The sequence below is a fragment of the Strongylocentrotus purpuratus genome, unplaced genomic scaffold (genome assembly GCF_000002235.5).
Source record: "Strongylocentrotus purpuratus isolate Spur 01 unplaced genomic scaffold, Spur_5.0 spur5_scaffold_11, whole genome shotgun sequence".
NCBI lineage: Eukaryota > Metazoa > Echinodermata > Echinoidea > Camarodonta > Strongylocentrotidae > Strongylocentrotus > Strongylocentrotus purpuratus.
The window spans coordinates 18,284,551-18,348,193 of NW_022145596.1; the positions used below are offsets into that span (position 1 = coordinate 18,284,551).

The 63,643-nt window shown below is 38.1% G+C and overlaps 1 protein-coding gene across 1 annotated transcript; it reads left to right on the forward strand.

Annotated features, from left to right (window-relative positions):
- The first annotated feature begins 45,590 nt into the window (after positions 1-45,590).
- Positions 45,591-46,985, forward strand: LOC105440333 (beta-1,3-galactosyltransferase 5-like). The gene has a single exon (XM_011670339.2). The coding sequence runs from the start codon at positions 45,765-45,767 to the stop codon at positions 46,911-46,913; it is 1,149 nt and encodes a 382-aa protein (XP_011668641.2). The 5' UTR covers positions 45,591-45,764; the 3' UTR covers positions 46,914-46,985.
- The last annotated feature ends 16,658 nt before the right edge of the window (positions 46,986-63,643 follow it).

Sequence of the window (63,643 nt, forward strand, 5' to 3'; positions counted from 1 at the left end):
CCCCCCTCCCCCTTTCCTTTCTAGACAGAACGAACTTTTTATTTCAAGTTGCCTAAACTTTCAGATTAATCAATACGAACACATTCGAGAATCATTCTTTTTGACAAAAAGGAAGGATGCCTTCTCTTTTTTATCTGGTAAGAACCGCCAGTCTTCGATTATTAAGCAGTCACTTTGGCTAGCTTCTTCTATTCTTGAAACGCAGGAGACGTATACAATTCTTTTCCCTCGAGACCACTTTAATACTGAAGGCATTGTATTACCACAAGTTCACGAACGATTGAACATGTTCTGCGATGTTCATGTCTAATCAACAGAGACCAATATTACCTAAGATATTAGCTATCACCTCTCTTTTTCCCCTCTCTCTCTCTCTCTCTCTCTCTCTCTATCTCTATCTCCATCTCTCTTTCCCCCTCTTCCACTCCCTCCCCCCTCTCTCTCTCTCTCTCTCTCTCTCTCTTTCCCCATCTTCTCTTTTCTCTTTCCCAATCTTCTCTTCTCTCTCTTTCTCTCTCTCTCTCTCTCTCTCTCTCTCTCTTATCTCTATCTCCATCTCTCTTTCCCCCTCTTCCACTCCCTCCCCCCTCTCTCTCTCTCTCTCTCTCTCTCTCTCTATCTTAGCAGCTTTAAACGTTCAAATTTGCTTATATTTGTTCTGCCTAATTAGTGATCATGTTACCAACTACGTGAGGATCATGCATGACATATTTTGACAGAGGAGGATTTTTATTGCATAAAATTCCAGCCACTCCCCCATGCAGTGCGAGGGCAATTTAGATTCAGATGCCCCCCCCCCCCCCCCGCTTCCCCGTAGTGCTCAAAGAAATAACGTGCTTCAAAATTTAGTCGAAACTTTAAAAAATATTTTATAGTCCATTTCAAAAATATAAAATACAAACATTTAAAACTAACAAGCTCTAACTCTTCGTAGAATTTTAAAATATGGGGACAACTACGGGTCATTTACCCCATTTCAACGCTTTTTCCGTAATATTTTTGTTAGGCCTTCACATTCCTCCCATTAATATCTAAATGCCAATAGGACGAGACGCAAATATAACTGACATATTACCAAGAGTAAATAAAATACACAGGTACGATTCAAATATCTGCTGTTTTCTTCTTTTTGAACCCCCTCCCCCCCCCCCCCCATTCCTTTATCCCGGTTTAAAATATATTTGCCCCTATTCATAATAGAAATGCCAATCGAAGCCGAGACGTAGAATCGTGTCAATAATATATCTGTGCCAATGTCACGTACCAGATGCAGAATCGACACCGATCATCATCGACTGGGGGTTGCACACCCATTCTTAAAGATAAGTTAGTCATCTAGTCATGCAGCTACATTTTGATAGAAACTGCATGGAAGCGAATGGAGAAAAAAGAAAGTTGGTTATCTGGTAAATAAGAATCGATTCGTACTTGGAGGTTTTGGAATCGTCGATGTGATAAGAAATTGACACAGTTTTGCCAAAATAGTCACATGCACAGATGCACTGTACACACAAATGCATGTATTGGACTACACCAAAATATGAGGCATGACAGTCTCTCTTCAGACTTCAAATGATGAGGTTAAAGAGCAATCCTTTTAAATGGCACTTTTGTCAATGTGTTTTTCTTCTCCACATCAACATAAGAATAATGAAAAAGCTCGAAACTTATTCTTCACCTTTTGCCAGAAGCTAACCTTCTCTTTAATAGTATAAGTCATCAGGAAAGGAAATAGGTCGGAAATAATGGATGGGGGTTAATAAAGGTGCTTTATGATTCTCCATGGGCATCACATCGCATTGGAAGACGAGAAAGTAATCAACTGATCCTGACTGGAATAAATATCGGATCTCCACCTGATGCGATGGTCCATCCCAAGGCTTGTAACGGGGGGAGGGGCAAGAGACGCAATGATCACTAGCGCGCAATGTATATATGACGCAGGCACACGAGGCGTCCTTTCGATTGCGCTATTTCTTGCGTCAATCAAGCCTAGAAGGACAATAAGTACATGTAGACGTATTTCAATGCAAGTTTTTCATGGTTCATTTTCTGTCACATTTTCGGCGATCTTCTCTCTTACGTATCGCATTGTATATTAATTACAAAAAATGCCAGTTGGTGACGCAGCCCTACGCCACCATAATGACGCTTCTCGTTGAATGAGCAAAAGCATGGTACGGTGCATACAGTCATAATCAAGTGATTATTCTGTTATGTGTGCGGTTGTGTATGTGGGTGTGTGTGTCTTTGTAATTGGGTTTTGACACACGTTTATCAATCAGATATGATTAATTACGTCTTGGGACAGACCTTTACCGTCATAATCCGAAATACGTGACTTAATTTCAAACCGAGGCCCGTCTTAATCAGTTGGTAGGCGAAGACAGAGAGCTAACAAAGAGAACGTACGGCTAGACCAACTCACATCTCTTTTTTGGGTGCTTGCCCTCAATACGGCCTATTATAAACACCCATTAATCGAGCCAAGAGAACACAATAATTCAATCCAAATCAGAAGGGTCTGTAACAAATGATCTAATTTTGTATTCATTATGTTCAATCATCTATGTAACCTGGTGTGTTGGCTCAGTCAGTAGAGCGTCCGCCTCACAACCGGGAGGTCGTGGGTTCGAACCCCGGCCGCGTCATACCAAATGACGTTAAAAGACGGGAGGTGCTGCTACCTTGTTTGGCGTTCAACAATAATTAATAGAGCAACGTCGGTCTGGCGCTGCTCAGTGGCTGCCGGGCTCACGATCAATTGGGCAAAAAGAATTTCCATTTTCGGTTTAATTTAATAAGATTATCATTATCATCACGTTTTTAAATTCAGTTTGATCTGAATATAGAGATGAAGAAGAAATAAACGTTCGTGGCCGTGCCAATATTCTTTTTATCGGACAAAATAGGACCAGTAAAACCAATTAAGAACATACAAGTCAATTAGATTGTAGACAAAACGAGTATTAAACAAATAAGAATTAGACTCAATGAATAATAAACTCAAATGGACATTCAAGTTTTTAGTTATTTGTTTCACATTTCACAAAACAGAATTTCACATAAATGACAAAATTAGAACATAATATAAAATATACTCAAAGTATGACATTATACAATCAACTCTCTTTAAAGACGTCGAAATTTATTGTATTAAATGGTAGGTTAAACATTAAACGAACTGCTAAGTGTACAAAATGGAAAGTGGGTGAAATGAACACGAGTTCACAAAAAGAATAGACGAAGTGGATATTGAACAAATCCTTGAAAAAAATTAGAATTTGATGAATTGTTATTGGACCAAATTAGACCTTCAAAAATATGGGTCAGGACTAATTTAATTTAATAATTTGAAAGATACAAAAAGGAATTTCTTTTCCCACTGCACTTCCTGATGTAATTCATGGACAAGACAGATGGCTCTCCAAGGCCGGATAAATTCGTCAGTTTCAGCAAATTTAGGTGATGCCCTCTGTCTTTTAGCCATTGTCATGGTAACGACGCTATCGTGAGGCTTTTAGGGCAGGAGCAAAATCAATTTCAAATCATATTTCTGGCAGGGGTGTCGAATACGTCAGGAAAACAAAGCGCAGTGTATAGAGCTACGGGCCCTTGAGAGTAACATCTTGTGTTGAAGTAATTTTTGCTCTCTTGCAATGTTTAAACTTTTTTTTAAGGTAAAACAAAGAATTCCGTCGTGTTAACCTACTACTTTGACATAAAAGGACTATACGGTCGACGGGGGAAATGTAGCATGCATTTATGTTCACCGTAAACTAGTTTGTTTATTGGTGAGCGGTATACATTTCAAAGTTTGTTGGCGTTTGAAAACTTATGACTGCAGGGAAACAAACGTGATGAACTGAGACGAAAATACCCGACGGACTTGCTATAAAATGGGATCAATGATTGATGATAAGATCCATAGGAACCCCACCCCCGCAGTAATTAACAAAATAATTTCACGATTCTTCAATTGTCCGCAAATTGTCCTCGGATGTCCAGATAATGTGTCCATCTTCCTTCGAAACCGTCAAGCGTACACAGTTTAATGAGGACGAGTCAACTCAGCATGGGAATAACACGCCGTCAGAATAGCGAATTTTACCTCAGTCATACCGCCAACCGACTCCACTGACACCGATTCCAAACGAAGCGATTTTTTTCCAATTCGGAGTCTGGGGTCGGTATTGTTGGTATGAATCGTGATTATATAGTAGGAACTTTTAGAGTCTGCACGACGAGAACGTGGACTGCCCTTTTGAAGGCAATGTGACGTCCTTTTAAGGCACTGGCAGTGACGTCACATTGCCTTAAAAGGGCAGTTCGCGTTTTCGTCGTGCAGAATCTAAAAGTCCCTAATACCTTAGTAACAACGCCGAGTAGCTAGACTCTACAATGATTCAAATCCAACCCGTTCTTTTCCATGTTTTCCATACGACGTATTCGAGAGAATGTAATATTTTTTTCGGTCTGCTGTCAGTCTTGTATCGGTCTTGTCTGTGTGGCTGGGGGTATCACAGATGGAACAGTGAATCGTAACCGTGTCATTTGCATGTGCGGTAGGCTATAAATCTCTTTTCAAAGAAAAGGATAAACAAAATGACTGTAAATGAGTATTTGTCTCACGGGCAATGACTGCAAGAGTGAATCATTATCATTAATGCGCCATCAACGGCAGATTGACCTTTACCTCCGTCGTGTTCGCAAGGAGGCGTTCTCGGAACAGTAACACCATGAAATTACATTTTCTTATCACGTGCCATGCAGTGGGGTGGGTACAGGGGAAAACCCCTACACCCAACCCACACACAGAAAGGGAGGGGATAGATAATAGATAAAGGGCAGCGGGAAAGAGAGATAGGGATGGAGATAGGGAGAGAAAGAGAGAGAGAGATGAGAAGATACAGAGAGAGAGAGAGAGAAAAAGAAAGATAGATATAGATAGAGGAAGAGATAAAGACAGAAATATATCAATAGATATATATAGAATGAGAGAGGGAGAGAGAGAGAGAGAGAGAGGAAAGGGAATGTAAAAAGAAGATAATCTCTCATTATCATCACTTTAATCAACTCACATTTTCATCCACCTGTTTAACCAATCCCCCCCCCCCCCCCGTAATGCCAGGGCCCACTGAATGGGTAGGCCCAGGCTACGCCACTGGCCGTTTTATGCATGTATATTCTCCTACCAACTCAGAATACAAAACTATTTTTTCTTAGAAATTGATGAGGATCATTCGATGGGAAGATAATTTTAGCAATCGCACGATCACCCAATTGATATTCAACTTGTGTCTTTTGAAACTTTCATCTCATGATGGCGAAATCATTATTCAGACGAGTGACGCTGACTCATTACAATAAAAACGGGGTATAATGACGGTCCTACCTTTTCCCTACGGAAATAGTTTGAGTTTAAAGCCCCCCTAAAGAGTTGGGAGCCCCAAATTCGCCAAAATTTTGATGGCAAAAATTTCACTTAACAATAAATTGTATCATAATGTGAAAGAGGGTGTCGTTTAAGACCACATTTTCAAAATAAATGTGTTTGAAGTCTTTTTTAAAATGAAATAATACACAATTTAGGTTGTCTGCGTACAACAGAAAACCCAATTCATATATTTATCTTTTATCAATATTGGTATATATAATACAATATTATTATTTAATAATAAATGAGGGGATGCAGACTTTCTAATACCCTCTGTTGGATTTCCCTAAACCTTCCAATAATCGTTTTCTCCTAGATTTCTGATTTTAATAAAAGCAACTTGATATTGGGATGAACGACCCCATATACCAAAAAAAAATGAGCATGTGTTGCGGCTAATCTGTGGAAAAAACCTTCTGGAAGCAATTAGGTTAATTACGCTCATTACGCTAATTACAAAGATTGATTAATTATCAAAATGAACAGACATTGCCCCCAATGTTGCCAAAGGTCTCATGCACTGCACATGGATGGATATACAGGTGTAAAGGACCTCACACTTATTTGTCGTGAAAGTTTTGTCCATAAATTATGTTTCAACTATTTCTCATCCTATTTCAAATACGAGGGCACTTGAAGAGCAACCCTTCAAGTTCAGGTTCAAGTTCATTTATTGGCTATTTAAAAAATAAAAGTTCATAAAATAGAGAACATAACAAAATAATATTTCTGGTAACAATGCTAAACGTAGATATCAGTTAACAATAATTGAACATTAGTAACTTAACAATGATTAATCACTTGCTATGACCTTCGAGATTGTTATTTTGTTTGTGTTTCGGTCAATTCGGTGAAAATAATGGAGCGTGTTAAAAAGCTATGCTTGTACATGTATATATTAAACATACCCCCCAAAACTGGTTCAACGTAGTCGTCATAGAAAGGAAATTTCTTTTGATCAAGTTATTAATTTTCTACTTCATTGAATTATTCCCATCTGAACAAACACAAAATGAGAGAGACTTCAGATATTATTTTTATATATTCTCCCATAACCTTGACCATGTCACCATATAAATCTATCGAACCTCGGACATGTACTCTGTTAGCACAGTAGCATACACGTCATTTTGCCCTGGAATCCAAAACCAATTCGATTTCATTCAATATTCAGTGAGGGAAAATTAATTTCATTTTTGGTCACCCATGAGCTTCCCTACTTTGCTGGTGTACACATAACACAGGCTTGACATGTCAGACATATTTCTACCAAATTGATTTTCACTCTCCTCATTTTATTTTGATCTTATGAAAGGCAGTCTTCGGTTGTGATGATGACAGGGTGGAATTTTACACAATCCAAGAAAACATACTCGTGATGTTAAACATCGCGATAAATTCATGTCTGGCCTCTGTTGTATAAAACCTAGCATTGATGATAACGGTCTTTTTGCTTTGTGTTGTACTGTTTGGACTGAGTGAACACCTGGGGGACTTACTTACTTATATCAATACCTTACGCAATGTAATATTACTGTGATGCAATATAATCTATATAATAATTCGTTTTTGTTCTTTTAGTTTTTCTTCCTTTCATGAAATATCATTGCGCATTTATCTGTAAAACGGCTAATGATGTAATTGATTGAATTTGTAATTCATTTGAATGTGTGTTAACAAATTGATTACAATGCAAATCAAATAGTATAATGTTATTTTATTTCAGGTTTTTCTTTGCCAATTTTAAGTAATTTTGTTCTTCTTTTCTCTTTTAAAATGGTACAATCTTACTACCTGCATAACATGTAACAGTTTTTCATTAAATATTTCATGATCTATATTTGCATCTTCTCGGTATTAAATTATATATATCGTATGCATATGTATGTATATTTATGTATATTTATGTATATTTATGTTTATTCATGTATATTTATGTATATTTATGTATTTTTATGTTTATTTATGTATATTTATGTATATTCATGTATACTTATGTATATTCATGTATATTCATGTATATTCATGTACTATACCATCAATTATGAGAAGGGCCTTCTACAGAAACTCTGTAATTTTTGTTGGTATTCCACAGGCATTAGTTGATGGTTTCTTTTATTTTGTTATTGTATTTAGTAGTGTACTTTCTTGTATTTTTTGTCATCGGTAATTGTACCACTATAATGTATCTGGAAATAAAATAAAATAAATGAAACAACTTTGCCAACAATAATTTCCATGGAAACCTTGTTTTGATTGTGTTTGTAACGAGCACTCACGTAATCACGTTAACATATTTTGAGTACTTCTGTAGAACTCACTATCTGATCTAAAAAGTGTTGGGTTACGTTATCCAACATTTCGTTGAAAAAAATACCATTGTAAAACACGAACAGTGATGGAACTGGACGCAGATGTTAACAAAATAGATTTGAATGGTCACTTTAATAGGAGCAACAAACACAACAGAATCATGCATGATTCTCCCGCAATGATTTCAGGCGCCTCCTTAAAAGTCGACTCTATCTTAAAGTCAGTGGCCGGATTCCAACCCCTCCCCTCCCCATGTGAGCTATCGTTACAAGCCATTTGGTTGGCTGTTGAGTGACGTTCCCATTTTAGTAAATATTAATGGCAAAGTTACTATCAGAGGTAGGTTTTATGCAACGGGCCACTGATGTTACGATGGCCTTTTGCTCAACATAGTTGGACAAGTGCTGCCCCGGCCCAACCCCCGTGACAGCCACCCCAATGTCTGGATCCTGTCTATGCCACTAGTTCCATATCATTTGTTGCTGCTTTGCAATCGGAAATATTTTTCATTTCGACTGCTCTAAACATTCCGCCATGATGTAAAAAATATAATTTTTTTCGACTCTATTTATATCTGAAAGGTATTTTTAAAACTTGCAAACCCAGAAACTACTCACCTCAATTTTAAAGTATGTAACTTTAGAATGACAAACGGAAATGTGAAGATCGACTTTCATGGATTAAACAAAATTAATGGTACGTTTGTTGAGAGCCAAAAAGACATTAACGATGTAGAATATGATCTACGTTAACGTCCTCTTGGGTTCTCAAGTGTTATACTTTCAGGAAGTTATTAGTATTTATATTTTGCCGAGAAAGAAAATCGCTTGAGTGCCAGAAGAGTAATCCACATTCAAAATTGTATTGTTATAAATTGCCTGGGGTGGAGAATAGAAACAACATTATGAAGTACATGTCAAGATTGAAATAGAAAGATATTGTGCAGGCCTTTCTATATTCGGTTAGCAGGAAAGGGATTTTTATGAAATCCATGATCGTTAACCAAACTAGTTTAATTACAGTGAAATATCATCCTTGTTTTTGAATGGATCGCCCATTACGCTGAGTGGTACAGTGAAATAGTGGTTTCTTAAAGTGCTAATGTCCATTGGCATAGCCGGGTATAACGATGTGACGCTCTTGGTTCTCAAAAGTATTACCCGGTTGTTCTAAAATACTTAAAGATAAAGTTGAGGTCTGGTCATGCAATTGCATTGTGAAGGAAACGGTGTGGAATCGATCAGAAAAAGTTGATAATGTAGCCTATAAGACAGTATCCAATCACATTTCACTTACATGTCTAAAATGAAACTTATAATTTCTTATATAGCAACAATGTAGTTTTTTTTTCTCTCCCTTTTTTCCGTGTTTATATTTATATTGTTCATGTGGTATTCTCCACTTTTCATGTATGCTTGCCATATGTATAATATTGTATTTATGTTTAACATAGGTTTGGTTTAGATCATTCCTTTTTGTTGTTATACTTTTATATTGTTGTTTTGTTGTATTCTGTATTCTTTGTATTATGAAGCTATGTTTGTATCCTTTATTATGTATCATTATCATGACATGTACATGTGTTGTACTCTTATACCCCACAAGGGGGTCGAATGAGTCAATAAATTCTATTCTATTCTATTCTATTCATTTCTCTCTGATATTCTTCCACACTTTTATAATAACAAGGAAACGCTCACAATGTATTGTTTACCTCTCCCCAGAATTAACTCAACCTTTAAGTATGTAACAGTTAAGCATACAAGGTAGCCATTTACACATGGATGGAGAGTGGAAAAATGTGTATTGATGTATGGCTTGTCAGAAAAAGTTAATCCAGATATAGGATTCGAACCTGCAACCTCTTGACCGTTAAACCACTGTATGTCTAACCTCCTAATATAGATGGGCATGTGTAGTGTATTTGGAAGAATTGCTTTAAGATTCGTTTTCATCCGATGTGATATATTTCTTACCTACTAGTCATAGTCACAAAAAGTGCGATCAAACAACAAAGAGAGATATTCAACTGAATTCATCAACTAAAAATAGATATACTAAAAATAGATATACCATAATGAATTATCTTAAATATGAATTTCTAAACGAATAGAAAACCCTTTATGTATACAATTTCACGCCTTCTTGCCCGCGGTAAGACACGGAAATGTGTTGTCGTGATCGCAGCTGAATTGCTATCATGATTATGATAATGATTATCATAATAGTTTGTAAAAATACCCCATATTCCAAAACAAGTAGTTGAAATTTACCTATCAAAAAGAATGCAACTGTTTGTTTTTGTTAATTGTTGCCCATTTCTGGTTTTGTTAGTGGTATTTAGATGAGTAAAAATGAAGAAAATGTGATATGTATAAATAGATCGATGGTCAAAATATGAGGTTTCACATTACGGCAGAACGAAAGGGAGATCGTTTTACAAATGTGCAATACGAGACGTTCTTTTTTGTTTTAACATGTTGTTTGAGAAATCAATATGAACGCCTGACAAGAAGGACATTGGAAAGAGGTGGGAGGGGGATCATGGCAAAATTATATATGAAATTATGAACTTTCGAATCTAAAAAGTTTTGAACAAACCGCCTTTTTGCAACGCCAATAAAATATGGTGATGGAAATTACTTGGATCCCGTCACAGCTATTTCCTTATGTGTTTCACAAATTATTCAGAAAAATTGATCATATGATAAGAATTTACAGTCTTTCAGCTACATCGCAGTATATTTGCCTATTTAAAAGATGTCAGATTTGAGGATTTATGACGATTTTCCGAGAAACCATTCAACAGGCCATAACATTCCACAGGGACTGAATTTTAGAGTAACCAAAATTTTGATGACCCCAGTACAGTTGTGGCAACCTTGAGTGTAAAGAACAATTTGATTTAATGAGTGAAACACATGAGGATATTGCATTTTTTGTAGGGGAGTTTTATACATTGAGGTGCATTTTCACCACGTAGAATAACAATGCGAGTCAAATGCGCGATCAGCGGGCCATGTCACACATGGCTGAAAAGACAATATTCTAATTGAATAATTTAACATATTTCCCACATGCCTATAACAATGAAACTACACAGAATTGTAGTTTGAGGTATGCTTGAAATATATGTGAAATACAATTTTTAAAATATTGTTAAGTTTTTTAAAAATAAATTTTATATACTCTATATTTTTAAATACAAAAATTGCTATTTCTACCAACTGACTGCTGTTGTGTGTGTGTGTGTGTGTGCGCATGGGGCAGACTGTGTGCACAGGCATTGTGATCGCCCTACTTTAAACAATCAATCTACTGCAGGATTAAACAATCCAGAATGATTTATAGCCATGTGCTCTCGACATTATGATGCCCATACCAGTGCTCAAGATTAGCTTTAACAAATGCTCCATGGTTTCGAATTATCAAATTGCATTTCATGGAAACGATACTGCTCGTCACGCACGAACTGAAACAGACTCGTTTTCGCGCCAATTTGAATGGGTGACTCCTATTAAGTTACTGGGTGATGGCTAAAGTTACACGGTGTTTACCTCTGCAAGTCCATATTCAGTCCGACAATTATTTGAATTGAATGGAATGGAATTGAATGGAATGGAATTGAATTAATTTTCTTCTGCAACATACAAATCAAATTACATTTCAGCGATACAACATAACACGATATAACAAATTTGTTGAAAGTGTACACAATATGATAATACTAAATATTGACTTTAAAACAACGTGTAACTAATACTAACACACTACCAATAATAAATATGCATTAAGAAATTTGCAGAAGAAGGGCTATCACGATTTAAAACACAGTCTAAGGAACTCTGAAACATCTCAAATGTATAAAAACAAGTTGTTTCTTTGGTCGGGTTTCTTTTGTCTGGTTTCTGGCGCCGATTTAGCGTTCTCTCCGACTAAAAGGTTCGTAGCAAGTCGTTATTTAAAGGTTAAGCATCTATACGTCTGCTCCGAACGTCGATCATTAAGACTTTTTGTACACATATCTTTAAAGGTAAATCTAACCCTTGTAATACGTTCATTTGTATGAAAGCAGAACAGTAAGATGTACAGTATATGGCGAAAGTTTGGAACGAATCGGACTAATAATAAGAAAATTATGAATGTTCGAAATATGAGATCTCTTAATCTATACGAATCTCAAATTGGCAATTTGGTTAGTGGTTCGTTGTGACGTAGTTGCGGATAACTCTCCCGTTAGTGTCGTATACAAAAATATCACTCATTTCTGTTTTTCCCCTAAATTCTATCACCCTTTGGCCTCTACTCACAAAATTTCATGAAGAGTATATCATTACAGGTCCTCTAATAAGAAAAGACCATCAAGAGTCATACAATTTGGACTAATTGAAATTGTAGTCATTTTGTATGTTTTCCTCCACTTCTTCACAGAGACAATACCGATTCACTCAGTATTTAAAGAGCCAATACCTACAGCGATTACAACTTTCAGATATGTATAACTTTCTCTTGTCCGGCTTCATTCAAACTTTCATCAATCTACAATTGTCTGCTTTCATGTAGAGTAGTTTGGTATCAAGGTTGGTTTACCTTTAAATGCTCAAATCAAATGTTACTGTACATTTTCCTCACAATAATTGGATCGCAGACCTCTCCATATACAGAGTGCGATGGGATTGATTAAGAAAGGCAATGTAGATGATGCATACTCGTTTCAGGCCAACGGTTTGAATTCAATTGTCGAAATATCCTATAACAAAATGCCCTTCAGAACTTCCCATAAGTTATATAAACGCTGAAACCTGCCTCCCTTTGCAGTCATATTAAACAATGCAATAAGCAATTGAATTCAGAAATTGGAATATCAGCGGGCTTCAAGAATTCTACGCACCGAGGTGGTTTTAGACAGTACTTTCTCCAACCCTTAGCATTCCTCGATATGCATATCATAATGTTTTCGTTCCCTTCCTTCAATGTTTAATCTAAAATTCATCTAGGACTTACAAATGAGATGAATTTGTCTTTGTTTGCTTGCTTGCGTTTTATGGATTTCTCAGAATCGTGGCCCCCCCCCCCCCCCACCCGACACTGAGCCTTAATTTGTTTAACTTTTTAACTGGATCTGCCCCTGGATTAGCACACACAGCTAAGCCATGAGTAGATTGCATGTGTTGACTTCTCTCGTTATAGCGACTGCAATACCAGAGTTGCAAGAATAAGACAAACAACATACCGACCCCCCCCCCCCCCCCCAAAAAAGGGCATTTACATTATTCCAACTAGCAAAGATTCGGTCGCTTTAGAGTCGGTTGTAGGTGGTGTGAATGAAAAATACCCATCTCCGATAACAGTGCAACATCTACTGCCTTCTTCAAGTCATATTTTCCCATTTTCAGTAATTATATTACAATCGGGTTTCACTTTTTTTTTCTGAAATATATATATATTTGCATTCTCATTAGAATTACGACACCTAAACAGTGTAAACAGATTATGTTCACAATATAAGTAGGGTATATTGCTGATCGATGTCAAATTTCCCTATGTCTAATAACATTTCGAGAAAGAATACAGGGCTTACGAAGCCTTTCAGCGTCGACAAGATTTTCGCCGATGCCGCAAGCAGTGCACGTACCCGATGCAACATTTATAGAAAAGAGAGGGCCCTCGTCAGTGACACTGCTCCACATTTTGTCATCAACGATACTCCTTAACGCCCTGGATCCCCCGAGGTTACGCTATAGGAAGGATCTTGTCTCGGGCTCGACCGCTTTCTTGGAGGAATTAAACTCATTTTGCATTCGTCATGGTTGTGGGACTAAAAAGATATGTCACTTTACGCAATGAGATGGATGGATGGATGGATGGAGGGAGTTGTCTGAGTATGGAGCTCATGAATGGGAGCCTTCAGGGGGATGTTGTGTCTGTACAACCAACCCCCGGTATAAATGATGTAGGCTGTATACTGTCCCAATATGCTGGGTCGGGTTGTTCCACACAATACCACCGTCATGGTTTTAACCTGGGGTGGGGGGGGGGGGCTTAAAAGATTGTAGCAAATAAAATAGCCCCCCCCCCCCCGTCTATCTAATTACAATCTTAACAATATTTTCTCTCCCGAGGCAATGGTTTAATGGTCATTGTTTGTATATCATATTCTTACTAGAGAGTAAGAGAGGGGGAGAGGGGAGACAAAAGAAGAAGCATCCGCCCCTCCCCTCTCTCTCTCTCTCTCTCTCTCTCTCTCTCTCTCTCACTATAGCTCTCTATATAGCTATTTATCTATATCTCATTCCATCTATGAAATCTCTCTTTTCCTTTTCGTTTTCTCTTTCTTCCTTTCTTTCTTTTCCTTCTCTCTCTCTCTCTCTCTCTCTTTCTTTCTCTCTCTCTCTCTATCTCTCTTTATTTCTACAAATTTTCTTTCATTTTCTTTGTCTTTCTCTCTCTTTACCTACCTACCAATATCTCTTCTTTTTTTGTTATCCCATATTTTGTTTTAAAGATCTGTTTTGTCTAACTTCTGCTTTGTCTGGGTAGTTTGTCATCTTCTTAAGGGAATTTTGGCACTGTACATCACCAGGGATGTGCCGTCAATCATAAATACCTCATTTCGACCTGTTTTTTAAGACACGTTATCAAGTTTCAAAACCAGAGCAATTTTCTCATTTTCATCAAACAAATAAAAAATCATCTTATTTCACGCTGCATATGCCGTTTTCGTAAAAGTAATGAACAGTTTTGGTCAATGTCGGGGTCGGGGTATGGAGGGAGCGGGGAAGGGGGGTAAATCAAATTTCTAAAATGTTCCAATAAGGGAGTTTACAGATACAATCTGCGCATGGGCAGATAAAGGTCATTTGTACCAAAATAGTAAAACCCACAGAGATGAATACTGGATATGCGCTCATGAAAGTTATGTAACATTATTCATTTATGCACCAACGGTACATTCTATGATACGCAGGTGGAAGTATTCTTTTCAAGAGGCCAAACAAAAGGTATTCATGAAGCACATCTAGGACTTTGGCAGTTATTATTCTAAGATGCTCAAAGTGGAACTTCTCCATGACTTGTGTCAAAGATCTGTGGATATTTGGGGGTCATGTACCATGTGCTATCTGTAAACTCCCTTATTAGATAAGAATACAGCTCTGAATGATGATATTTGCATACCGGCCCTCAACAGCAGCGCTTATAACACCTGCGGTTCAGAGAAATCGTTACAATTCTTTAGTTTGTATTTCATCAGATTTCATCAATTCAAATATCTTGTGTGTGGTTGACGCTCTCAACAATACCTCAAGGATGAGAATAATACTAAACTGACAAACATTATCCAAAATTTGGTTAAATTCATCTTAACATCACATTTCCCTTTTTGTTTTAAAGAAGAGAAAAATATCAGCGAATCCATGGTCTAGTCAAATTGTTGACCTTCACCGGACGTATTTCACTCCCATTTGACCATGAGAGAATGGTATTTTGTCCGCCCAAAAAAATGTCAGTTAAAATTTGATGTACGGTATTCTTTCTACCATAAAACCTAAAAATGCCAGATTAAATTTCACAAATGACTGGTTTTGGAAGTCGACATCGTATTTCCATTTTCTGCTAAATTTAAGGGAATAACAATGAAAGAGGTTTCACCTTTTACTTGTACGTGTCAATCGTTAAACCCTTGACTGCCATAAATAACATCTTTTTTTTAACCCAAACTCAGCTCACCTCCCACACATTCCCAGAAACGTGCTCTCTATATAATGTATATCTTTCTTTGTAACTTTTTCTTTCTCTCTCTCCCTCTCTCTCTCTCTCTCTCTCTCTCTATCTCTCTCTCTCTATATATATATATATATATATATATATATATCTCTCTCTCTCTCTCTCTCTCTCTCCTTCTCCCCTCTCCCTCTCTCTCTCCATCACTCTCCACCCCTCTCTCTCTCTCTCTCTCCCTTCCATTCACCCTCGGGAGAGGGCAGAGTTGCACCCGCATTTCGAAATATATGCCAAGCTATGTTTATGAATAGCAAACGAAAAGTGAAGAATTATGTATATATATATATCTATATATATATATATATATATATTTCTTTGTAAATCTCTTTCAAAAAACAACAAAATCTTTGTTTTTGTGTATTATTTGTATTTTTCGTATTTTTGTATTTTTGTATTTTGTATTTTGTATTTTGTATTTTGTATTTTGAATTTTGTATTTTTGTATTTTTGTATTTTTGTATTTTTGGTATTTTTGTATTTTTGTATTTTTGTATTTTTTAAATTTTTGTTTCGGGGGGGGGGGGGGTTATTGCACTTTAAAAAAGCAACCCCACCATTCAGCAATATGTAGGGCAGTAACCCCGCTAATTCTCTCTCTCTCTCTCTCTCTCTCTCTTTCTTTCTCTCTCTCTCTCTCTCTCTCTGTCTCTCTCTATCTTTCTTTCTCTCTCTCTCTCTCTCTATCTTTCTCTCTCTCTCTCTCTCTTTCTCTCTCTCTCTCTCTCTCTCTCTCTCTCTCTCTCTCTCTCTCTCCTTCTCTCTCTGTCGACATGGTCAATATCTCAACGTTTGCATGTCAACACCTTGGATAATTCATCTCTCAGCCGGGGGGTCGGTAGACATAGCATGACGATTTACTCCATTAACAAGTATTAATTGCCCCGTCATTCGAATATCTGCTGTCTAGCAAAAACAACTAAACCTATATGGCTAAAGATTCTACAATATTATTAGCGCCGCGGGATCCCCTGTTAGTTTATTTCTTTAACGAGGAATTGAAGTTTATAAATGTTTATAAGTTTGTACAGGCGCGTGCAGAACCGAAACCGATAATTAAACCGGCATTTACAACAAAAAAAGGAATATTATGTAAAGCTCTATACCATGAATCAGATCCTCCTGCTATTTATGTTTTCAAGGAAATTGTTGATTCTCGCAGTCCGAGCAATACTTTCTCTCTCGCCCTAGACTGCTACAAGACATGCTATAATCTGTCAGTTGAAGATACCCTTCCCCAAAGCTGTCGTCATTGCAAAATGTCAGAAAAGATATCACATATCTGCAAATAAGACAGCGAACCGATTGAATTATATCATGTTGGCCCTGGGATGTCGAACTATTCGAGGAAAGACAATATTCACTGAAAAATTTTAAGTCCGGCGGGGCGAAGTGACGTCTTCGACATTCTCAGAGTTTAATCTTGGATATCGGATGAAGATGGGAAAACAGAGGATCTTTTCTCAGCAGTTTATTCGGAGGACAAAAAAAATATCAGCTCTTGAGAAACACGAAATTAGAGCCCTCGGTTAAGTAAGCAACTACAAGTGGCAAGAAGAAAGAGGGTTTAAGTGAGATGGAGAGAGCGGGAGTGGTGGTGAGAGGGGGGTCGGGAGAGAAATTGAGGGGATGGGGAATGTGGGAGACAGGATAGAGGAGAGAGGAAGAGAGTGAAAGCGAGAGAGTGTGTATGTAAGTGACAGGTACAGAGAGAGGGGGGAGACAGAGATGGAAAGAGAAAGGAGGGAAGGTATTTGAAGAGAGGAAACAGAGCATCAATTTCTCGTTCTTCTCCAATTTGCTAATCGAGTCGGGTCAAGTTTATAATTGCACATTATCTCATGTATTCAAAAAACTAATGCGTAACTAGAAACTGATAGTCGTCCGGTTAATTCCACCGACACACACTAAACCAATCTCGCTTGAGGCGGGGACTTTTTTTTGTTGCTTAAATACTAATTTTTACTCAATCCCCTTGGGAATCCGATTCTTCAAATTGATAATTCTGAAAACAATACTGTTAATATTGTCAGTAAGTATATATTACATGTTGAGAATTAGGTCAACGCGTGCATTTCGTGATAGATTAGGTTTATTTCTAAAAGAGAACGGTCAGTTCTAATATGTCAGTGGCAGATGATTTTCAAGTGGACACCAAGGTTGGGCAATATGATAGAAAATGGAAAACTGTATCGCCTTTCTCGCTTCCTTAAAAATGGCAATTTTAGGACAGGGTAGTTCGTGTATTTTTGCTTGGCTATCATATTAGTTGCTTTACTTTACGAATCTATTCATAATCATAAAAGGTAGAATCTACAGATAATAACACCTGTATTAGTAATAATAATGATAGAAATATAATATGATAATGATAGAAATATAATATGATGATAGAAATATAATATGATAATGATAGTAATAATAATAATAATAACAGTAATAGTAATAATGATAATAATTATGATAGTAATACTTACATTAAAGATAGTAACAACAACAATAACAGCAATATAATAATATTAATAATAAAATTTAAACAAACTAAATACGTCCATTTATGATTTATAGAGCGCAACTACTATATTTTACTGCGTGTGATACAGAATATCGTATTCTTACCCCGGCTGCATAGAGAGTGGCAAATTTTTGCTAATGTAGATTAACATCTCACCAAAGGACACTAGTGCCATAGCGGGATTCGAACCGCGAAATAAATTGTGATCCACAGTCTAATGACGTATCTACAGTAACTAGACCACGACAGTTCACAAAATAATATATACAATGATAATAACAATTCATAAAACACTTCACAAAATAATAATCACACAGATATTCACTTTACGAGCTTTACTCCTATATAAACAAAGAAAGCCACTGAAAATGCTTTGGTTAAATCAATTAATGCAGTCCTGAATTATCATAAAACAGCACTGGGGTAAAATAAAAATAAATTAAAAAAAATAAAAATAAAAAATAAACATTGCAGCTATCTAAAAATGGCCGTTCTATGTCAGTCTCTTATTCCTAGCCGTCTCGTATTGTGACATGCGTCAGTTTATTTAGAGCTCATAGTGGTTATGCTCATGCATTTCTAAAAATTTCTAAAATAAATATTATTCTACATAAATGCAGCATCAAATTATGAGATGAATAATCTCTAAAAAATCAACATGGTCGAGACATATTCCAGTGTTTTTTTTATAACGGGCAAATTCATTCTAATTACACTGCTTACCGTGTTGACTGACAATGAACATTCAATAACGAGTGAAACGCTATGGAAAATATATCAGTCGTTTTTCGATTTTTGTTTTCTTTCTTTTTCGACGACACCGTCCAGATCTACTCAAGGAAAAGAAGATGAAAGTAATTAAAAGACAACAGGTAGTCTCTTCCAGGTCAAGAGTTCCACTTGACAAGTTGCTAAGAAAGTGACAAGCAGCCTTTTGAGAAATCTAGGAAACTGTTTAGATTGCCTCTAAATCAAACGCAGATATCACAAGCGATTTCATCTCCAGTGAAGCTAAATAGGAGAGAATAAATATGAAAGCGAGAGGGATGATGGTGTGATGTCCACTTTCCCCCTGAGCCTGAAGTCCTATCCTTTGGGTGAAGTATCAACAGAAAAAAGGGGCATTTCGTATTTTTGATATGTTCAATATTATTGTTTGCAGAATGGGATCAATTTGGGGGGCGTATATGTAATTATATTATTATATAACCTGGTATTAAAGGCCATTTTTATTGCAATACAAAACTGCGTTTACACTTGTACAGAAATACGATGTAATCATTTAACTATTTTGGATATACAAATATATATATATATTTCTAAAATACCATCGATTAGAATTTAATTTGTATAAATCCAGAAGTAAAAATAGACCAAATATCAAAAAAGGAACAGATGATTTTGAAGCGTGGCCTACGGGGTTTATTTTGTCATCCTATGTTCCATTTCAGATAGCAAACAAAATAATTTGCAGCCGTTAAGTAGAATAAAATAAAATTAAAGGTTTATAGTCAAGCAAAATGGCAACTATTTTCGAAAAATCAATTTCTTTACCTTATTGTATATCTAATAGAATTCAGGTTCGGATGTCAATGTGAGGAGTTATTGCCAACCGAATTGAAAGGTACTATGTCCCATTTGCAGGCCAACAAAATGAAAATGTTATTGCAATTCCAATGGTATTTGAAAAACAATACTAATTTAGAACTTCCCTCAAAACGAAAGGGCTTTAAATGGCTTTTTTATGGGAAAATAACGACCATATTAGTTGTCGAATCGACTTAAGTGATTGCAATCACCTAAGTAAAAGTCTGATCTTCAGACCCATTTACCGAATGATCGTACGTTTTGTGTTGCACATAGATTCTATGGCCCGTATTCTGAAGTCGTGTCTAACTAAACAGCTGTTTAACTTTAGACATGGCTAAGTTAGACACGACTTCAGAATACGCGGGCCAATCAGTTTAATTTTGGCCATTACAAGAAGTGGGTATGTATAGACAAAGACTTATGTACCTGTTACAGCTCATGTTATGTATGGTTTTACCAAAGAAAAAAGATGTCAGTCAGGCACTCAATAGTGTCTGACAGGGAAGTCTAGAAAGTAAATGGGTATCCTTGCATAATTTGAATATGAGGACACTGCTAATGTTTAAATTTCACAGATAGGACTTACATGACATATTCATGATTCCTGCAAATTTCTACAGAATTTGTACAGAATTTGATGTGATGAGGAAAACTGAGAGATGTTATGGAACGACTTAATTCTGAGGAGTGAAAAATTGCTAAATATAGAGCTAAATGTTGGACTCTCATCCTGCTCTTCATCATATCTTTATCTACAACTTCTTATAGAAGATATCTGCGGAATGTAGGATGTATAGAACTTTGATTTAGCTTGGAGAATATTGGATTGAAAAGTGAGACATCTTCAAACTGGTCTTCCTTTTTATCTTCTGGTCCCATGTGCTGGTTTTTATGGGGTTGTTTTTAACTGAGAGTGCAGTTCACATTGGAATTAGAGCTACACTGAAACATGTGCACTGAACTTCCGATGGTCTATTCAAAGGAATAGGTGAATTCTCTTCATTCTACACACCTGTATCAGTTGAATGCTCATTGGACTTCGTTATCATCACAATGGCTGCATCACTTAATACAAGACAACAAGCTGCTGTAACTAGTCAGGTAATAAGAGACTTAGTCAAGAATGATGAATTCACTAACCTCCTGGATGCCATTGTTAGTAAAGCTATTGATAAGAAAATGGGTGAATTTTTTACTTCAATTGAGAAAATCCAGGGAGATATGTTTGATGTCCTGAAGAACCTTGAGGAGAAAGAGAAAGAAGTTATACACCTGAAAGAAACAATTGTTCATCAACAGCATGATATCAACCGAATGGAATCTGCCATCAATGCAATGGAACAGTACTCTAGACGATCAAATATCCGGATATTTGGTCTGCAAGAAAAGAAAGGGGAAAACACAGATGCCCTTGTAGCTGACGTCATCACTCGCAAGCTTGGTGTAACCTTGGATCCAGTGAGAGACCTAGATCGCACTCACCGTACAGGAAGGCTGCATGATAACAGTGAGCCATCAGCACCAGGTACATCGTTGACTGATGCTTCATCAGCTAGGAAGGCCCGATCACGTCCCATAATTGTCAAGTTGACAACCTACAGGAAGAGGAGAGAGGTCATCTACAATAGAAAGAAATTGAAAGGAACAGGGATAGTAATTGTCGAAGACTTGACAGTTGAGAACCAGAAACTTCTGTCTGCAACACGTAAGACTTCAGGTGTCACAGCTGCATGGTCTTCCGACGGTCGAATCATTGCTCTTATCAACGCAACCGGAGGTAAGAGCATCACCAAACTTATTGCAAGTGAAGGAGATCTGAAAAACATTAAAACACATTCATGATGTACTGTATAACACCTTGTTGGAATGTCTCACTTCTACAACTCATGCAGCTTTTTTGATAAAGCAGACTACTAAAATATACTAATCCATTCCTCCGATACCTATATAGGCATTTTATTTATTTTACATATTCCATTTTTATGTCCATTTTTATGTACGATTTTAAATACATTTTTTAAGTACATTTTTAAGTACATTTTTAAGGTGACTTAGCCTTTGTTCAGTACTGTTTGTTTGTTTTCTTGAACATCAATTGTTTTTTTTGTTTTGTTTTTTTGTTGTTGTTAAATGTCTACCTGTAACAATTTGAGAGAATGCCTAAGTAAATGCAACCATGACTTAAACACCTTGCATGAATTTTTATCGCTTGATAATATTGATTTTTGTCCTTGTAAGAAATATTTTACACCTGATGAGTTTAATTCATACATTACAAACAAAGCAAAATCTGCAAATCCACTTTCATGTATCCATTTTAATTCAAGAAGTCTTCTTCATAGTTTTGATAATATCACTGAATTCTTAAACAGTGTGAAACTAGAGCCTACAGTACTATGTGTCACAGAAACCTGGTTCCAGGAGCACACCATACACCCTTTGTGTAATATAGATGGTTATGAATTTGAAGGCGTTAGCCGCTTGTCAAGAAGGGGTGGAGGAGTTGGGATTTTTGTAAACAATAATGTGCAATATATAAGACGTCCCGACTTAGAACAGACCGATAGCTGTATTGAAAGTGTATTTGTGGAAATTGTCAATAAGAATTCTGGTATAATTGTTGGGTCAATTTATAGGCCTCCGGATCAGTCTGTTGATGATTTTTTAGAGAGATTCTCAAATGTTTTTAGCGTTGTAAATAGGGAAAATAAAATAATTTATTTATTAGGTGATTACAATATCAATTTATTGAATGTAGGTAAAGTGCAACATGTTGATAATTTCATCAATTTACTATTGTCGCATCATATGTATCCGTTGATAGACCATCCTACCAGAATCACTGACGACACAATTTCTTTGATTGATAATGTAATTACTAATAATGTAGACAATGTTGAATCAGGAATATTTATAACAGACATCAGCGATCATTTACCTGTATATTGTATTAGCTGGAATGATATTCAATCTCAGCAAAATTTGAATAAGCCTTTAAGAATAATCAATGATAAAAGTATAAATTGTTTTTTAAGATCCCTTCAGATGGTCCAATGGTCTTGCCATAATAACAATCCAAATGTAAATTATGTGCAATTTTTAGAGAGGTTTTTAAATGTATATAATCTGTGTTTTCCTTTAGAATGTTTGAAAAAAACACCCCAAAAAAATAAACCATGGATCAATCCTGATATTCGTAAGTTGTCAAAGAAAAAATGTCGTTCATATCGACTTTATCTGAGAAACCCGACACCGTATCGAAAAGAAGTGTACAGAAAATGTCGGAATAAAGTCAATAATATGATTAAACAAGCTAAAAAACACTATTTCATGGAAAATTTTGCAACAGCCAAAGGGAATATGAAAAAGACTTGGAACATAGTTAATTGTGCAATGGGTCGTGTAAATAAAAAGTGCAGTATTAATTTTTTGATATCTAATGATCAGGTGTTACATGATACCTCCAAAATTTGTAATGTATTTAATGAATATTTTATTAATATTGTATCTGAATTGAAATATCCTGTTGATCAGGGCAATAATTTAAATTTGAATCCTTGTCGTTATTTGGATAGGAATTCTAATACGTGTTATTTTAAACCAATCACATGTTCCGAGATCATTGATATTGTGTCTAATATAAAGAGAGATTGCAGTCCTGGGTACGATGATATAAGTATCAAGGTTATAAAGAAATCTATACATATTTTATGTCAACCCATCTGTGCAATATTCAATCAATGCTTAGATTTAGGTATATTTCCTGATGAATTAAAGATTGCTCGTGTGGTTCCTGTATATAAAAATGGTTCAAGTGAAAATGTTGCAAATTACAGACCCATATCAGTCTTGCCAATTTTCTCTAAAATTTTAGAAAAATGTATGTACAATAGATTATTTGATTTTATAAGCAAGTACAATATATTATCTTTGAACCAATATGGTTTCCGTCCTGGACATTCGACGTCATCGGCTCTTATTGATTTTGTTCACACTGTTGTTAATGCTCTTGATAACAAGAAATATATGATTGCAATGTTTTTAGATTTGAAGAAGGCTTTTGATACAGTAGATCACGCTATTTTATTACACAAACTTGAATTATATGGCATAAGAGGTATTGTACTTAAATTATTTGAAAGTTATTTATCAAATAGAAAACAATATGTTGAAATTTCTAAATGCAAATCACAGCAAGGGACTATCTGATGTGGGGTACCACAGGGTTCTATCTTAGGACCACTGTTGTTTCTTTTATTTATAAATGACCTTAGTAAAGTATCTAAATTATTACATTGTATTATGTTTGCTGACGACACCAGTCAGTCTGTTTTTATCCCATCCTAACTGTCAGGACTTACATAATCTATTCAATTCTGAACTTGAATTAATATCTGAGTGGTTTTACGCAAATAAAATGATAATCAATGTAGCAAAAACCAGTTATATTATTTTTAGTAATTTATTGATACCAGATTATCTTTCAATTAGATTGTGCAATACAGATATTAAGTGTGTAACGTCAGTAAAAATTTTAGGCATTACAATAGATCATAAACTTACATGGAAAAATCACATTGATAGTCTGTGCAATAAGCTGGCAAAAAATATAGGAATAATGTATTGTTTAAGATCATTTCCAAAGGAGATTTTAAAAATGATTTATTATGCAATTGTATATCCGTATCTTAATTATGGTATTCTTGTCTGGGGTAATGCAAGTAATAATCACATTGATAGATTGTTTATTTTACAAAAACGTGCAATACGAAATATGTCTCATGCACCTTACCTTGCCCATACCAACCCTTTATTTATTAAATCAGGTGTTTTGAAATTTCATGATATATATGTATTTCAGGACGGTACTTATATTTATGTACTTATGTAACAATCACCTCTTGCCAGACTATATTAAAACATTCTTTCAGTTCAATAATGAATATCATGGATACAATACAAGAAATGCTAATGATTTTCATTTACCCAAACCGAGGCTCTCATCTTTTAAAAATTCAATATTATTTCAAGGACCCCAAATCTGGAACTCTCTTTCTTCAGATATTAAACAAGCAGTTTCGTTAAATGTTTTTAAGTCAAAATCTAAGCACTTTATTTTAGACAGGTATTCACCAAGTTTGTTTGTTTAAATGTATAGGTATACCCCCCCCCCCCTTTATGTTGTTGTAAGTGATTTGTTATTTTTTGTAGCGTCCTTAATGTATTATGTTACAGGGTCAGCTAATCACAAGGCTTGTTCCTTTCTTGCTGTCCCTCTCATACTTAATCCAAATGTATACTTTGTTATTAATTTTTCTTGTGAATTTTATCCTTTGTATCATGTTGATTTATGAATGTTTGCACGTGTTTTCTGGATTTTTATGAGCAAATAAATTGAAATTGAAATTGATGTTGGCTGCAAAAGGGACATAGTATTTTTAACGCACTATACTCTTGTCAATTGAGAGATGCGAAAAACCAGATTAAATTATTCCAAGAAAATCATCAGATCATCAGTAACTGCTTTTGATCACGTAATGTCGAATGTTTTTTGGCCCTGGGACATGCAATGACGTAGTGTGAACATTTGCAAATCTAGCAACCTTCAAACGGGTTCACCGGCTTATTGACCATGGACTCATAATTATAACAAAAACGCCCATCTACAAAGACAAGAAGGAAACACAATCATTTTTGACGAAGGGGGGTCATTTCCTTGGCGCTATAGGCAGATCCTTATCGATAGATTTAAAAAAAAATACAAATGCGTGAAGGGTTGATGTCAAAAGATGATCTTTTTGGATCCACTCTGTCAGGGTCAGGTATGACGAGCTTCAAAAGCACTGGCAATTTCAAGAGCCATTGGCACCAGAGACTTGTTACTCTTAGCAAACCCTCCCTTTTATTTTTAGACAGGGTTAGATGACCAAAAGAAATAGGTCTGATCAGTCGAAGAAGCTATACAAGAAGGAATTCCCCAAAGCATTAGTTATTATCAAACGGAGCTCGGAGAGTGCCACAAGCAGAGATCATCGCGAGACAACTCTTATCAGTTGCCAAGGATTATTACGCCCACTTGGTTGCGTTGAGTTTCTCGAGCTCAGCGATCCCCCCCCCCCCCCCACCCCCGCGAGCTTTAAAGGAACTATGTCCCTTTTGCAGCCCACCTCAAAATCCGTAGAACTTTGCAGGAATTATGAATATGTCATGTATGTCCTATCTGTGAAATTTAAACGTTAGCAGTGACCTAATATTCAAATTATGCAAGGAAACCCGTTTACTTGCTAGACTTCACTGTCAGACACTATTGAGTGACTGACTGGCTTTTTTCTTCTTTGGTAATAACATACATAACATGAGCTGTAAAGGGTACATGAGCATTTGTCTACATCAATAACCCACTTCTTGTGATGGCCAAAATTAAACTGATTGAATCTTTGCGCAGCATAAAACGTATGACCATTCGGAAAATTGGTCTGAAAATCAAGACTATTACTTATTGGCTCTATAGCTCCTAAGTCGATTTGACAACTAATAGTCGTTATTTTCCCACTTAAAGACATTTTCAAGCCCCACCTTTTTTAGGGAAGTTCTAAATTAGTATTATCTTTCAAATGCCGTTGGAATTTAACCTTGTCATTTGTTTGGCCTGCAAATGGGACATAGTACCTTTAAAGGCACTGCCCGTCATTTCCCCGAGGAACGCGCACGTACGGGGAATCTAACTCCTGCGGAGTCAAACGAGCGGAAACGGAGAGGTGTAGCCGCCTGAAGTAGCGGGCAGCAGATATCAAAGATTCATGGCAATCAACGATGCCATCACTTCGTGAATCTTCTCTTAAACAAGGGACCTCTGCGATATCACTTCCCTTCAAGAGAAGAAAGAACAAAACGGAATAATAGGGCAGGAGATCGAAGTGGGATTTGGGTTGGTTAATCATGTTGATTGCTCTGTAATAGAGTGAAAACAGAAGTTATATGGCCATCCCTGGACGGTGCTGGACCCTGGTATCAAAGGTGTCTTAGTCACGATGTTGGTGAACAAATTGACAGAATGTTGTCGTCGACATAGCAGTACATCGCGATATGGGAGCACGTCAAGACTGGCGTACGTGACCAACTTAAGGATCTATCTACTTTTTTTTTTTTTTTTTTTTTTTTTTTTTTTTTAATGAAAAATTACGACCAGCGCAGGGAGTGTGTGGGTAAGACAAAATAGGTGCTCCACTGTAGTTAACAAACAAAGCATACACTAAGATAGGGGAGAATCATGCAGAGAAGGACAAGGTCATACTGACCAGTTCTTAATTCAAATGTAGGATTATCCGTCGTTCGGTCTTCCTGTAATCCCAAATCCTCTCGGTAACATACACTAAAGACGAAACATTGAAATCTAAGCACCATTTTCAAGTTCGTCTGTAATACATCCTCCGATCACCTCCTCTCCCATTTCAGTCTCTCCTTTCTGTTATGCAGCTTTACAAGGCTCATAGAAAAGAAAGTTATATACCTGGCACCAAATGTATCTGATATTGCGTTTCAGAAGTGGGAGATCTATTTCTATGAATTGGAGAGTAAGTTGGATCTTGGGATTTGGCCGCGCAGTGAAATTCCCCTCGGTCCCTGATATATTAAAGACCATATCCGAATTGAAAAATGAAATGGATGAATTATATATCAACGGAAAGCTTGTAATCCATAGACTACAATACTATCAATTATATGCCATTTTAGTGTCTGTCAGAGGAGTATCACCTCTCTGAAAACTCAAAATCATAAGCTTTGAAAATCGGAAGTTGTCGACCTAAAAACTAGCTATCGACTTGATGACATCATGTTACGTGGAGTACGCATTTTGACAATGACTTTGCATTAATTAAGCACGGCTCATCGTCTCAGCTATATACAGTAGGTGAACACTGTTATGTCGTCACTGAAACTTCAGCAAATTTTACCCCTGTTGACCCGTAATTTCGTGCGGAAAATGAGGTTTTAATTTGCAATAATGAACAGAAGGTAAATACTTTTTGTTCCTTTATAATTATCTTTATTCTACATTCATTCTATTTTCCATTTACATCACGTTTTATTTTCATCGGATATAGAGTCTTTAAGTAACGTATAGGTTCGAAAGTGTTTACGCAAAGGACAGGATGCTCACTGTGTGGGTTTGGCGGTAACACTTCCTGGTCGGTATTACGCATTTGTAGAAGGGTTACGCATCTTTGGGATGATGATTTTCCAAGCGCTCTTCATGTGAAATTATTGTTTGCTTTATAAATTTTGTTATTTGTCTCTTGCGTTTTAATATTACATGTGTTTTTATTGCTATTATTATTATTATTATCATAACACATAACTCCGAAGTAGTGTAAACAACCCGTTATCTACGAAGTAAAACTTGTATCATGTCTATACACATAATGATTGATATGCTACAGTTTATTTCAATGAGGAGCGCCAGTTCCTTTCTCCATTGTAAGAAATCAATATACACGTATATGAAGAATGAGCATTAAAATGACTATGAGCATGGGTAGAGAAACATGCGCCCTGCTTCATATAACTTGTTATCAATAACAAAAGCTAAATTGTTATGACAAATTGGCTCTCAGCCAATCAAATGCCACGATTTCAGTGGCTTGTAACAAGTTAGGCTCCGGTTCGGCTCCAACTTGAAGAAAAGATACAGTGTTGAGCACGCATATGATGTATTATAGTGGATCTAAAAATGAACACGACAAAGATAATTTAAATGGAATGGGAATAGAATAATTGAAATGGAGAAGACAAAGAGAAGAAGCGGAAGATGACATGGTTTCTGCGATGCGGGATAAGGCTAAAATGTAGCGGAAGAAAATGTAATATGGATATCTCAAGAAAACAGTCAATATACAAAACACCATGCAAATGTAATAACAAGACTAGTGATAACAAGTAGTATATATTAAGGACTAACGTGACCTCCGATGTCTTCCAGTTTGTGTAGAAATAAAACATTTGAATCTTTTTAGAATTTTACATCCATGTTGATGACGGCCTCAGTCCATCTCTACGTTTCGTCTTTCTTTCAGTAGCAGAGGCAAAAAACAAAAATCATATCTACTCAAGTCTACATCAGCTCCTTAATCTCAGGGGTGTGTCAGTCGTTGTTATATGATCGTGTCAAGAAAGAGCTCCAAGTCATGAGGCTAACTTCGAAAACATGCCCCTTTATTCACGTAATGTCGGGGGGGGGGGAATGATTACATGACAACCCTTGACATCTAAAATAGTCTGGTCCAATTTACCCGACACTTTGTGAAAACCCTTCGACAAGTCTACGAAAGAAAGCGTGATCTTCCGCTTGCGTTTCTATTAACGAAAGGTCGTGTAACGCGACCACCCGACCGGACGCGATGACCCGATGATTTGAGGTAAGCCAAGTATAATATATATAATATAATAACAGTCCATTTCTGGGTTACCCAATCTCGATACAGACAGCAGCCTACTTCCGAGGAAGAAAACATCACGCATGCATGAAATCACAAGTTATTCCCTCCCGATGGACGGGGGTGGGGGGGGGGAGACCTTGTTCCACCAATCGAACTTGATCATGGCTGATGGTTTATCAATCTGTCCACTTTGTTTACCATACACCCGACCGCTTTCAAATTGACTCGGGGATTTGAACAATCATCGGGGTCTGAATGAAACACCTCCTCCCAGGGCCTTCGTCAGCTTGACTTGGTCATCAAGGAACGAGAAGTGAATATCAAAATATTGTTGGGTCTATTCCAAAGAGAGATTCGGGGATGAATGCAATGGGGAGGAAAAGATAATATAGGTTGGGTTGATAAACAAAAGACGAACAAAAACATTAACAATGGACAAAGCGGGGGATATGGAGATGGAAAGAGTGAGAGGTAGAAGGGGTCTAGATAGAAAGGAAGAGGGGGGGGGGGGTATAATTATAGAGAGAGAGGGGGAGGTGTAAAGAGAAGGTCCAGACTAAAATACATTATTGTTAGCATTATTTTTTTACACACTGTGTAATGCGTGTAAAGTAATGGGAAGAAACGATTTGTCCTTTTTTAATTATTCATTCAATGATTTAAAATACAACCACAGCGAGAGTTAGAATCTAAAATTGAATCATAAAATTCCATTGGTTGGAACGAAAATCACGTTATCAAGAAAATTGCTATGCCCATGTCGTGGTGAAATATTGTACATTATGCTAAAATTATCTTGCTTTTTACCTCTCGCATACACTTTGGTGGGTAATGTTGTAGATTAATGGGCAAGAATATAATTCATTTATTTATTTATTTATTCATGTCCTTCTTTAAAAATCAGCGTAGTTCAAACTTTTTTAAAACTGTTTTACGATTACGCCCTGCTGCATCATACACAAAACATGAAAAACAGCAACAACTTGAAAAGAAGAAAACGTTTAACATGAAATACTAGAAAATAACAATGAACAAATAATAAGTGACGTATATTAACAATAACATTGCGAGAGTTGCAAAAGTAAGGAAAAAGCTATACAGGTCCTACAGGATAACAACCATGCCGTGATTACAACACATTTATAACTACTTGACTTTTCTTTCTAAAGATTAACCAAAATGAGCTTGTCTTAACATCTTTTTGGAGTTTATTGTACAAAAAGGGAGCTATGTACGAAAAACGACCGTTTTTTGTAATCTGTTTTTGGTTGGAATCAATAGAGGACGCTTTGATCAAACTAAGACTAGTTAAAAGATTACACCGAGATGTATACCAATTAGCTTTTAAAACCAACCTTGCATATTTATTTTGTAACTTTGTTAGATTTGTTTGTGAGCACCCTCCCCATGCTCTAGAGCAGTAATCGATATAGGGTAAAATAAGAGAGTTTTGCAGATTAACAAGAATTGTATGAGTTACCAAATATTGTATACGCCGTATACGTCATATAACTACTTCCATTTCTAGGAATGTTGGTATATTATATAAAATGAAGAAATTTATCCCATGTTATACGCTTTTTATGCTTTATGATTCATTGATATTACCGTATATAACATATTGCAATTTAGTAGAGGTCACCAGCGCCAAAACCAAAATCAACTCTGTTTGGTATCTTTCTTGATCTTGATCTTTCTAAGGCTTTCGATAGTGTCAATCATTCATATTTGTTACAAAAACTTTCATTTTATGGTATTAGAGGTATTTCCTTGAATTGGTTTGAAAATTATTTAAATAATCGTAAACAATTTGTTATTATTGATCAACAGTCTTCTGATTTATGTAACGATGTGACTGGAATTCCTCAAGGGAGTATCCTTGGCCCCCCATTGTTTCTATTATTCATTAATGATCTTCATTATGCTTCTAGTAAATTGTCATTTATATTATTTGCTGATGACACAAATATGTTTTTGTCTGGTAAATCTGTTCAGCAACCGAATAGGGATTTGAAAACAGAATGGGAGAAGGTTTCATGCTGGTTTTATGCTAATAAATTAAAGGTCAACATGACTAAAACTAATAATATGGTGTTTAAAGGCCCACTGCACTACTTGTAGCTACTTGCGCCCTCTCACAACAAACAATGCCTAATCGGTGACCATTGGTCCCTCATGATCCTCTTTTTCTTATGTTAACTGAGAGCTGAGTTGATGAGATAACCACCTGTCCAGTGACCTTGCAGGGCGCTCTAATCCCTCCTGTAAACTATGGCAGATAAGCTTTAAAGGTAGAAATGTCAATTTCGATGTTGATGAATTACATGTGCAATTAAATGATGAATATTTATCCAGAGTCTGTTCAACAAAATTTTTAGGAATATATGTAGATGAAGGCTTAAACTGGAAGACACATATTAACCACATTGCCTCCTGCACAGTGGCTCCCGATTGTGCCGCCCCGCCCTGTTCGAGCCTCGCTTTGAATACAGTCGATTATAAATACGTGTGATTTGTCTGTTTTGATTACAGCACATTGTGGAGAAAAGGACTTAATTTCCCTACGCATCGACAGACTTCTACCTAGCCTATCCGATATGCGTCGGGCTTTATGGCAAATATACTGATCGCGTTATGGAGACTCACATCGGCGCCGGTGTGACCGCGCCGTTTGTCCTACCAGTTTCGTTTGTCCGTCGGACATAATATGCGGGTTTTCTGCTCGCACGGATCGTCCGAGGGACGATCCGTGCGGATTGCTATCCGCGCAGTCTGCCCCCCCCCCCCCATTGTTTTACGTGTATATTTGATAAAAGGAAGAAACTCGGCAAATCAATGTATTTAGACTCATTGTAAATCATGTGGTTGGCATTTTTTCTAGAAATTACATAATGATAACTCTTTACAATTTTTTTAAAGCAAATGGGCCAGTCCTTTTGAAAGTAGAAGTGAATATTTTCTTTAAAACCTTTATTCTATGAAGGCATACTCGTGATATCGGCCCCACAATTACTGTTGTAATCGATTGTACGTGGCTTCGTACTTACGGTCAGATGAGCATATTTTAATACCATATTCATGACACTGGCAGGTCACTAATTGGCGTATGCTCCAAGGGGCGGAGCCCCCGGAAGCGCAGGGGTTTTAGGCATAACAATTAAGGTCAGATTAGCATCCAGGGGCCAGCCTTAGGGCCCAAGACGGGGTCCAGGGGGCAGAGCCCCCGGAATTAGCTCAGGGGTATGGGCATTTAATTACGGTTACATGAGCATACTTTCTTTTCTATTTCTTTCTATTTAATTCTCTTTAATATACTTTTTCAAAAGTGTGGGGGTAGGAGGGGGGCCGGGGCTTGAGCCCCCAAGCCCGCCGTTCCGCGGGACCTGACATGTCGGCCTCTCAATAGTAAATGAGCACATTTCTTGCCTGACTGTAAATTGTGATATATGTCATTCTCCAACAAACGCATAAAAAGTATAATTTACTAAAAAGCGAGGAAAAATCCCGGAAAATGAGGCCATTTCAGCAAGATCTGTATATCACTAATATCAAATTAGAAGAAAAAAAAACACTTTTAAAGTTTATATTGGTGGGGGGGGGGGTGGGTAGGAACAGGCTGAATACTTACACCTATGATGTCGAGGGGCTCTTTCTTCATTTTTTTGTTCGGTAATAAATAAGGTTAGTTTGTGTGGGTGTCACTCAGGCGCGGATATACGGGGGACGATGGACCCGCCCCCCCCCCCCCCCTCCTCTTTGAAAAAATAAGAAAGGAAAGGAAAGAAAAAAGAAAGGAAAGGAAAAAGTAAAGAAAGAAGGGCTAAAAACACGAGTTAGAAGAAGACCCATCAGGGCACTCACTTATCCGTATCAGGAGGAAAAATACACGGGGGCTCTGGGTGAATTAGCCCCCGAAATGCCAAAAAGAGCCCCCGAAAGTCATAAAAGTAACCCCTGAAATGTTTAAAGTATTTTTTCTCTGATCCGTATATAGGACAAGGCCCTGGGGCAGCTAGCCATACTCCGATATTTGGGTCGTTTTCCAATCAGAACTAGCCCTAACTATCATTCCAGGATTTTTTGTTTCAGAACCTAAGACAAAGTTACCCAATCCCTTTAAGTTTCAAAAAGTAGACTTCATTGAACTGTAATTAGGCTTAGGAACCGGGGGGAGGGGAATGGGGGGCACAGCCCCCCCCCCCCCCAAAAAAAAAAAAAATTATTGGGGGGGGGGGGCTCAAAGATCATTGAACCCCCCCCCCCCAATATTTTTGGCGGGGCTTATAGATATCATTAATTGAGCCCCTCAATCTCTTGGTGGGGCTTAGATATCATTGAGTCCTTAGGGGCTAAGATACCATTGAGCCCCCAATATTTTAAGTGGGGCTCAGATATCATTGAGCCGCCCTCCTCCCCAATGATTATATTCTAGGCATGAAACTCATGTATACCTATAATCTACAGACGTACCATTCAAATTTAAACATTTTATAAATATTTATTTAGGGAAGAGGGAGGGGGGCTCAGACATCGGATCTCGCATATCATTGACCCCAAAAATATATTTGGTGGATCTCGGATATCATTTAAACCCCCAAATATTTTGGAGGGACTCTGATATCATTGAGCCCCCCCCCCCCATATGTTGGTGGAGCTCAGATATCATAAGCCCCCCTCCCCCCCCCCCTTAAGTGTTTTTGGTGGGGCTCGGATAACATCACGGAGCCCCCCGATATTTTTGAGGGGCCCGGATATCATTGAGCCACCCCCAAAAAAAATATTTCAGCCGGGCTCGGTTGTCATGAGCCCCCTCCCCAATATTTTGTTCGTGCTGATGAGTTGAGGGAAGTTTATGCCGGAGATATTGACTTTGTAGCATTAACTCGGCAGCTAACAAGCCTCCAAGACGTGTGTGACGATAAGAGTAAACCTATCAAAAATATACATTAAAACAACCCGTCAGATTTTCAACAACAGTCCAATCTATAAGAGATCATTCTCAGAGGTGCACATCCTTCTTCTCATTTACCTTACAATCCCGGTTACAACGGCAACTTGCAAGAGAACATTCTCTGTCTTGAAACGGATCCAAACTTCTCTAATAAGTACAATGACCCAAAGAAAGCTCAACCAAAGCTTAATATTACACATATATAAATCTCGTAAAGATAAACTTAACTTGAAAACTATTGCCCAAACTTTGTTTCCAGGAACACAAAAAGACAAAACTTCTTTGGCACATTTGTCTGAGGATGCATGAAAAGAAGAAAAGTCTGAAATTTTTCGCCGCGATGACATAGACAAGGAACAAAGAATTTATTTTCAGGTGCAAATTAAAGACAAAGAAGGATCTCAGAATTATATTTTTGGGTGGTGCCACATTTCAGTTTTTAAATATGTCCGATTATAGGCATGTGTGACAATAACATTTTTTTTTTCACGTTCCTGGGGTATTATTTTTTCCAAAGGTGTTAAATGTGTGTTTTGTCATACTTAATACATGTAAAATAAACTGAATATCTTATAATTCAACGATTTCTTCAAGTAGGCCTACTTTTATTAATTTCTTCAACTGCTTAAAAGTAAGGCTACAAATGCTTTGTTATTGGAGAGCTGTAGTATGAACAGGCTAATTAGTAATTCACATTTATAGATTGGTGCATATCGTTATGCTTGATCATCCTCTCCTATCTGTTTGTTTTCATTCCTCTGTTAGTCATCCTTTATTTGCTACCTATGATATTTGAATATTCATTATTTCCTTTTATTATATAAATGATTATGTAAATCCCTATATATGCAAAATAAATCCTGGAGGTTTAAAGTTGTAAAGCCCATGGCAGTTCAACACACGCAATCATGAAATAAGGGTGTCTTCATCGAAGTGTCTCTGTAAGTTTAGAACCACGCCCTGTGCCTACCCGCTCAGGCCACTCTACATTCAAGGGCGTCGCTAAAGGGGGTGGGGGGAGGTGTGGGGTTGAAGTCGGTGGTATTTTTTATGTCGGTCGGCCAGCAATTTTTCCCCTTAAAACTGTGACTTTTTATCGGACAAAGAAACCTTTTTGAAAATTCAGACAATGATTTAGAGTCGAATCAATGAATCGTCTTCTTTTTCTAATAATTTAATGAAACGTCGAAGCTCCCGAGCTTCGCGCGAGAGGGGGAGAAACTGAATTCAGACAATAAGGATTAAGAGTCGAGAACGGTACAACAAATCGTCTTATTTTCATAATAATTGAATGGAACGTCTAAGCTACTGCGCTTCGCGCGGGATGCCTTTCACCCATCCCCTCCCCCACCTAGGGAGCGCTTTGCGCGCTCTTAAAGTGATTCGCTTGCTCAATACCGCCCCTCCCTAAAATAAGATCCTAGCTACGCGCCTGCATTAAAATATATAGCTATAATGCTTACTAAGTTGACGAAATAATTTGTATATTTATGTCGTCGACGAAAATGACTATTTGCGCATAACAATTTAGCCTTTGGCCCCGGGTTTATAGGGTTAAATTTGTAGATATTGGAACATTTACTTTTGTCGGTAATTAATTGGTGGCTTGTTTTGTCGGGAATTGTTGGCCTCTATACCCCCCCCCCCCCCCCCACTGAAAAAGGACTAGCGACGCCACTGACGACACATCAGGCCTATACTTGCGTTTTGTGAGAGGCTCAAGTATCCGGGCCAGCTATTTATAGTTGAGTAAGTTTTGAAGAAAAACAAAAACGAGTACTCGCTCTCCAATCGTATTGGTTATTGGGGAATTTCGGATGTCATCAAATATGTTTTTTTCCTTTTAACATAATAATTGTTTTGCGACTCAATTCAGGCCTGACTAAATATAAACTTTTTCGTAAGGCAACAGACAAGTAATTTAGTCATATACCTGATTAACATTTGAAGATTTCCTACACTAGTGCCTGGCCGTGCGTGTTCCATATTTGAACACTAAGTTGCACCTGAAATTGCAACATGTGCATTATAAGCTCCAAACGCTTTCTTTCATACAAATACACCAACAAAAAATCCCCAAAGCTTGAACGCATACTATTTCACAAGATGTAATTAAACAATATGAATTATATTAATGATACACTTACATGTACATGCAAATGCATTAGCATTTTTGCGCTTCTTGCTCCCAGCAAGATAGTTTCCTCCTACATTTAATTTTGTTGCTGTTATTTGCAGCGCTCAAAATATACGGGGGCGGTGGGCGATTCGCCCCCGTGAGCTACATAATCGCCCCCGTCAGGTTGCTCACGGGGGCGATTGCAAAATCAAAAATCGCCCCGGTGGAATTATAAAATAAAGATTATATTTTCTGTTATAACTTTAACAGAATATTGAGTTTCAATTTTCAAACCTTAAACCAATGAAATGGAACTAAGATTAGCGCGCAAGATTTCTCGTTTTATGAGTAGGCCTATTATTACCGGTTCAGCTCGCAGTGTAGTGCTGCCGTCAGCAGTGGTTATAGGCCTTAATGCGCCGTTAGTAGCGGTGCGTGTGCATGCTGCCGCGCCATGTCTGCTGGAGCTGGAGGCGATCGCGCAAGGGCAGAAACATGGTCATGGCCTGTAGAAGTTTTTCGTTGTCAGCAAATAATGAACCTCGACCAGTAAATCAATATTAGGGACTTTTAGATTTGCACGATGAGAACGTGGACTGCAACGTGTGACCTCCTTTTAAGGCACTGCCAGTGCTTAAACGGACGTCACATGTGACTGCCAGTGCCTTAAAAGGACGTAACACGTCCACATCCACGCAAATCAAAAAGTCCCTTTTGAGGAGAAGAGGAAGACCAAAATGTCGTGGAATGATATGGTAACATGGGCAGATCTACGGGGGGGGGGGGGTTAGGGGGTTTAACCCCTCCTCCTCCCCCCCCCCCCCCCCCCCCCCCCCCCCCCCCCCCCCCCCCCCTCCGGCCCCCTTGGGCTGCCAAGTGAAAATGTGATATTAAAGCGGAGGGGGGAGGGGGATGCTGGAGAGGAGGACTACTAATCTATTTTATTTTTTTCAGGGGGCGAAGCGCCGTTTTAGCATGACTTTCTTTTTAACTCTTACTTTCACCTATCTCAGATAACCCTAAGTTTTTGGTTGCTGCTTCATATGTAGTTGATAATGCATGATTAAAATAGAGAGAGAGAGAGAGAGAGAGAGAGAGAGAGAGAGAGAGAGAGAGAGAGAGAGAGAACCACCATCATTTTGCAATGGTTCGTGTAATGTACATTTGAAACCATTTCTTAGCGTCTCAACCCTAAAAAAATAGCAAAACTATTTTTGAGGAAAAGCATTATACTGAATTCAATAAAGAATAATAGCTTTATATTGGATCATACTAATACTGATACGGGCTAAAGACAATGTGGTATTTGTATAGAGGTATTCCAAAATGACATTCTGATAATCAACATTTGTTCTGGTATCATATGTATATACGCATAATACAACTGATCTTTATGATTTCTTAACGTGACATAGCTTCTTCTCCCTCTGCAAACGAAACAGAAAACAAGGTTATTTAATAAAAGGACCATGCGACAAATAATCATCGTGATTCAAATTGATGCAAGGATTTTTTTTGAATAAGCAATGCTTTTGGAACGTCTCAACTCAGTAAGCATGGCTTAGATTTGTAAAAGTTGTTTTTACAAAGAAGATTTGGGTGAATAGCAGTGCTTATTCAAACAAATATTCGCATCAATTTGAATCACAATCATTATTTGTCGCTTAATCCCTTTTAATGACCTTGTTTTCTTTTTCGTTTGCAAGGGGAGAAGAAGATATGTCACGTTAAAGACATCATAAAGATCAGTGTTGTATGCGTATATATTATATACACAGGCCAGTAACAGCTATGTAGCTTTTTAAATTTGTAAGAGGGAAAATGCTGATTGAAATGATAATGATGAAATAGCAAATAATTGAGGAGTATCATAGGTACTAATAATTCAATGGATATTTGTATAAAAAAGAGCCGCCGTCAGTAATAAAAGAGCCCCCGTGAGAAGGCTCACGGGGGCTCTTTTTTTTTGGGGGGGGGGAAGAGCCCCCGTGGACAAACAATTAATTTGAGCCCTGGTTATGAGTTTATATTCATATTTTTGGTATCAAACAGTAATAAATAAATGAATATGTAAATACATTTGTACAATGATAATTGTAAAATGATGATAGAAGAACTAATGAAAATCTCAACTGATCTTCCCTTATTCCTTTTCTTTTCTTCCTCTTTGTTTTCTGTCCCTTTCTCTCCTTTTTTCCATTTCACCCCCTTACTTCTCCCTCCCTCCCCCCTCCCTCTCTCTCTCTCTCTCTCTCTCTCTCTCTCTCTCTCTCTCATTTAAGTTTGCTGAGGGTGGCAGGGGCCCTTCGCCCCCTCCCCCGATCCACGCGATTTTGGTGGGATTAATCGCAACTGATCTCTGCTTCTTTTCACCTTTTTCTTTTCTTCTTCCTGTTTTGTGTTCCATTTCAGCTCTCCTCTTTCCCTTTCCCTTCTTTCTCTCTTTTTTTTTGGCGGGGAGGGGGTGGGGTGGTCGGGGAGGGGGCAGAGGCAAAGGCCTTTCTCCGCGATCCACATCTTGTTTGCAGAAAAATTGCAACTGATATTCCTTCTTTTCTTTTCCTCATTTGTTTCTTTCCCTTTCCTTCCTTCTCTCTTGTTTTGCGCGAAGGGGGGGGGGGGGCAACAGCATGGGCGGCAAGGCCCTTCCAGCCCCCTAATCTCCTTCTTTTCGCCTTTTTCTTTTCTTTTTCCTTTTCTCTTCTTTCCTTTCCCTTCTTTTCCTTCCTTCTCTCTCTCTCTTTGCTAAGGGGTACAAATCGGGACAAATTGCAAATGATCTCCCCTACCTTTCTTCTTCCTCTTTTTTCCCCCTTTCCCTTCCCTTACTTCTCTCTCTCTCTCTCTCTCTCTCTCTCTCTCTCTCACATTTAAGTTTGCTGAGGGAGGCAGGGCCTTTCGCCCCCTCCCCCGATCCACACGATTTTGTTGGGATTAATCGCAACTGATCTCTGCTTCTTTTCTCCCTTTTCTTTTCTTCTTCCTCTTTTGTGTTCCATTTTAGCTCTCCTCTTTCCCTTTCCCTTCTTTCTCTCTTTTTATGGCGGGGAGGTGGTGGGGTGGTCGGGGAGGGGGGCAGAGACAAAGGCCTTTCTCCGCGATCCACATCTTGTTTGCAGAAAAATTGCAACTGATATCCTTTCTTTTCTTTTTCTTCTTTTGTTTCTTACCCTTTCCTTCCTTCTCTCTTGTTTTGCGGGGGGGGGGGGTGAGGCAACAGCATGGGCGGCAAGGCCCTTCCGGCCCCCCGATCTCCTTCTTTTCCCCTTTTTCTTTTCTTTTTCCTTTCCTCTTCTCTCTTCTTTCCCTTTCCCTTCTTTCCCTTCCTTCTCTCTCTCTCTCTCTTTCTGTTTGCCAGGGGAGAACAGGCGAAGGCCTTTCGCCCCCGATCCACACCGCGTTGGTGGGAAAAATCACAATTGATCTCCCGTACCTTTCTTTTCTTTCCCTTTCCCTTCTCTTCCTTTCTCTCTCTTTTAAGTTTGCTGTAGAAGGGGGGGCAAGGGCCATTTGCCCCCCCCCCATCCCCAACTTGTTGGCAGGAAAAATGCAACTGATATCCCCCTTCTTTTCTTTCTTTCCCTTTATCTCCTCTTTTCCCTTGTTTCTTTCCCTTCTCTTCCTTCTCTCTTTCTTTTTGCTTGGGGGGGGGGGTGCAACAGCCTGGGAGGCAAAGCCCTTTCGGCGGCCCCCCGATCTCCTTCTTTCCCCTTTTCTTTTCTTCTTCCTTTCCCTTTGTCTCTTCTTTCCCTTTCCCTTATTTTTCCTTCCTTCTTTCTCTCTCTTTCTCTCTCTATCTCTCTTTTGCTGAGGGGGGGGGGGGGTGGGGGTGGCGAAGGCCTTTCACCCCCGATCTCCTTCTTTTTCCCTTTTCTTTTCTTCTTCCTCTTCCTCCTTTCCCTTACTCTCCGCTTTACCTTCTCTCTCTCTCTGACTCTCTATCTCTCTCTCTCTCTCTCTCTCTCTCTCTCTCTCTCTCTCTCTCTCTTCATTTTTTGTTGGCGGTTTGGGGTCAAGACCCTCTCGCCCGAGGATGCTATCGAGTTAATTTGACTTCTCTAAGATATAAAGAGAGATTATTTCTTCAATGAAGTGAAAGGACTCTTGAAAATAAAATAGCCCTTTCATTTCATTTTAGTAATAAACACTAATCCATCCCTTGATATTTAAATTGCACTGCTCCTACTTCGTGCTTTGTTCACACTCTCCCTGTTCTATAAAGGGTGCTTTCTCTATCTGATCATCAACAGAAGCAAAATGCTAGGCCACGAACTTTTCGAAGCGTGACCAGATACAAAGTATGATTAAATGAGGGCATTAATGTATGTAGAAAAAACAGGATTAAGATCCCATGCAACGCTTCGAAATTTAAAAGAAGAATAAGAAAAATAAAGTGGAGATTCAACCTTTATGTCTAGACGTTGCATAATGCAATTCGCTTTGGTATTTAATTCAATCTCAGAGTGATTATAGAAGTTATTTTTAAGGAAAATAAAGATAAAGCTGTCCGGGTTTTTAAAAATAATGCGTCAACACAAATCGAGCAAGCTGTTTATTTCTTTATTCATGGTCTGTTTCTACTGTTTATCTATTTTCATTGCCAACCCTCGAAAACGAATTTAGTATGCATTTCACAGAGGAAGTTTGCACAGGAGAACTATGCTTTCTGATGGATCCGTACAATATGGCACAGCTTTAGAGGCCTAGGAGAGCCCCCACCGGGGGTTCCGGGGCGGAGCCCGAGGATGCTATCGAGTTAATTTGACTTCTCTAAGATATAAAGAGAGATTATTTCTTCAATGAAGTGAAAGGACTCTTGAAAATAAAATAGCCCTTTCATTTCATTTTAGAAATAAACACTAATCCATCCCTTGATATTTAAATTGCACTGCTCCTACTTCGTGCTTTGTTCACACTCTCCCTGTTCTATAAAGGGTGCTTTCTCTATCTGATCATCAACAGAAGCAAAATGCTAGGCCACGAACTTTTCGAAGCGTGACCAGATTCAAAGTATGATTAAATGGGGGCATTAATGTATGTAGAAAAAACAGGATTAAGATCCCATGCAACGCTTCGAAATATAAAAGAAGAATAAGAAAAATAAAGTGGAGATTCAACCTTTATGTCTAGACGTTGCATAATGCAATTCGTTTTGGTATTTAATTCAATCTCAGAGTGATTATAGAAGTTATTTTTTAAGGAAAAAAAAGATAAAGCTGTCCGGGTTTTTAAAGATAATGCGTCAAAACAAATCGAACAAGCTGTTTATTTCTTTATTCATGGTCTGTTTCTACTGTTTATCTTTTTTCATTGCCAACCCTCGAAAACGAATTTAGTATGCATTTCACAGAGGAAGTTTGCATAGGAGAACTATATATATATATATATATATATATATATATATATATATATATATATATATATATATATAATATATATATAATATAATCTTTTTATCCCGATATGAATTTCTTGCCAGTGTAGATTTTTTAACGCTGATAAAGCAAAAAGGTCACCGCAGTCCTTCCAAATATTTGCTACCTTTTCACAGGTAAAAAGCAGATCTATCGCTAACAAATAAGCAGGTATTTTATTTTGAGTTGTATGAAAGATCATGTCGTCAATTAACCGAATAGCTTCACCTATATTTCTTCCCTTTAGATATCCCACCTGATCAATCCAAATAACTTCTGGTAATACTTTTTTAATTCTTGTTGAAAGAACTTTGGTTAAAATCTTGTAGTCCACATTAAGTAAGGAAATGGGTCTGTAGTTTTTAATTTGTAACGGATCTTTGCCTTCTTTATGAATTAAAGTAATTACTGCCTGTTTTTGTGAGTGGGAGAGTTCCCCCTACAACAGGATTCATTCAAAGCATCGACCACTACGTCTCCTATTACCAGCAAAAATAATGAATAAAATTCAACACTTAAACCATCGTTACCTGGTGTTTTGTTAAATTTCATTTCTTTCAAAACTGCCATACATTCCCTCTCTGTAACTTTTCCTTCACAAATATCCTTAGAGTCTGGATTAAGTTTGGGTAGATCTATGAAAAAAGCATCACTAGAATTGGAATCTACCGTGGAATGCGCATATAGTTTGCTATAAAACTTGTGTATTTCTTTAATTATATCTCTCTGATCAAAACTTATTTTCTCTTCATTTATCATTAGTTTTCTGATTACTGTTTTTCTCTTATTTGATTCCATTAATTGGGTAAAGTAATTAGTATTTGTTTCTCCTCTTTCATAGTACGGTGCTCTAGAACGAATTTTAAGTCCTTCATTAATATAATCATAGCATGCTTTTAATTCTCTTCGTTTCAGTTCTAAAGATGCAAACTTCTCATTATCTACTGCTTTCAAAAGATCGTCTTCAAGGGAGAGTATTTCTATTTCTAGATTCCCAATTTTTTTCCTTTCTGAGCTTTGCTTTTTCTTTCGAATATTTTCTGATAAAACTGTTTATTTTCATTTTTAAAAAAATCCCATAAAACTCTTTTACTTTCTATTTCTGTTTTATAGTCCTCTTTCAGTTCAATGATTGCGGTTTTCATTAACACGATGAATTCTTCATCTTTACATAAACTATTATTAAATTTCCAATAAGATCCCTTGAATTTTATATCATTCGAAGGTAAATTAAAAAAGTTTAGTTGTACAGCTGAATGATCAGGAGCTATAGATGATATTATATTGCATTTTGATATTATTTCATCTAGTTTTTCGGATACAAACCAATAATCAAGTCGACTTTGCATAAAAGGATTGATTTGTCTATACGTAAATTGCTTTTTCATTCCATTTCGCACTCTCCAAATATCTATCAAATTTAATCTATCCACAAAATTTTCAAAGAGTCTACCAAATTTTGAGAGAACCTTTCGTTTACCAGTTCCCATGTAATCCAGGTTAAAATTGCTGATCGTGTTGAAATCACCTCCTACTATTAGCTGATTATTTTTTCCATTAACCGTTGTAAGGGTTTTTTCAAACTCGAGTAAAAAATTAATATGTTCTAATTCCTTCGAACGAACTGGGAAATATACATTGGCTATTGTAAGCCTTAACCCTTGTATAATGCACTCCATTATAATAAACCTACCGTTATCATCTGCAATTGCATGAATGACTTGAATATCTAGTTTAGAATAAAATAAGAACCCCTTTACTAAGGCTTGTCCCATGACTAAAATACGAACTACCATTCCATAGTGCCTTCCATTCGTTTTCTACTTCCTTGGTGCTATACGTTTCCTGTAAAAACACTATATCCGACCGTTTATCTTTACACCACATCAATATTTTCTGTCTCTTTAATTTTTCTCGAATTCCCTTAACGTTTAGAGAAAGGAAGTTACATACAAAAGATGTACTTATATTATCCATTGATTTTTAAAAATATTTCTGCCCTTTTCGTAATCAAATTTGAACATTGAATATTTAGCGGAGGACGGCGAAGCAAAGTAATATATCTTTTTCAAGTGATACCTCTTGATACGAGAACAATTTACACATTTACCTAAGAGACTGCGATTCCCGCCAAAAATGAGAGTAACCCCACCAACACAAACACAACAGCATACCCAAACATAATATACATACACATACAACATTACAATCAATAAACAAAAAACAAAAAAATCCCCCCCCCCAAAAAAAAAACACAACAAAAAAACCAAACCTTACAATTAAAAGAAAAACTACTCAAGAAAGTATTTATTTCCCGAGTAGTAGCTTTGCAAGACCTTCCCAAGCAAAGACTGCCCACAATTCACCCCCTCTTCCTTGAAATAAAATAATCAAAGCAAATACCCACCAATGTCCAACATACCCTTTCCTCTTTTCTTTAACCAGTCAGTATCCGAATTAATGGCATAAAAACAACTTATTGTCACAGCTTCTACTCGACCTTTATAAACAAAGTTATGCTATCAATATATATATATAGCGCTTAGAGACTTCGGTGGTAAGCGCTTTATAAGTAACGTTTTTATTATTATTATTATCATTATATATATATATATATATATATATATATATATATATATATATATGTATATATACAGAAGAAGAAAGAAAACAGGAAAAAAAACCGAAAAAAAAAAAACCAACAGCTCCATTGTCTGATTTGAAAGTACGAGTCAGGTCGACTTTTAAGTTTTGTTAAAGATGACCTCCATTTGATAATAGGCGTATGATATTTCTTTTTTTTACCAATATAAATGTTTCTATACTTTTCAACGATACAACAGAAAATGTGCTCCTATTCGAAGGTTCAGTATTGTAGTTAATTCGTCGAACTATCGTGGACCGAGGGGTCCACGATTTACAAGCATCGCTTCACAGTGGACCTCTCCGTTTCCAGCTTAACATTAATAAATTATTTTAAGCAGCAATATTTCTTGATATTCAAATATGTAATTCTGTTAAATTCATATTTTGTATTGCATGGTTACTACTTTGATTATTTATTGTAATGATATTTCTATAAATACTGTATTCTTTTGCTGGAAATGAGAAAAAATAAAATTGAAAATTGAATTGAAATGTCTATATTAAGAAGGCATAATATCTGTCAAGGGACTACCACCTATAGTAATAATATTGTTAACATTCAAACACCTTTCTGCAGATAGACACAGCACGTTTTAAATCGTAATACTCTTTGTCATACGATAAGTTCACTATGTGACTGGAAGAGAAGAAAAAAAAGGGGAAAAAAATCAATTTGGTTCAACAACTCATTCAAAGGTAGTATGCATGTGGCAATACTATAAAGACCTCGCCGTGTCAATTGACACGCCCTTCGTCTGATCATCGTGACCTTCGTCAACCTTAACCCACTTGTGCAACAACAAAACATTTCAAAAGGAAAACATGTGAACATTATAACTCTAAACTCTTGCCACACAGGACAGTGTCAGAATTATAATGCACAATTACAATGATAGCCAAGATGTGTTCTTAGGAAAAGTTCAATTTGGTTTAACAATTTATTCAAAGGTATAGTACCACAAGTATGCACGTGGCAATACTAAAAAAAGACCTTGAGTGTTGTCTAGAAAAAGATCAGGCGTGTATCGCTTTTGGAATTTAAGATTGAAAGGCATCCACTTTATGTCCAAACATCAAGTTTGGCCCAATGGTAAAGAGCAAGACATGCAATCAAGAATGTAACCTATTGCACCATTCGAATATTAAGAAAATACCGAATTCCTCTTTACTTTGATATATGTCAGTATCTAAATCTAATAGGCATACACTTTAACTTACTATCATGAATTTTTTTTTCTTCTTCTTTTAAATAAACAAAACAACTTGCAATTGTTGTCATAAGACATTCACCCATTGATGATAAGCATACTGATCGAAAAACTCATGTCTTCAACAATATATTCAGTGAGAAATGTGCCACTGTTCTTAATGTCTTTGAATTTTCTACGAACGAAACATGGTACATAAAAGAAAATAAAACTTTTCGCATGCACCAGTGATGATAGGCGCTCGGGCTGACGCCCGCGCCGATGTCACTCTCCATATAAACGCGATTAGTATACTTGTAACGCCCGACGCATATCGGATAGGCTAACTTCTACCTTGCAGTAACCTGCATTTATCATGGCTCTTGTATACCGGGCCCTTAAAAGAAAAAGTGTCGTTATCGTGTTGATCTGTTTGGTAGCGTTATGTTACTATCTCATCGGTGGTCGTCAGACCAGTCAAATTCCAAAAGGCTTGACTCGGAATGGGACATTACCAACTGACAAAATGAGTTTATCTACTAATCTCACAAAATACATGCGGTCTTTAGACCGCTCACCTCAGAACACTACGCAGAATGAGGACACTAGAAGTTGGCTAGAACGTACACATTGGGAGTCTAAGATTGATTACCACATGTATCACTATCTAATTAATCCCAAGGATAAGTGCAACTCCAATGGCCTGGTGGTGGATATTTCCGGGAACTTGACATTGCTTGTCCTGGTGAAATCAGCACCTGGTAACGCCGAACTGAGGGATGCCATCAGGAATACCTACATGCAGGGAGCCATAAAGTACAACGTGTCCGCTAGGATCTTGTTCCTCCTTGGATTCCAAGCACATGGTGAAGTGCACCAAACGGATATCGTCAAGGAGGCTGAGACCAATGGGGACATCATCCAAGAAGACTTCGAAGACTCTTACCACAACCTTACCATCAAGGTCATCATGGGAATCAAATGGGCCATGACATTCTGCGGTAACAGTCACTTCGTGATGCTGACGGACGATGATATCATGTTTGACATCCTGACCCTCGTCGAAGATCTGTCAAAGGCATACCCAAAACATCACTCGGGATTCGTACTAGGTGAGGCAACGTACAATGCCATTCCCTTCAGAGACCCAAATGGCTACTTAAAGAAGTTCTACACTCCAAAGACATTGTACCCTCAGGCCAGGTACCCGACATACCCGCAGGGGTATGGGTACATCATTTCAAGGGACGTCGTACCTCGGGTTTTCCAAGCTTCCAAGGAAATACCCCCTCCTGTACCGTGGGAGGATGTCTACATGGGTGCTCTGCTCCAGAAAGCTAGGATATCCATAACAGATAAGTTACCCTGGTATCGAGAACGACACCCTGTCAAAACGGCAACACCGAATTTGCTAGTTCCTCACAATGACTACTTCATGATACAATTATCGAGTGCTAAAATGAAGACAGTTTGGGATGCAATTCAGAGCGCGTTCATCATCAATGCGAATAACTCGGTACATTAGTCTAATAATTGTTGAGGTGATGTTAATTGTTATTGTATAATTGTTTTAAATGGGGGCACGCTACAATTAAGAGTCACATCTCGCACCCCGGGGCAACGTGTCTGACACGCGGCCGGTTCAAGCACTGACTACTCCGAAGATCAAGACATTAATCTTGATCTAAGGAGACACGAACGAACGAATACTACTCATTATCAGTGGCAGATTCAGAGGAACTGCCAAGATCTTAGATCAAATGTATGTTTTTCTTTGACATGTTGACCTTCGTGGCAACATAATGAGATGGGAGAGGGGGGCATTCGTACATGTACATGTACATTCAAAGGTTCGTTATTCCGAAAGTTCTTTTATTTAAACGTTCATAAACTAAAGCCGAAATTTAGCCTTCAGTATTCCGAGGGCTAGTAATCTGATAATGAAGTAGGGTACATAATTCCGGGAATAATGTATAAAATCGCATTTAATTTTCATAATTTAGAATTGATGAATTATAATAACCCCTATTTTATTTTTTAGAAATTGTGAACCTTCGAAATTAAAAAAAATCTTCGGATTAATGAACCTTTGTATTAAGGAACATTAGGGGGGACAGGCATGTAACTCATAGGACGGGCGTATTGCCCTGTACTTTTTATAATATAACTAATGAATATTATACAAATATTGTATGCTCCGGCATTTAATATAGAATAATATATGAACCGACAAATTCAGAATTTGTCGAATTATGTTAGTTCACCGTTAGCGCAGGGAGCCGTATTTTTCTTTTCTTAAGTGAATTTATGATTTTTACATGATCGAATGTATAAGAAAACAAGCAACATAACGAAATGGAGGATATTACATCAAGAAACAATATTATAAAAATTGTAATAGTTTAGTTACATTAACGACAATCGAACAAATGACAGTTCGAACGTAATTGAAGGTTAGATGCATAATGTTTGCGTGTCCTAGCAACAACCAATGTGAGAAATCTACCCGCAACAGTACGAATATAGCCCTATTCATGCTATTCGTAACACTTCGCCAATAGGAAAATGTGTATAAAGCTGAATTCATCATGAAAATGGTCCACTGCCTGGTCATACAGTGTAGTACTCAAACGAGTATTACATGATCGACGTAACACTATACGCTAGGCTGGTACACTGTAAAAACCAGGGTGTAGAAATTCTTACACCAGTACGGTATTGAATTTGTTTGACACCATTAGTGTTGATTATAGTCTCAGTGGTGTTATTTTTTAACACCGGTCAGATTTAAGCATGCATTAATAATTACTGGGTGTTAAATAACATGGTGTAGTTTTATGCTCGGTGTTGAAAGTATCATCACGTGATTTCCTTTAAGGCGGTTGATTGGTCGAATAAGTTTTCACAAAGTGTACGCGCGATTAATGATTACTTTACACGTGTTCTCAGAAAAATATATTTTTCATGATTTGTTAAGCAAATTATGACAATGCACATCAATTTTGTGATTTGTATTTTCCTTTGGCAATTATTGACCAATAGATTATTTGTCCGACCTTGTTACAATTACATTAACGTTTTAGCAATAATATATTGATTATATTATGATTACTAACCAAGAAACGACATGCATGTTTATTAATATTCGTGTATCAGCCTGTATCACTTAAATGTTTATCTTAAATATACTTCAAATGATCTATGTGATGAAGTTAATGCAATGGAGATTAGAATATACCTATCGGTGGACAGTTTCCAAGATCGATTGTGAATTATCAGTTTACCACTGGTTCTTCTACCCTGATCGATAATGGCAGATAATAGGAAATATGGAATGTGGGACCATTAGAAACCCATAAAAAAAAAACCAAAAATGGAATTTAATTTGTTATGATTCCAGATATTGGTGTTAATCTACACCAGTAGGAGTTGTCAAATATTAACACCAAAAATGGAATTGAAATTATCTAATTCCAGAAAATGGTCTTAAGTAACACCAGAGGAGTTGTCCGATATAGATACCAAGAAAGTGTTAAATTGAACACCCTTGGTGTTAATTTTAACACTCTGGTTTTTGCAGTGTACCTGTATAATGCAGTTATTCGTTCTGATTGCTCGATGTTTGTGGGTCTCAGCTTTTGAATAGTGTGTTTTTAAAACTATAGACTGTACATTTGAGATTAAATTTAGTGGGTATTCATTTCTTGGAAACATTAAGAGGAATTCATAAATTAGCGAAACATAGTTTGAATATTATTATGCTTAAATGTGGTGAATGTGTGTATCCACTGAATAATGGAATCACAACATTGGAAAAAGCTAGTACGTGCGTTGGACGAATTCAGACATTAATTCAGAATAATGAATAGATCATCCCCCCTGAACAATAGGCATTACCCAAGGATTTACGCCCATGCACAGAATGTGTGTGTGTGTGTGTGTAATTGGGTTTTTACAGACGTGTATCAATCAGATATGATTATTTACGTCTGGGACCGACCTTTAACGTCACCATCCGAAAGACGTGACTCAGTTTCGAACCTGCGTCCTCGGCTGAATCAGTTTGTAACTTCCACTGTTAGCTGGATTACAGGCGCACGCCACAACGATGTTTTCTATGCCTAAGTAGACGGGCATTTAAATTACGAAGAATTTAAGTATTGCAGATACATATATATATATAAGTGTAAGAAAAATAACATTAACAAATAATAGCATTGGCAACTATTGTGAAATAAACATGCGAGAGAAATATGAAATTAGATTACAATGGTTGCGTTCTCTCACTTCATATTTCCTTCGCATAGGGTCTATACACATAATTATGTTTTAGGCATGATATTTCAAGATCACTCGTACTTCAGTGACAATTTGTTTATATTTCCTCAAACTTTTGTATACAATTTTAGTGAGAATAAGTTGAAAATACATACTCCTTGTAATATATGGAAATATAATGAGTTTTGTCAATACCCAACGGTTCTGCTTTTTCCTTAAATATTATGTTTCGTCAGGGGATGAGTAAAACTAATATTTAGTGAATACCGCGGTAATCATTTGCCCATATAATACAGTATTTATATTTTCAATTTATCAGATTCATTCCGATATACTTCAACTCAGTTTTAAAACGTAAGTTTTTATGTGTGTAGTGGTAACGAATTTGTAAGTCTGCATGAAGACAGTTAAATTACGAAACTTAGGGAATATAAAGAAGCCATAACAAAACGTGAATATTATTATGTATGACTATTATTTTTTCATCACCAAAATGATCCATGTTTTTGTATGATATTTCTGTCTGAGCTTTATTTTACATGTGAGCAAACGAAATATCAATGTTCAATGACATTGGACGAATAAATACATTGAATTGAATGAATGAACAATCATAACTAACAGTTTTCTCTAATTAGCTGCATGTTGGTGAATGAATAAGGAAACTTGCATGTGTTTTTTTTTTAAATGCAAATGATAAGAGTAATTGAGGCGAAAGTAGGGTTTCTTTTCCTGTGAAGTGATTTGATTTTGGTCCGTATTCAGCTTAGCTCTATACTTCGCAGTTTCAGTGGTGAGTCAGCCGGGGTGCTGTTCACATTCGTCTGGACATTAGCCCCAAGTCCGGTACGGCGGTGCTCCTATACTACACCTTGTTTCTAATCGGCATTGGCATCGGTTTTGGATGATTTTCCAATTTGGGGCTGTAATTACCCCGTTTCTGGGATCGTAGATCATAGTACCTATTGCGAGTGTGTATTGGGTTTTTACAGACGTGTATCAATCAAATATGATTATTTACGTCTGGAGACCGACCTTTAAACGTCACCATCCGAAAAGACGTGACTCAGATTCGAACCTGCGTCCTCTGCTGAATCAGTTTGTATCTTTCATATTTAACTGGATTACAGGCGCACGCCACAACGCCCATTGCCTGTTGCTCATGATGTTCACATTTATATCATGTCAAAAGTCATAACTTAGGTACGGTCGTTTGCATATCATCATTCTGTGTTATGAATTCCTGAATTTGTAAGAGCCAACTCAACCCGTGCTTACTACTCGGCAGACATTTTCCAATTAAAAGGTTGAAGTATAATGGCACGAGGGGAATTCTTAATTCTTAACAACTAATTGCATGTAATTTGTTATATCAAAGAAACATTCAAGGCTAGACTAATACCTGAATATAAAGATCAATTCAAGGCGGAAAAATAATACACATGAAAATTATACGTAATTTTACATGGAAAATAAACAAACAGCAGGACAAACATACATTTGAAAAAATACAACAAACTTGTTCTATATTTAGAAGCGATACGTAAGATGGCACTTGGAACATCGACTCGAACATCATGTACTATATTGTTTAAGTGGTGTATACAGAAATAATAGAGTTATAGTTCGATTAATAAAAATACAAGGAAAATTAACAAACTTAGAAGAAAAAACAAACATGTATGAAGTAATCATAGCGTAATAAATATATTTGGTGCGTAAAGAACTTAATCATGATTCTGTTACATTATTGTATTCATTATATTATGCCAGGGTAGCCACGCGTCTCTGATTACGCCGGCTTGGATGGAAAAGTAAGCGTGTTAATTGTAAAAACAATATACATGCATGTAGCAGCCAGGGCTCAAATTAATTTTTTGTCCACAGGGGGCTCTTCCCCCGAAAAAAGAGCCCCCGTGAGCCTTCTCAGGGGGCTCTTTTATTACTGACGGGGGCTCTTTCTTATACAAATATCCATTGAATTGGTACCTATGATACTCCTCAATTATTTGCTATTTCATCATTATCATTTCAATCAGCATTTTCCCTCTTACAAATTTACAAGCTACATAGCTGTTACTGGCCTGTGTATATAATATATACGCATACAACACTGATCTTTATGATGTCTTTAACGTGACATATCTTCTTTCCCCCTTGCAAACGAAAAAGAAAACATGGTCATTAAAAGGGATTAAGCGACAAATAATGATTGTGATTCAAATTGATGCGAATATTTGTTGGAATAAGCACTATTATTCACCCGAATCATTTTTGTAAAAACAACTTTTACAAATCTCAGCCATGCTTACTGAGTTGAGACGTTCCATTCAATTTAAAATACCCATTACATAATACACTTCTCCTAATCTCAAAGTGATCTTACAGCACGGTGGCAGAATTGCATGGCTGAGATTTGTAAAGGTCGTTTTTACAAAGAAGATTCTGGTGAAAAGCATTGCATATTCAAAAAAATCCTTGCATCAATTTGAATCACAATGATTATTTGTCGCATGGTCCTTTTATTAAATAACCTTGTTTTCTGTTTTGTTTGCAGAGGGAGAAGAAGCTATGTCACGTTAAGAAATCATAAAGATCAGTTGTATTATGCGTATATACATATGATACCAGAACAAATGTTGATTATCAGAATGTCATTTTGGAATACCTCTATACAAATACAACATTGTCTTTAGCCCGTATTAGTATTATCCAATATAAAGCTATTATTCTTTATTCAATTCAGTATAATGCTTTTCCTCAAAAATAGTTTTGCTATTTTTTTAGGATTGAGACGCTAAGAAATGGTTTCAAATGTACATTACACGAACCCTGAACCATTGCAAAATGATGGTGGTTCTCTCTCTCTCTCTCTCTCTCTTTATTTTAATCATGCATTATCAACAACATATAAAGCAGCAACCAAAAACTTAGGGTTATCTGAGATAGGTGAAAGTAAAAGTTAAAAAGAAAGTCATGCTAAAACGGCGCTTCACTTCCCCCCGCCCCCTGAAAAAAATAAAATAGATTAGTAGTCCTCCTCTCCAGAATCCCCCCCCCCGCTTTAATATCACATTTTCACTTGGCAGCCCAAGGGGGCATGGGGGGACACGTCCCCCCTCAATTCCCCCCCCCCCTGGAATTTGAAAAAGTGCAAAACAAATTGTATAGCATATACTGAATAATGACTGCAACACACTTTTAGGCTCAGGAAGGCCCAAGAGTGCAGCGTTTAGACTAATAAAATTGCAAAAAAAATCTCGCTCGGTCGCTACGCTCCCTCGCATTACTTCCTCGTAAAAAAAAATTCGCATTTCGTCCCCCCGGTCATTAACAGAAATCGCCGCCCCTGATTCCACGACATTTTGGTCTTCCTCTTCTCCTCAAAAGGGACTTTTAGATTTGCGTGGACGTGGACGTGGACGTGTTACGTCCTTTTAAGGCACTGGCAATCACATGTGACGTCCTTTTAAGCACTGGCAGTGCCTTAAAAGGAGGTCACACGTTGCAGTCCACGTTCTCATCGTGCAAATCTAAAAGTCCCTAATATTGATTTACTGGTCGAGGTTCATTATTTGCTGACAACGAAAAACTTCTCCAAGCCACGACCATGTTTCTGCCCTTGCCCGATCGCCTCCAGCGAATATTATGCACAAAGCAAATGAAGGAGAGCTCGTATAATAAGTCACAGAGTTGCCAATTTGTATTTGATTGATCACAACTTCAATAATTCATAACTTTCTTATTTTCATTCAGAATTTGCTCAAACTTTCATTCACCTGATTTTCTTATTATTCTGCCTCTATCGAAACAAACTTGTTTTGGGGGTGGACTTTCCCTTTAAAGTTATAACAGAAAAGATTATCTTTATTTTATAATTCCACCGGGGCGATTTTTAATTTTGCAATCGCGCCCGTGAGCAACCTGACGGGGGCGATTTTGTAGCTCACGGGGGCGAATCGCCCACCGCCCCCGTGTATTTTGAGCGCTGGTAGCAGCCCATAAATACTCTACGAAATTGAAAGAAGAGAAGACAGAATTTGTCCGTATTCCTCGAATTAATTACCTCATATACCTCCAGAAAATGTCTCCACCGGGAACACAAGAAGCTCTCATTTACTTGCGATAAATTCTTACAAGGGTAGTTTTACGCAAAAAGTGGAATGCAATTTAATAGATCGAATGAAAAGATAAGACATGCTGAATAATTGATAAGACGTAATGGAGACATGTATTGTGAGGGAAGGTTGAGTAGTCACGTTTCATCACGTTTTCGCTTCCATCGGAAAGCAGTCTGACAGAAGGGGTTCAATGGATGTGGGTCATTTTTTAATACGTATCAGTCTGCATCTTAATTCCATCCAAAAGAGCTTTAAAAAAACACAAGAGGTCTGCACGGTCGGTGGTAAGTTCCTTGCTGCTGTGTCATTCTCCTTGTATTCGATGTCATTATAAACCAGTTCATTTGAGGGATTTCCATTCAAATGCAAAGCTGATATGTTTTTTGTTTTTGTTTTTGTTTTTTGTTGTTGTTGTTTTTTTTTTTTTTTTTGGGGGGGGGGGGCAAGTTCTAGTATTCGCTTTTATCATGTTTCTTGCAGGGCTTGAATGGATACACAAGCGACAAGACATATTCTGCCAAATCTCAATATCAGATTCCCTTTCCGCTTATTTGTTTCAGTTTTTATTACAAAGTCAGTGTATCTTCTTTTTTTTTTTCTTCTTCATTTTTCTTTGGTGTCATGGGAAGACCTGTTCAGACGGTATGCTATCAAGCTGCCAAACTTTTGTAAGAAGCGGCAGAATATTATAAATGTAGACAAACTCCGAGGAACAAGTTAGTGAAGGGCTGGAAGAATTTTGACAAAAATGAGGAGAAAAAAAAATTGTGGATGTTAATAAGCTGAGATCGCTAAATCCTATATTCTCAAATCAGTTCACCAGTCTGTCGAATCAATTTTACGTGAAGTAATGGGAAACACTGACAGCAAGGAAGAATGGAAGGGGGTGTTGGTTAAAACCTGATGACCCCCCCCCCCCCCCCCTGTAGGGGTTTGTATTATTGACCGTCAATTTTGTATTGACCAAGGAATTTTTATTGGCTACAATTATGCCTCTGGATTTCTACTTTTTGAGAATTTGGGATTTCATGGGATTAGAAGAATAGTGTGACTTTCTTTGTGAGTGGCCTAAAGCCTCGGTCACAAATGCCATTAAGAACTGCTACGAACGCCGTACGAACGATTTTCAGACAATGGAAATTCGGGAAGACAATGGAAAAACAGGGAGATTCGCACGAAATTATCGTTCGTACGAACCTTTGTGACCGTAGCATTAGGGACAAACAAAAATCATGCAAGAATTACTAGGAAGGGGATTTTCACGGCGCTCACTGTAAAAGTCAGACAAAGGATTTATGGTGTTTTATTGCATGCGCAATGACTTGGGACAGTGTAAATCCGATATTTGTCGTTGATAAGCTCATTAACTTATTTCTTATTTGTTGCAAAAAAGAGAGAGAGCCTATGTTTTTCTTAAATGTTCATGTTCACATTGAACAAACAGCCAATTATTTAACAGGAATTTAAAAAGTCCAGAAACACAACACATACAGCCCGGTGTTTTCTTGACAAACATATTTTGTTTTTTAATTCAAGTCCTTGATATTGGGTTAATTTGAGTGACAGTGCTATCATAATGTTTGTCAAAAATGTCAAAATAAAACACCGGACTGTATTTGTTATGTTTCTAGACTTTTGAATACCTGTTAAATAATTGGCTGTTTGTTCAATGTGAACATGCCAATTAAGTATGCGTGTGTATGTTGCAAGAAACCAGTAAAATGCAATCAGAGAGCTCTTCTCTGTACAAACTGTAAAAATTGGGCCCATATTACGTGTGCCCGTGTATCTCTATCTCAATACAATGATAGAAAAGAACATTTTGAAAATTGGAATTGTCCAACTTGTATCCTACAAGAATTGCCCTTTTTTAATGAAGAGTTAGACGTAGATCGTGAACCCTGCGCCGGTAATGAGTCAAACTTAGAACGTGACACGAATCTAATTAAAAATGTAGATCAAAATTATAGTATTTATGATAAAGGATTGTCAATATTCCATCTTAATGTTAGAAGTTTACGAAATAAAAAAGAAGAAATTGAAATTTTTATAAGTAACAATTCAGTTGATTTATTCACAATGTCTGATACCTGGATTGACGATTCCTTTACTTCGAACATGTTAGACATTCCAGGTTACATCTTCGAAAGAAGAGATAGAGGTAGTCGAGGTGGAGGAGTTGGGTGTTACATAAGAAATAATATAGGATATGTTACAAGACGTGATCTTGAAAGAGACGATTTGGAAATAATGTGGTTTGAATTGAGGGCTAGAAATCGATTACCATTTTTTGTAGGTGTCGTATATCGCAAACCTACATGTATATCCTTTTTTAAAAGCCTAGAATCAAACCTAGACCAAGTATTTCTTTTACAAATAATGTTATAGTCCTCGGTGACTTTAACTCCAATATGCTGACTAAATATCCCCTTTCAAATAAGATGCATGAACTTTGTTCCACCTTTCTGTTAACTCAGCTTATCCGAGAACCAACAAGAATAACTCCTTTCAGCAGTACTTTAATTGACGTTATTTGTGTTTCTAGTTCAATGTTATCCAATATAAAGCAATCTGGAACAATTTCAAGTGGACTAAGTGACCACTCCCTAGTCTATTTGATCCTTGGACATAATACCCCAAAAGCTAAGCCCGAAATCTTTTCATTTAGATCGTTAAAGCCCCAGTCCCATATAAAGCCGGACCAGCACGGACGAGCACGGACCACTCCGGACCATCCCAGACCATGGTCTGGGGTGATCCGGGATGGTCCGGGATGTTTTGTTCAAAAAAGTGTGATGCTTTAAGCTACAGTCCCATATACGTCCCGGACCGTCCCGGACCATCCCGGACCCCATCCGGGGTGATCCGGGATTCGGTCCGTGTTGACACCGTGTTGGCACCGGGGTGGTCCTGGATGGTCCTGGATGGTCCTGGATGGTCCTGGATGGTCCTGGGCGGTCAATAACTCACTCCCGGACTGCCACGGATCAACACGGACCGCCCCGGCGCCACTACGGATGACCCCGGACCCAGCACGGTGGCTACACGGATCACCCCGGATCAAACTATTGTCCCGGACCGTCCCGGACCACCCCGGCAGTTTTTGACCGTCAAAAACATCCGGGGTCGACTCCCGGACCGCCCAGGACCATCCAGGACCATCCAGGACCATCCAGGACCATCCAGGACCACCCCGGTGCCAACACGGTGTCAACACGGACCGAATCCCGGATCACCCCGGATGGGTTCCGGGATGGTCCGGGACGGTCCGGGACGTATATGGGACTGTAGCTTTAGGCATATTGTCGTCGAAGATTTTGTCGAAGACCTATGTAAAGCTACAGTCCCATATACGTCCCGGACCGTCCCGGACCACCCCGGACCCCATCCGGGGTGATCCGGGATTCGGTCCGTGTTGACACCGTGTTGGCACCGGGGTGGTCCTGGATGGTCCTGGATGGTCCTGGATGGTCCTGGGCGGTCCGGGAGTCGACCCCGGATGTTTTTGACGGTCAAAAACTGCCGGGGTGGTCCGGGACGGCCCGGGACAATAGTTTGATCCGGGGTGATCCGTGTAGCCACCGTGCTGGGTCCGGGGTCATCCGTAGTGGCGCCGGGGCGGTCCGTGTTGATCCGTGGCAGTCTGGAAGTGAGTTATTGACCCCGGATCACCCCGGCGCCCCTACGGATGATCCCGGACCCAGCACGGTGGCGACACGTGTTGGCACCGGGGCGTTCCGGGATGATCCGTGTTGGCAACGGGATGGTCGGGTGTCATCCGTGTTGGCACCGTGTTGGCACCGGGGTTGTCCGGGACGGTCCGTGGCGGCTCCGTGCTGGGTCTGGAATGATCTGTACTGCTGCCGGGGCTATGCCCGGACGGTCCGGGGCGCGTTATTTTTTTATGCGGCACAGATTGGGGCTTTTTTTTTAAAAGGGGTCTTGATTTACAGACTAATAGTGGTCGTGTGCGTACTAGTAGTAGAGGTCTGTTTTTAATAGTGTTACATGTAATCAACTACCGTATGGAAAATCATTACATCAACAATTAAAATGCAATTGGAAATCTGAAGAGGAGGCAGCACGTCAATAAGAAGAACATCACAATAATTAGTCAATAAAACTTAATTAACTTAAACGAAGAGGAATGTTATCTAAACACATAGTTCGCGATGGATATTCCCGGGATATTCAAACTTCTTCGCAGCGCTAATGCGCTAGCGAACATGCCTAGTCTCACGTACGTGCAGACACTATTCAGAAGGGAAAGAACGTACTTCCCATAGGCCCAACACGCACCATGCCCCAATCTGTGCCGCATAAAAAAATAACGCGTCCGGGGCGGTCCGTAGTGGTACCGTGTTGGGTCCGGGGAGACGGTCGGCGATTGCGATTTTTTCAACAAAACATCCCGGACCATCCCGGATCACCCCAGACCATGGTCCGGGATGGTCCGGAGTGGTCCGTGCTCGTCCGTGCTGGTCTGGCTTTATATGGGACTGGGGCTTTAAATACAATGGAATGATCTATTATCGTCCGAAGAGGACGTAGAGTATTGCTGGGAGAAATTCAGTGAAGCATTCAAGGCATTAGCTGATAAACATGCTCCCCATGTTACAGTTAAAAAGAAACTAAATGGGTCTCTCTGGATTACAACTGAATACCTGGCTCTATCTAGGGATCGTGACTATTATAAAAGAAAGTTTGACAAACTTAAAAAATCAGCAGAAGCAGGTCAGGAAACCAATGAACTTTGGAATAAATATAAATATCTCAGAAATAAAGTAAATATCTTAAATAAAAATCTGAAAAGGGACTTTTTTCGCAACAAATTTCAACAATGTGCAAACAAATTGCAAGATTCGTGGAAAGTCCTGAAAAAATTACTCCCGAAGAAAAAGGTTTCAGTTAATCCGAATATTAACACAGGGACTCATATGACTTCAGATAAAGTAGAAATTGCAACGTCATTCAATGAATTGTATGTTAGTATTGGAAAACGACATTCTCCTCTTCACCAACAAAGTTTTAATTCCTTGAATACATTATCAAAGGTTGGATCAACGTTTAAATTCCAAAGCATAGATTCGGAGTTTGTAAAACGAGAACTTGGGAAAATTGATGTTAACAAAGCTGTTGGTCTGGATGACTTACATCCAAGATTATTGAAAATCGCTGCCCCTTTTATTGCTGAACCACTCTCAATAGTCTTTAACAAATCTCATTTAATCAAATCTATTATATTAATTTCTGAGGTAGAAAATTCATTTCTGCTTGATGTCTATCGCCCCTGTTCTCCGCCAGGACATCGTCTATGCCCTAGGCCTATTCATATTTTTCGCCAACTTCCCGTAATTATATATAGGCCTATTTCTTTGTTTATCAAATAATTGATATTGAGGAGGTACTAAGAAAAAAATTGTGTTCTCGGTGGACATTCATACCTTGGCAAGAACAATTTAAAACAATAATTTGACAACCACCCTACTCAAAAAGGGAAGATGAAGAGGGGTGGACGAGGAAAGAGAGAGAGAGAGAGAGAGGAGAAGGAGGAGAAGAGAGAGAGGGGGGGGGGGGGGGGGAGAGAGAGAGAGGGGGGGATGGGATAGCTTTTTAAAATCTCCAAAGTTTCCAATCATGCTCACATTGTTCTCTACCCTCAGTATTTTATTTTTCCCGAAACGAAGACAAGGACAAAGCTATCTATTTCACCCTTGAGATTTTCCAAGAATCAATTGATATCTAAGATATGATACAATGCCAACTTCTCCCCAGACACATGTAAAAAAAAAAAAAAAGGACCAGTTTGTAGCACTGCTGAGGAAGCAGGAGGAAAGCAACGGCATATAGTAACCGGATATTGCTAGATATTGCATAGTGATGAGGTTTTTGAGATGTTGACAAAATTAAAGATAAACTCCAGTTCTGGTAATGCGATTGCATTATGAAAGAAAAGGTGTGCATGGATCAGAAACAGTTGATCATGTAGCATGTATGTATTGGTGTGCACTGCAAGGTTCTGGAGTCATCAAAATCAGAATAAATTTGGCCGAGTCTTGGTAAAGTAACAAGCACTGTACATAGAAAGCTATATACGGGACAACACATATGGTGTCGGGGCTAGTACTACCTTGATTTCTTGTCTTTCTATGCTCATTACTCAGCCAGTATACATTTTCTTCCAAAATTGTTTGGCAAATGTCATTTATTTGTAATCTTGAACATTCAGTGTAAGTTTCGTTTGATTCTGTGAGAATTTTTTTTTTTTTTTTAACCAGAACTGGAGTTTATCTTTAAACATTGTCGGAATGAAAATGACGCAAACGGCAGACAGTATGGAACCACATAGAAAGGCGAATCCGCCTCACTACGACATTGTAGAGGTGTCTGTGGATGGGTCTTTGTACTGTGGATCACAGTCGCATCATTGATCCCTTGAGGTATGAATTAGGACTAGAATAGATAACAACACTAAGAAATCCCTACGAGAGCAGAGAGAAAAAGCCGCGAAAATGTGTCCATTCAAGGCACGCCGGGAACATAGGCTAGTTCGTTCGATAAAGCAATCTGAGCAAAAGTACTTTTTGCATGCATTTTCTTCCTCTTCTTTCTCCCCCCTCGCAAATTATGGTGGCCCTGAAGGGACATCGCGAATAGACTAAATCGTGAAAAATATGCGATAAAATTCACGATATCGTCAATTTTATCGCATATTTTTCACGAAGAAATTCACGAAATTGACGATATCGTGAACTTTATCGTGAACTTTTCACGATGAAATTGACGATATCGTGAATTTTATCGTGAAAAGTTCACGATATAAAGTTCACGATATCGTCAATTTTATCGTGTACTCTATCGTGTACTCTATCGTGTACTCTCCTGACGGGCGCTTCGTAAACAAAACCAGCCCTAGCTGGGGAGACAGAGAGAAGGAAAAAAGGGAAAGGGAAAGAGAAGATAAAAGGAAAGAAAGAATAATAAGAAGAAAAGAGGGAAACGGGGGGGGGCGAAGGGCTCTTGCCTCCTCCTCACTCCCCCCCCCCCCCTCCCCGCCAAAAAATAAATCAGAGAGAGAGAGAGAGAAGGGGAAAGGGAAAGGGAAAGAGAAGATAAAGGAAAGAAAGAAGAGGAAGAAGAAGAAAAGAGGAAAACGGGGGAAGGGCGAAGGACTCTTGCCCCCCCCCCTCCCCCCCCCCCCCCCCGCCAAAAAATAAATCAGAGAGAGAGAGAGAAGGGAAAGGGAAAGGGAAAGAGAAGATAAAAGGAAAGAAAGAAGAGGAAGAAGAAGAAATGAGGAAAACGGGGGAAGGGCGAAGGACTCTTGCCCCCCCCTCCCCCCCCCGCCAAAAAATAAATCAGAGAGAGAGAGAGAAGGGAAAGGGAATGGGAAAGAGAAGATAAAAGGAAAGAAAGAAGAGGAAGAAGAAGAAAAGAGGGAAACGGGGGCAAAGGGCTTTTGCCTCGTCCCCCCGCCCCCCGCCAAAAAAAAAAAATAAGAGAGAGAGAGAGAAGGAAAGGGAAAGAGAAGAAAGAAAGAGAAAAACGAAAAAGAGGGAGAATAGGAAAGAAAGGAAAAGAAAGAAAAGAAAGGAGGCAAGAGCCCTTCGCCCCTGTTTCCCTCTTTTCTTATTCTTTGTCCTCTTCTTTCTTTCCTTTTATATTTTCTTTCCCTCTCCCTTCTCTTTCCCTTTATGGCGGGAGGGGGGAGGGGGAGGTAAGAGCCTTTCGCCCTTCCCCCGTTTCCCTCTTTCCGTCTTCTTCTTCTTTCTTTCCTTTTATATTTTCTTTCCCTTTCCCTTTCCCTTCTCTCTATCTCTCTCTCTCTCTCCTATTTATTTGTTGGCGCGGGAGGGGGGAGGCAAGAGCCCCTCTTTTCTTCTTATTCTTCTTCCTTTCCTTTTTTATTCTCTTTCCCTTTCCCTTCTCTCTCTCTCTCTCTCTTATATTTTTTTTGGGCGGGGGGATGCAAGAGCCCTTTGCCCCCGTTTCCCTCTTTTCTTCTTCTTCTTCCTCTTCTTTCTTTCCTTTTATCTTCTCTTTCCCTTTCCCTTTCCCTTCTCTCTCTATCTCTTATTTATTTTTTTGGCGGGGGTGGGGAGGGAGGAGGCAAGAGCCCTTCGCCCTTCCCCCGTTTCCCTCTTTCCTTCTTATTCCTCTTCTTTCTTTCCTTTTATATTTTCTTTCCCTTTCCCTTCTCTCTCTTATTTATTTTTGGCGGGGGGGGGGAGGAGGCAAGAGCCCTTCGCCCTTCCCCTGTTTCCCTCTTATTCCTCTTCTTTCTTTCCCTTTCCCTTCTCTCTCTCTCTCTCTCTCTCTCTCTTATTTATTTTTTTGGCGGGGGGGGGGGGGGGGGGAGTGAGGAGGAGGCAAGAGCCTTTCGCCCCCCCCCCCCGTTTCCCTCTTTTCTTATTATTATTCTTTCTTTCCTTTTATCTTCTCTTTCCCTTTCCCTTTTTTCCTTCTCTCTGTCTCCCCCAGCTAGGGCTGGTTTTGTTGACGAAGCGCCCGTCAGGAGAGTACACGATAGAGTACACGATAAAATTGACGATATCGTGAACTTTATATCGTGAACTTTTCACGATAAAATTCACGATATCGTCAATTTCATCGTGAAAAGTTCACGATAAAGTTCACGATATCGTCAATTTCGTGAATTTCTTCGTGAAAAATATGCGATAAAATTGACGATATCGTGAATTTTATCGCATATTTTTCACGATTTAGTCTATTCGCGATGTCCCTTCAGGGCCACCATACAAATACTGTGCCCTGCCCCATGAATGTCGCCGATATTTTGTTGAAATTGCAATTTGAAAGCTTCGTTCACATATGCGATAAATCGCCTCAAAAACCGCCACCGAGAAAACGGTAATTTGACAGCAACAACCGATAAGTGACAATGCTCAGGGCCGTTGTTGAGCGCAGGTAATTCATCTTTTCAGCCCCTTTCCGCACACTTCTTTTTTTCTGTCTCTTTCTCTATCTCTCTCTCTCTCTCTCTCTCTCTTGCTCTTCTTTCCTCTTTCATTGTCACATTCGCTATATCTCGTCACGTCTGAATGAGGCTTGGCGATGTTATACAAGGATGATTTTTCTGACCATGATGTAATCAAAAAGTAATCGCTCCATTATCATGTTTGCATCAGAGTTGACAGGACCAATTGCATGTCTGATCCAGGCACTTGATCCTCCGCAGTACTGTGTGAGAAAGAAACGACGTCATCAACAATGACCTATACAGAGATCAGATGTAATTGAAACATTATTTTTACAGAACTCGATGGAGGGCTAAATTAATTTTCGATTTTAATACATGTAGGAAGAATGAAGTTAATTTGATTATCTGACGATGAACTTTCTCTTTGTCTTCCCCTCTATAATGAGGGTGTGAATGAGTGTGCGCTAGCGCGAACGTGTGTGTGTTTTTGCGCGCGCGTGTGTGTGTGCGTGTGCATATGTGTGTGTGTGTGTGTGTGTGCGTGTGTGTGTGTGTGTGTGTGTATGTCTCTCTCTCTCTCTCTCTCTCTCTCTCTCTTTCCGGTCTGTATCTCTACCTGTCTCCTCTCTCCTCTTCCTCAGTCTCCGTTCTCCCTCCCTCCCTCCCTCCCCCTCTCTCTTTCTTTATATCTCTCTCTGTCACACACAAACACACACACACACCACCCCACGCCCACACCCCATCCCCTACCCACATAACACCCATGTCTTACCACGGGCCTATAGTTAAACTCACCTTCTACGACGGGTCTTTCTAGAGATGCGTAATTCTCACTGTTAAAGTTATATCATGTATATTATGTGTGTGTTAAAAAGTTGCCCATTTTTTGTCAGTTCCAATAGCAACACCTGCTTA

Excerpts from the sequence above, each read along its gene's own strand:
- LOC105440333 (XM_011670339.2), top strand. The coding sequence starts at position 45,765 with ATGGCTCTTGTATACCGGGCCCTTAAAAGAAAAAGTGTCGTTATCGTG.